The sequence below is a fragment of the Musca autumnalis genome, unplaced genomic scaffold (genome assembly GCF_047663935.1).
Source record: "Musca autumnalis isolate F117 unplaced genomic scaffold, ASM4766393v1 scaffold_114, whole genome shotgun sequence".
NCBI classification, from domain to species: domain Eukaryota; kingdom Metazoa; phylum Arthropoda; class Insecta; order Diptera; family Muscidae; genus Musca; species Musca autumnalis.
The window spans coordinates 34,198-106,286 of NW_027411661.1; the positions used below are offsets into that span (position 1 = coordinate 34,198).

General features: G+C 35.5%; 1 protein-coding gene across 1 annotated transcript; it reads right to left on the reverse strand.

Moving 5' to 3' along the window:
* Window positions 1–34,939: 34,939 nt before the first annotated feature.
* LOC141391806 (protein snail-like) lies at window positions 34,940–36,202 on the reverse strand. Its single transcript, XM_073964502.1, has 2 exons — window positions 35,925–36,202; window positions 34,940–35,876 (listed from the first exon to the last, which is right to left on the reverse strand). The coding sequence occupies exons 1-2, from the start codon at window positions 36,200–36,202 to the stop codon at window positions 34,940–34,942; spliced, it is 1,215 nt and encodes a 404-aa protein (XP_073820603.1).
* Between the last annotated feature and the right edge of the window lie 35,887 nt (window positions 36,203–72,089).

A 72,089-nucleotide genomic window follows, 5' to 3' on the forward strand; every position in this document is an offset into this window, starting at 1 on the left:
TAAAATGGCCCATATCGGTCCTCTCCTTAGGGTACCACCCCCGCAGTTTAGGTTCTGTTTGAAGATCCTTTTGAAACGTATACCGATGCTTCCCGGTTTACAGCGATATTATGTTTTCCGTGGACAAGTCCATTTTTCTTGGCATACCGGCCCAAAAGTTATACGATGACCCACTGAAATGACTAGTGGGCGCGATATCTAAACTTTTGAACTTTAATCCTAATCAACATTTTTGTCTGCAATTCCAAGTGTCCAAAATAGGCGACAAAACTCAGAAAAGGCCCTAAATACATTCGATCTGTCCATAGATGAAAGTTTCAATTCACATAGACTGAAAGTATATCTCTGTCGGCAAAGCCGACTGATACTTTTTTACTTGCTTTAGATAATGTCGGAGATCTCTTTGAGGATTATGTTCTCTGACGGAATGGTCATTGAGGGCCAAAACTTTTGAGATATAGACACTTGATGATTCATACATCTGAAATAATGGCAATTTATGATCATTGTCTTTAAGAGAGTTACCGCAGATGACATTATTTTCCTAAACATTACACGACAATGACTGTATTCTTAGAAGTAATGGCCCTTGAGAACAATTATTTCTGAAAGAAATTGTCCCCTACTTCACAGATAATTGAAGCGTCGACATTATTTAAATGTTAATCCCCTAACTGCTAACCCCATTTTTTGTCTGCGTATCGCTTCGTAATGGCAAATGATCGTCATCGTCCTTATGTTTGATGATCGTCATCGAACATCATGCAGATGATCATGATCTTTGGGCACTTTTCATCCTGTTTTCCCTTGTCTTGTCGTTGTATCAACAGCAGCCCAACAATTGATGGGCGGTTGTTACAGAGAAACAACAAAAATGACATATCGATTTTTAGTTCAACAATAGCTGAGATTCTGTGGCACAAATAGCAAATAGCTTATTTCACATGTTGCAACAAAAGTTGAGTTGATGACGACAATGACGACGACGATGATGACAGCGACAGAAACAACAAAGATTGTCGTTAAAGCTAGAGAAAATGCGGCATCTGATCGACAGACAGACAAGTTGTTGGCAAGTTTTGTAGTTTGCATGTTAGCAGGCTGGCTGGTTGGTTGGTTGGATGGATGGATCTATAGATGACTGGTGAAAAGAGAGTCCCTTTTGTCACCGGTGCTGTTGCTGGTGCCGTTTGTTGTTTGTTGATCATGTCAAATCTGTGGTAATGTCATGTCCTCATTGTTGTTGCTTGTTACAACAACAACAACAGCAATCCCAAGCATGCGGAGAGGGGGTGTCTGCACTCTAACTCCGCAAACTTTCCATCCATTCGTACGTATGTACATATATATTGGCATTAGCTGGTGATTTTCTATTGAAACTGTTAATTGTGGTTTTTAACAAGACAATATCAGATTACATTATTGTTTGACTTGGTCATTTGTTGTTGTTGTTGCCGTAGACTTATTGCAACTTGCAACAACATCTATGTAAAACTGTGTATCGAGTGTGTTATCTTTAAAGGCAGGCAACAAATATGCAACACTGATGTTGTTGCTGTTATTGCTGTCTTTTAATTATTTATAATGTGGAAATTTTCTATTTTTTGTTTTTTTCTTCATCTTGGATGTCTGTTCGTTGTTTGGTTGGTTTCGAAAGCAAAGAAGAAAGTATGTGTATTAAATTTCCTGATTAGGTAATTAACCCTATTTAACAAATACTTCATGCAGCTACTGTCACATTAAATGATTGTCATTGTTGGAAAATGTTGCATGAATTCAATTTTCAAACAGCTGGCAAATACTGGTTCCATGACCAGGAAGGACCACGACCACGCTGTTATATGTTGTATGTTGGACAATATTGCAGCTCATAAAAATGTTAATTTAATACCTGGTTTTTGGCTCAAATCAATGATCCTAGACACGAAATAATGGTCCTAGCTAAACACGCCTTAACTGGCAAAATTTTTAAATAAATAAAAATCAGCTTGAACCAGGCTGGAGTTTGAACCGACGCACGGTGGTCGAAATCACTGATCTAGCGGCGCGAAATTAATAATTTGCAAACGAGTTGAGATACGTTACTGAAACTTTGCACAAACTCAGCCTGTATCTGTGGGTAATAATGGGCCAAATATGAACAATATCGACTAATGTTTCGGTATAGCCCCTATATAACGGTACCTTCCGATTTTCGGTATTTTGAGAATTTATGCCACATTTTCGTAGCAAATTAGCTGTAATTTGGTCACAAAATATTTCCACCAAAAATTATGGACATAGGTGCACGTTTTGATATAGCCCCCATGTAACCGTACCTCCCGATTTAAGTTATTTTGAATATCATCACCACATTTTTAACCCGATTTGGCATTCCGTGTTCTCACTGCGTATAAAATCTTCTTACAAAACATTTTCAATACGAATTTATGTTTCGATGTAGCCCCTTTTATGGTACCCCAGATTCGTTGAATTTGTATTTGTCATACTAAATATGGGATAATTTATTAACATATTTATCTATAATATGGTATTATAGTGTCTCCGGTGGTAGAACTCCTCCTTGCAAACATTTCTCAAGATAGGTCCATATTTTGATATAGCTCCCATACAAATGCACAGCTAAATTTGTATGAATTTCATGCAAAACCCCTTATTTTAAAAGTGCAGTCATCAGAAGATTTGCAAATATTTGCAGCCCTAATGTGGTTACTCCGTATCCAGAGAGCCCAATTTAATTCCCCAAAAAATAATCGAAACCAAGTTCGGCCAAGTTTAAAAGATGCACTCTATGGAACAAGCGCGTCCAACCCATAAAAACACTAAAAAAATTAATTTTTTTGAAAATTTATTGCTATATAACTAAGAACCTCCAGACCCCAAAATATTTTTTATAATTTAAATCTCACCCTCTGCTATTAATTAAAAATAAATAATCCATAAATAATAAAAATAAATGTTGTCCAGTTTTATTACGAATTTATTTAACATTTAAACAAATATGAAGAAAATTTTTTAACAACATTTTTTTTAAATTGATGCAACAAAAATTCTTGTATTTGATAGTGAATAACTGAGTGAATATTTACAACAACAAAAATGAAAAAACAAAATCTTTGTCTGCAATGTGTCTGTAATCGATACAAAGGAAAATATTTCGCAATTTTATAGTTCGATTTTTTGACTTTCGCGCCGCTAGATCAGTGGTTTCGACCAGTGTGCGACGTCCTTGAAAAGCACATGGAAAAAAGTGTTGTCGCGGCATTTTAGGGTTCAGATCCAAACTCATAACTTCCAAAGACTACGCTAAGCGCTTGTCATGGAAGCCATACAATAAATGGACAATAGGGTTATGACTTTTTGACATTTTTTATCAAAAATGATTTCCTGTAGCAGCGATGAATGAACTTTTGTCTAATAATCACTACGCTATCGTTTATTCCATTGAAATATAAAAAAAGTTCACGCACAAATCGATTTTAAAATTATAATTTTTTGAAAAAATGTATGAAATGAAGAAAAAAAATTTTTTTTCAAAAATTATTTTTTGTTGCACGAATGAATAAATATAAGCCTACTAATAACTATAATAAAGTTTATTTCATTCAAATATTGAAAAAGGTCATGCACAAACCACTTTGAAAAATTTTAATTTTTTTGTTTTTTGTTAAAAAATTATATCTTAAAATAAAAGCGTTTACGACATTTTTACGATTCTCACAATTGAAGAAAATTAGTGAGAAATAAATGTTATGTCAGTTTAATTATCTCATGTGACTCTAAAGTTTATTTTCAATTGTATATCTGCTTAAATTCAATTTTTAAAATCATTTTGTTCGTGAGGTTTTTTCACCGAATCACCTTATAATTATGATTTTATGTAATCTTATGGCAAAACTCATCACGCTATGATACAGGGATATGAGGTTGTGAAAAAGTCATAACCCTGATGGACAAATCATGGGCGTAGCCAGCAGCTACGGGCAGGGGGTGGGGGCAATTGCCCCATTCTAGAGCCATCAAAAAAGTTTTGGAAAATTATAATGTCATACAAAAGTTGAAAAAAAATTTGCAGGTGTTCTGATGTACTATTTTTTATTTTATAACGACAAATGGACGACTAATATCCTTCGAATAAGCTATATTTTTTTAAAAGCGGTTAACAAATGGATAGGTTATAGTGGTTGAAGTGTAAAAAACGCATTAAAAACAGGAAAATGCTATTCCTCGTGCTCAAGGCTGCTTCGACGATACCAAACAGTATAATTTATTTCTTCTTTTATAATATTTAATTTATTATTTGTAAGTAAGCTTTCGAAAATTCTGTTGAAAAATAGATGAGATATGCAATTTTTATACCCGCCAACATAGTATGGAGGGTATATTAAGTTTGTTTTTCCGTTTGTAACGCCTTGAAATCCTTATTTCCAACCCTATAAAGTATACATATTTTTGATCAGGATATAATTCTAAGTCCATATAGTCATGTCAGTCAGTCTGTCGAAACCAAGATACAGCTTTAAATTTTTAAGATTTTTTTTTTATTCCTTTTTTTATTCCTCTTCTGAACATAGGACTTCTACAAAGTTATTCCATCTTAATCTATCATGACATAATACTTTAATTTCATCGAATGATTTGTTTGCCTTCTTCAGGTCTGCATGCACTGTTCTCCGCCAAGTATTCTTTGGTCGGCCAGTGCGCCTTGCTCCTTGGGGGTTCCATTCTAGGGCTGCCCTTGGAATAGCTTCTGGGGGCTTTCGGAGGGTATGTCCAATCCATTTCCATTTCCGCCTCATGATTTGCTTTTCAATCTTCTCTTCATTAGTCAAGGTAAGCAGATCAACATTGGAAATTGTTCTTGGCCAAAATATTCCACATATTATCCGTAGGCATTTGTTGACAAAAGTTTGCAGCCGTTGGGATATGCTCTTAGACATGAGCCATGTTTCGCTTCCATATAAAAGTGTGGACTTAACGCATGAATTAAAAAGTCTTATTTTTGTTTTAAGGGAGATCTGAGTAGCCCTCCAGGTCTTGTTTAGACGACCAAAAGCAGATCTCGCTTTTTTGAGTCTGTTTGTTACATCTTCTTCCGCGCTGTTGTTGGTTGCCATTATACTTCCCAGATAGCAGAAATTGTTCGTATAGCTAATTATGTGATTTTCAATCACGAAGTGGTTGTCTATTATGTTGTTTAAACGCATCGCATATGTTTTTTCTGTATTGATTTCAAGACCGATCTTTTTCGCCATGTTAACCAGGTCATTGAGTTTGCTCTGCATATCTGTAATTTATGAGACAGTAGACATATGTCGTCTGCATAATCTAAGTCTTCTAGATGTTGGTTGAAGTTCCAGACAATTCCTCTTTTCTGCTTGCTCAGTTTTATCATTATCTCGTCAAGAACGATGGCAAAAAGTAGTGGTGATAGTGGGCATCCTTGTTTTACACCGGCGTTGGTACGAAAAGGTTCGCTGATCATCCCATTGTGCCTCACATGCAAAGAAGCATTTTGGTACATCGCTCGTATTAAATTAACAATTTTTTGTGGAACGCCCTTCGAGTACAATGCATTCCATATTGCTGTCCGCTTTATCGAGTCAAAAGCTTTTTTGAAGTCAACAAAAATGAGATAAAGCGGAGATCTCCATTCTACAGACTGTTCCATAATTATTCGGAGTGTGTTCGTTTGATCCAAGCAGCTTCTATGGGGCCTAAAACCTGCTTGTTCTTCTCTCAATGCTTCTTCAACACATTTCAATCTATCGTTTATGATGGTAGCCATTATTTTATATATGGTATTTAAGAGTGTTATACCCCTCCAGTTGTTGCAATCTGTGAGATCGTTCTTTTTGGGGAGTTTGATAATGGCTCCTTTTGTCCATGCATCTGGAAGGTTTTCATGCGTCCATGCATGTTGTATATATGGTGCGAGTATTTTCGCTGCTGCCAAGGAGTTTGTTTGGAGCAGTTGGGGTGGGATTCCGCCTTCTCCCGGAGCTTTATTTTTCTTTAACTTTGTTATGACGCTTTTTATTTCGTCGATGTCGGGGGTGGCCTCAGTGATGTTGTTGTTAATTTCTGGGCGAACTATTGCTTCGTAACGAGTAGAATCGTCGTCATAACTTATAGTTTCAAAGTGTTGTTTCCACCTTCTTGTTTGTTCATCTGTTGTTGTAAGCAGTTTGCCGTTTGTGTCTTTTATCAGTTGGTTTTTGTGCTTATTGCTATTTGATATATGACCGATTATTTGATGTAGTTCTCTCATGTTGTTGGCTCCGGCAGCGGTTTCCGCTTGACTGGCTAGGTTCCTTAGATACGCTCGTTTATCATTTCTGGCCGATTTTTTAACTTCCTTTGCTACCTCTTTATATTTGCTTATAAAGTCCATGTTGTCGTTCTTTTGTATTTTTAATTGGTTCCGCTTCTCTATTAGGTTCCAAGTTTCATTTGATATCCAGGGTTTTCTGTTTCCTTTCTGTATATAGCCTATGTTGCTCTCTCCAATTTCATTTAGTAGTGTACAGGTTTCTTCCCATGTTCGATTTTCTGATGGTACACATCTTTCTAACTTTTCTCCGACTTCGTCATTTTTCACAGTGTTACGCAAGATTGCTACATTGAGGCGTTTTTTGTATCCTTCTTTGTTCCTTCGAATAATCTTTAGTAGTTTTATTTTTATTGTGGCTACCACTAGTTCATGGTCGCTGTCCATATCTGCTCTCTTTTGGAACGTACGTCCTCTAAGCTCCTTCTCCATTTGCCGCTGATACATATGTGATCTATTTGGTTTTTAGTACTTTCATTAGGCGATGTCCATGTGTATTTGTGTATATTTTTGTGAGGAAATATTGAGCCTCCTATTACAAGATCAAACGTTTGACATAGCTCAACAAACCTTTCCCCATTAGAGTTTATCGCACCAATTGCATGTGTTCCCATAATCTCACTCAATCCCGTGTTGTTGCTGCCTATTTTTGCGTTAAAGTCTCCAGTGAGCATTATTATATCTCTTTGTGGGGTCTGGTGTAGGGTGGTTGTGAGCTGGTTATAAAATTCATTTTTAATTGCGTCCTCAGCCTCTTCCGTCGGAGCGTAGCATTGGATTATAGTAATGCATTTCTTTGCTTTGGTATAAAATCGAGCAGTAATGATACGGTCTGAGACAGGGTCCCAAGATTTGAGAGATTGGCCATGTTGCTTTGCTATCAAGAAGCCCACTCCGCTTTCATGCTTCGAGTCTTTCCCACTATACAACACGACATTACCATTTTTTGTCGTGATTTTGTCGCTCTTGAGCCATCTCATCTCACTTATTCCCAGAATAGCTAGCTAGCTAGTTGTATTTACTCAATTGTTTTTCAAGCTGCGCTAATCTTGATGTCTCTCTTAGCGTTCTTACGTTCCATTGTCCTATTCGTATCCTTTTCCGTGTGCCAATAGTCGTCATCGAGTTGTGGGGTTCATTTACGTTTATTTCTGTAGAAGTTTCTGTAATCGTTGTGAATTTCGGATTAGTGGGTGATTGGCCTGCTGAATCCTATGATGGTACTGGGGCTGCCAGAAAAGAGATGCCATCCCACCTCAATTATTCACATTTATAAAGCGAACCGCTTGCTTCAAGACCGACGTCCGCATTCCGCTGTACGAGTGCCGCTTGCACGGGTTCCGTTACGCCACCCGCTAACCAAAGATAGCCATACCGGTCGCTGCGACTTCTGCCCATCGTTTGTACTAAGGGACTAGCTGCCGTCCCCTAGGCTAGATTTTGGTCACCCTCGGGTATTTTATTTCCCCGATATCCATCTTGCATTATCTGCAAGTAGAACGTCCCCAATTCGCCAATGGGAGGGTCCCGATGGGGGATCTAGCAAACCCCACACTGGGTTTGCATAGGTGAAATTCTTTAAAGTATGTTTGGACAATCTATGTCTCGTCAAAATATTACGATGTGCAAAGCATGGACCAGAGTTGTGGTGCGAGTCATTTTAGCGAAAAGTTTTTAACGTGTATGGGGGAGGTAGCTGAAGGAGTGTACCGATATGGTTTATCTTCGAACTTAAACTAAGTTTGGACAAAATATTACGAAGGCAAAATTTTTGACCGAATCGGTTGCTAAATCAACTCCAAATTGTCTAAAACACATTTCGTCCAAACTTTATTGGGGTCTAAAATAATTATGTCGAGAAGGCACATTTTGATCGTATGAAAGAGTATATAACCTCGTTAGCCCAAAGGCTGAGGGTATTAAAATGCCATACCAAAATAATTCGGTGGATACAATTTTTGACCACCTTGAACTTAAAATGCCAAAGTTCAGCAAATTTATGCCGTAAATGTAGGTAATAACTTCCAAATACCTTAACCCTATATAATACCCTACACCACAGTGAACATGTAAATATATATTGGAGCTAAATCCAAATCAGAACAGATTTTGATATAATTTTTCACATTTATTTGTAGACCAAATTCCGTCACATAGTTCAAATTTCATCAAAATTGGACATATATAGCGTGTTTCGTGCATCAAATACCTCAAATAGGTCGCAAATATATATGAGAGCTATATCCAAATCTGAACCGATTTCGATATAATTTGGCACACTTATTTCTAGGCCAAATCCCGGCAAACATTCTAAATATTATTGAAATCGTACATATATACCGCATTTCGTGCATCAAATAACTAAAATCGGCCGAGAATATATAGTAGCTATTGCCAAATTTGAACCGATTTCTATATAGGTTGGCACACTTATTTCTAGACTAAATTCCGTCGCACATTCCAAATTTCATTGAAATCGGACATATATAGCGTGTTTCGTGCACCAAATTCCTTAAATCGGGCGAAAATATATATGGGGGCTATATCCAAGTCTGAGCCGATTTCTATATAACTTGGCAAACTTATATGTAGACTAAATTCCGTCGTACATTCCAAATTTAATTGAAACCGGACATATATAGCGTGTTTCGTGCACCAAATTCCTTAAATCGGTCGAAAATATATATGGGGGCTATATCCAAATCTGAACCGATTTCGATATAATTTGGCACACTTATTTCTAGACTAAATTCCGTCGCACATTCCAGATTTCGTTGAAATCAGACATATATAGCGTGTTTCGTGCACCAAATGCCTTAAATCGGGCGAAGATATATATGGGGGCTATATCCAAATCTGAACCGATTTTTACCAAAATAAATAGCGTTCGTCCTTTGGCCAAAAAAACTATCTTCCCCAATTTTCATGCGAATCGGATAATAAATGCGACCTGTACTTTGTTTACAAAAATACATGGACAGACAGGCGGACATGCGTAAATCGACTCAGAAAGTGATTCTATGTATATCCTTTAAAGGAACTATGGATCTATCTCGTTTCCTTTTGCATGTTACAAACTAATGCACAAAGACATAATACCCCTTACCACAAGGTGGTGTGGGGTATAACTATGCTCCAAAAAAGAGGATGTGCTTCCAATGTCATTAGCTGTATATTTCGCTTGTTTCGGAATATATTCTCTAAAATGGTGCGAACGATAACTCTCGAAAGGCGCAATCGATTTGGTCCAACATTTGCCGTATTATTTCATCCAGTCATGTATCATGTTGGAAAATGGACAATATCAATCCCGTCCTTCGGGTACCTGCATTCAAAATTTGGGAAAAGTGTAGTTTGAGGATTCGCCAGGGATCTATTTGATTTTTTTTCAGAAGGTTGTTTTCTAGGATTAGGTCCATACTTCTTGAGATAATGGCCCAAAAGCACCAAAAAACCCTGCAGAGACATTCTAAATTAGCTAGTATACAAGATTAACTCTCATTATACCTAGTTCAACTTAATTTAATATTTCGAGTTCTCTGTGAATCAGAACATTGTTTACTAAAAATTTTTGGACTATATGTCAATGATTTAGTATAGCTCAACAGTACATATTCCACATATTTTGAAACAAACTCGTGATCAATATATTTTGTATATGGCATAATTATTGATTTCGCTTCTTTTTCAGAGGCTATAGGGTATAGAGGAGATATACTCTCCATCAGCACAGCTGACTGACTTTCTTTCTTTTTGTTTAAATTTTCTGTTTAAATTGGGTGCAATTTACCATTAAGGGTTCGTAGTGACGAAAAGACTTCTCCGACAATAGATGTGACATAGGTCCACGTTTTGGTATAGCCCTTAAACAACAAAACCGCCCAATTTCAAGTATTGTACAAAATTTTAGCTGACCGGATGGGGTTAGGTGATAGGTAATTCACCTAACATTGTGGGCAATGTTACTTCCGTAACGGAAAGAAAACTAATTATTCCCTATTAGTTCTGAATATTTCATGGTGTACGTTTTTACTTGTTTTTCATTAGGTAAGTACCTAAATAAAGGTTTTAAAATGTTGTATGTAAAAACTATACTCATAACCAAAACAAGTAAGCAAAGGCTATAGTCGGACAGGGCCGACAATACGATACCCTACACCACTACCCTGCGAGTTAGCTTTCAGCAAATCAATGTTTCTTTTGGACAAATAAGCTCATTGCAAGAAATAAATTTTTGGAGTCTGCAACCTTATCACATTAAGCAATAGTATGGGGCCTACTGTTTATCGCCGAGTCCGAAAGGCATATCTTAAAACACCACCTGTAGAGAAGTTGTACATGGTTGAAATACTCAGAAAATGTCGCCAACTTTACTGAGGTGTATTTTGCCATCGTTGGAAATTTGATGTTTGCTGGCCGGGAATCGAACGCCCGACCTTCAGCGTGCAAGGCAGGTGTGCAAACAATTGTTCCATGGTGGCACCAATAAGTAATTTTAGAACGGACATTTAGTCTGGGCCTAATTTTTTGCATATTTTGACTTTGTGTCCTAAATATCCCATCGAATTGGCTGAAAGTTTGTATTAAGTATTCGTTCATCACAATTTTCGACCTGAAATTTATCGGTATAGGTCCAGGTCTTCATATAGCTCCCATAGAACCGTACCTCCCGATATCCGGTATTTTGAAGGTTGTGGCCTCAATATCAAACTGAAATGGCTGACATTTTGTATTCAGTCTTCCTTGGAGGTAAAAAAAATTCCACCTGAAATTTGTCGTTATATATCCACGTCTTCATATAGCTCCCATAACCAGAACCTACCGATTTTTTGTACTTTGAAGGTTATGGTCTCAATATCCCTCCGAATTGGCTAAAATTTGGTATTAAGTCTTCATTGGCGGTATTAAACTTTCCATTTGAAATTTGTCGGTATAGGTCCAGGCGTTCATATAGCTCCCATACAACGAAAGATTCCCAGTTTCGACATTTGAAGATTGTGGCTCTGGTTACAGATTTCTCTATTTTATTGACTTGTCTGAGGTGAATTTCAAACAGAAAAATGTACACATAAACATTTTAGAAGATATTATTGAAATATATGTAGCATACGAAAATATGTGAAATACAGAAATTTTCCATATGCAAAAATAATATTTGCATATGCATAATTTATACATTTCGCATATTTTTGCATATGTGATATATTTCGATTGGAATTTAATTAGAAGCCAAAAATATGCAAATTTTACTAAAATAGGTGTTGCATAAAATTCCGCTGTCTACATATCATTGAGCTGATATTAATCGGGGTGCTCTCATTGATATGAGAGAATGCTCCCTTTTTTTAGCGAAAACCCGAACTCTTTAAGTGTCTAGCATTCTCAAATAAATGAGAATCACACTCACTTTTCGGCTTTCCCAAAAAAACATCAGAACAAAAATATTTGTAAACAACTATCAGCACCTATCAACTAAGAACAGATCGAGTTCTGTAAGTTGAAAAGAACATCACCACAGTTGCCTGTGAGTACATGGACTGAGAAAAAATTCCCATTCTCAAATCGGTTCGGGATACTTATTTCGGTTATAGCGCGCAATAGTTAATTCTGTCAATTGTGTCAATCTTTAAAAGACGCTACTCATTATATTGAGAAACACTGTTAATTAATGACTTACTACGTGCTATATGATTACTGAGGTCACAGTCTTTAGTAAAAAAGTTGCCCCTACTGGGATGTTTGTGGAACAATTATATACAGTACATTTTAAGAATCATTCTTAAATTTGGAAATTGGCGTTGTCTAGCAATTTCTGTTGCATCTTTAAATTTTGGACAATTGGACAGGTAATATGAAAGGGTTCCACGCTATTTGTAAGGACTGGCAATTTGCCTGTCATGATAGAGACAATTTGTAGCATGGGGGGAAGATGTGGTTCTCTTCACAAAACTCATTATATCTTAGGTAGTAGATCCGTTACCAAGCACACATATTATTGCAATTTTCATCAGAGGAAAGATCGGTAGTTAATTTTTCATATATAGGCGACTTTGCCGGTATATGGCCTCCAGGGATTAAAATATGGACCAAAAATAAAATGTTTTATTTAGTATACAAAAGTAATGGTCCATTGCACCCGCTAAATGATATCAGATCATCATCAAAAATTGTAGGCATCTTCTTTGACCAAAACCACTACCTCGTGCAAAATTTCGTGACTATTGATCTATAATTGCGACCTCTAGTATGCTTTTGATTACATTACAAGCAAAACACTCGATATATTAGGCTGTAACTCTGTTATCTGACCACATAAATCAACATAATTGGCATTAATTGAAAGGGCAAGAGTTGTCCTTCCAAATATTATTTATGTGGGCGGAATGTGTGGTCCAGGAATAAAGATATTACCGGTATATTAGAAATTTTCACAATTTTCACACAAAAGTTGTGGTCCATTTAACCCTCTAAACATCATCCGATCACCATCTCAAATTGCAAGCTTCTTCTTTGTCATATAATCTTACATTATTTAAAATTTCGAGGCGATCGGACTATAATTGCGACATACAGAGCCGCTACAAAATCGGATAAAAATTTTGTTTTTGGTCCATTTCACCCGCTTAATATTTCTCGATCATCACCAATAAGAATAGGGATCTATTCTGATCTGAACCCGACCTCCATCCAAAATTTCGTGACGATCGGTCCATAATTGCGGCCTGGAGCGTGTTTACAATTTATAATGGACAGACGGACGGACGGACGGACAGACACACATCTCAAAATCGCTTTATCTCGTCGAGATATGAAGATTGGTATACCACATTGGGGGTCTCCGACGAATATTTCGCGGTGTTACATGAATTTTTACCAAAACAAACTTATAATACCCTTTTCCACATTGTGGTATAGGGTATAAAAAGAGGGCAACACCAAGAAACCCTAAATACCAAATTACAGCAATTTCGGTGTGATAATGAGGCTAAAACTTTCAAAATACCGAAAATCGGGTGGTACCGTTCTATGGGAGCTATATCAAAACGTAGACCGATATAGCCCATTTGCAATACCAAAAATCCTAGCAGTACGACTTCAACATACGGACGAGCTGACGGACAAACAGAAATGGTTATACCCACATAGAATTTTACCCTGATCAAGAATAAATATACTTTTTAGGTGTCCGATGAATATTTTTATGTGTTACAAACGGAATGACAAATTGAATTATTCCCTCCATATTTCCAAATAATAGAAAATTGTTATATTTGCATAATATTATGCACATTTTTTTCCTTTTGATAAAATGCCGACAATTTTATCTTAGCTACCAATCCAGGTTATATTTTTGCAAAATCTTGAAAATAAATACTTGCAAAAAACTACTTACATGTCAAACATAATCCATGCCCAAAGAAACTAGCATGTAAGTGGACTTGTTGTGTATCGGCATAACTACGATCATCGTTTGAATACACACAGGTGCTTCTGTCGGATTTCAAAGATACACATCAATGACTTTGTATTTTGTCTGATAAGTAATCAACAAGTGGTAGCAGTATAATAGAAGATTAACTGTTAATCCCTGTACAACTATAGAGTTTAGAAAAAAAAAATGCGGCATCGTTTTTAAACGAATAATACTTAAAAAGGATTCGGTTACATGTTTGATTATTGCAATATATATTATATGATACCGATATTCTATTTTCTATAAATTTTTCTGTGGTTAGAATCTTTTGATCTATGGTTATGATATGACACACATACTCATATGTATGACTGCATATGTAGGTATATAATAGAAAACATTTCCATAAACCAAAAATAAAAAATTATGTGAGACACGAAAAATTGAAATGACTTTTCCAATGTAGAAACAAATAAAATCGAAGAACTCGTAGGTACAGCACAATTTGATTGGTTACAGAACACAACAACAAGGAAAAATAAAAAAGTCGTCATTCATCCAAGGCAATGTTTGTTCTTTTGCAGTAATTTGACAGTTTGTGTTTGGAGTTAATAAAACGGCTCCTTGGTAAATATCATCAATGATATAATTTAAGATAATTCGTTATGAATATAATGTTCGATTTGAAATTAATCATTAATTTCAAATTTTAATTAAAAATATTTCCTTACAAAAATAAATAAAAAGAGAAATAACAAGTAAAAAGAAGTTACGTTCGGCCGAGCCGAACTTTTTATAACTTCCACCATATAAATGTTTTAATTAAAATGAAGTAATTAGTTTACTTTCGCAATTTTAGGTGGAAAATATGTTCAGCCAGGTGAAAGGTACCACCTACGGGGCTATATTAAATTGTGCACCTATCGTTACAATTTTTGGTGGAAAAGTTTTATAACTGCAGGGAACTTCAAAAGTCAAATTATGGGTAGATTCGTCAAACAATGTAGCTAAGGCCCTCAAAATACCGAAAATCAGGCGGTACTGCTATATGGGGGCTATACCAAAACATAAACCAATGTTGACGATTTCTAGTGAAGAAGTTTCGTGACCACTGAGAACTTCAAATGTCAAATTACAGCTAGTTCGGTTAAAAGTTGTAGGTAAAATCCTCAAAATATCGAAAATCGGGAGGTACCGTTATATGGGAGCTATATTAAAACATGAGCCTATATTGAGATTTTAGGTGGAGAAGTTTCGTGGCTACTGAGAACCTCAAATGTCAAATTACAAGGACTGGGGGCAAAGACTATCGTTAACAATCATCATAAATTCTTGTAGAAGTCGTCTTACAGCCCCAACCATAAACTGAATGTTTATGTTTTTCATCGATTGGACCTTTAGAGAATTTTCGCGAAAGTGAAGATTACGCCCAGACAAATTACTATGGAAACAAAGATTGCTCTGTTGGCACGGGTTAACGTCGACCAATCGCCATACAATTTCATATATAAGGTTTTTGGATCAAATGGGCAGAAATTAGGTTGTAGGTGATAGAGATATAGCACACACATATATAATCGTTCCTTGCAACGTCAGGTATTACTTTCTTTATGTTATAATGGACGGACCCTTTTCACTACATATGGGGATTTCAGAGTGATATCGGAAACTTTTTCAAAATGATGTTCTTGAGTTCCTTAATTTTTTGCTTTAGTGATGCTGCTCAGCAGCAAAACATTTTAGTATATTTTCAGATTTTTTTACTAAAGGTTCCAGAGATATCACACCTTGAAGAAGTCGAACTCTGTAAAAACTAACCAACTAACTCATAACTTCTTTAATATTGGCCCAAATAGAAAAAAATTGTTTTTTGTATTTTTTTATTTTTTATCAGCTATCTAACAAAAATAGAAACAATTTTTGCACTGTGGGCTTGGATGCAATTTTCGCGATTTAATATTTAAAATTAATTTTTGTCAATTATTATACTCTTTGTATTGTATTGACAAGTTTTAAAAAAATAGTAATTATTCGAATCCCACTACAAAAGAAGACTTAACATTTTTGTAAATAATCGTAGTTTAATACAAAAAAATCAAGAAAATCGAGGAGCTTCTACATTGTGATGTCATTGTAACCCCTCGTACTCCCTCTCTGTTTGTATACGATTATGTGGGTATGTGCATCTGGATATCGTTTGTACATTGGAGGACCTCCCAGATGAAGGGTGCTGAAACAGTCTATGCATACGCAAATACAAATGCGGGTGTATTTTCGCGAATTAAAACCATCATTGTAATCTAAAGAGCAACCTGAATAGAGTAAAGCTGTGTGCTTACTAATGTCTAGGAGTTAGCTTTGTGCTTAGTAGAGAAGTAAAGTCTTGCGTGAATCAGTGAATAAAGTCAATAAAGTTATTTGGTACAAATCGTATAGGGGAATAAGATTAAGTCCAACCCTAATTCCGTAACAATATTTTAAATAGAATTAGTTTTGATTTAAGAGCCTTGCACTGACAAAAGTATGGTGAATTGGGTTAACGATAAGCGAATTCGAATGCTTTATTATACCCTACACCACTATGTGGGGAGGGTATTATAACTTGGTTTTGGCCAAAAAGTTTGTAACGCATCGAAATAATGGTCGTAGACCCATTCATGTATATGAGGAAATATCACATTTTTTTAGTTTTCCATAAAAAAAAGTTAAAAAAAAAAAAAATTAAGCTACATGAAAGATTTGTGGTACATAGATTGGGAAAAAATTCCGATTTCCAAATCTGTTCGAGATACTAATTTTGGTTGTTGCGCGCAAAAGTTATGGCGGTTGTAATTCTGATAATAAGAAATAAATCTTAAAACAACGCTACTCATTATATTGCGAAACATTATTAATTAAGGGCTTCCTACGTACTATATGATTACTGAGGTCCCATAACATTAGTGACAAAGTTGTAAATTTTCGCGGAAATTAAGAGAGAATTAAAAAAATTACTTGCTTGCGACTTGTTTTATTAAAATTTAAGCTGTTTATGCATCGGAAAAATATTTTAAAAATATGTACGTAATCTAAACATCGCGACGATTCAAATGGAACCAAAAATATAGAAATCTGTTCAGCGGTTTGCACATTTTAGCAAAAACAAAAAAAAAATATATTGAGGGAAATATTTTTTAAATTTTTTTGTGAGTTAGTTGAAGAAAATGTAAGAAAATTATGTCGGAGTTATTCTTCTATTTCAGTTAAATTTCACGCAAAAAATCACGTTTTTTATTCTAATCACTTCTCGAGTACACACTAACATCTAGCGGAAGATATGGGTAAAGTTCAAATAAATGTTTTTTAAACCGCTGTTTTCGCAAAACCGCGAGTGATGTGTCAGTTTTTTCATTGACAGGAAAACGATCCACAGAAAATGCGACTAAATCCGCGATATTTTCAAAAACATTTTTCGCACATTTTTCGGTTTTTGCAGTTGCTGTTTTCGCCGTTCTAGGGGATGGATTTTCACGATCTATGATTTATATGATCCGGACCGCCGAAAAACTAAAATATCGCGGGGTACCAGCACACTCAAAAGGATATTGTAAATACTGTAGCCAAAAATATGTTTTTTAGAAAAAATATCGCACTAAATTTTGGCTTTTGGAAGTAGATTACCCTGCTGCTGCGTGTGCTACATAACCAATATACATATCAAATTATGCGTAATTGCGAGTACTTTAATCCTATTAATTGTTTTTTGAAATACTCGAATGCGCGTTCCAGTTAAATTAAAAATACGAAAAACACCTAAAATCCGGCTTCAAAATGTCAGCATCTATAACAGGTGGAAGCAGTGGAAATTTCGAAAAGTGATACATTAGAAGTGTAATCTTCATTTTGTATTCTTCTACTTTTACTTTGGACATATGTATGTCCGTCATTTGAACGGTTTAATCAGCAATCAAATAGTAACGTAAAAAACCCCGTTGGCTTCAACGTTTTTTTCCTATTTTTATTCATTTACGCGATCATAACTTCCACGCAAATTAAATTATTTTGCCAAATTTTTGAGCTTTGTTCAAAAACACTTGAATTGATCTAGCCATGGTCATAGTTACTGGTAAATTGCAATAGTTCGCGTATTATAATAGTGCAAACCTTGGCTTCATGGAAACTAAATTTTTTTGATATTCGCTCATATACCAAAATGAATGTCTCCTCGAGCTGAGTCGATGTGTGTCCGTCCGTCCATCCGTCTGTCCATCTAAACCTTGCAATCACGTTAGAGGTCGCAATTTTAATCCAATAGTCACTAAATTTTGGGTATTGATGACGATCTAGGTATATCAAAAGCACAACCAGCTAATGAAAGTAGAAAATATCACCTTTGTAACGTAGGTTGTCGAAGGTGGACAAACAACGAAGATATCGCAATAGCCGCTAATAGAACCCAACTTTCCATTTTTGAGATTTTAATAATAACTAGCTGAACCCGGTGCGCTTCGCTACCCCGCACCACATTTACTTGTGGGCCAAATTCCGTCACACATTCCAAATTTCATTGAAATCGGATATACATATATAGTGTTTTTGGTGAATCAGATACTTGAAATCGGACGAAAATATATATGGGAGCTATATCCAAAACTGAACCGATTTCGATATATTTTAACACATTTAGTTATAGGCCAAATTCCGTCAAACATTCCACATTTCATTGAAATCAGACATATAGAGCGTTTTTGGTGCATCAAACACTTAAAATCGAAAGAAAATATGTATGGGAGCTATATCCAAATCTGAACCGATATCGATATATTTTGGCACATTTATTTGTAGACCAAATTACGTCACACAGATTGTATCTGTAACATTTACTTGTGGGCCAAATTCCGTCACACATTCCAAATTTCATTGAAATCGGATATACATATATAGTGTTTTTGGTGAATCAGATACTTGAAATCGGACGAAAATATATATGGGAGCTATATCCAAAACTGAACCGATTTCGATATATTTTAACACATTTAGTTATAGGCCAAATTCCGTCAAACATTCCACATTTCATTGAAATCAGACATATAGAGCGTTTTTGGTGCATCAAACACTTAAAATCGAAAGAAAATATGTATGGGAGCTATATCCAAATCTGAACCGATATCGATATATTTTGGCACATTTATTTGTAGACCAAATTACGTCACACAGATTGTATCTGTAACCGTTGTATAGATATTTGCATACGAATATCACAGCTTTGGTTATGACCTTCCAAAATCAAGGTATGACTATGAAAGTAGAAAATCCCCATCCAATCCCCATCTTTACAATGATGTAAAGCAGGTTGGCGTAGGTGGCCAAATAACGGAGATATCGCAATAGTCGGTAATACATCCCATTTTTTATAATTTTTTTTTTTTTTTTTTTTTTTTTTTTGTAATCACGCTACACATCGCAATTTTGATTGGATCGTCACGAAATTTTGGGTGTTAATGGGGGTCCCACAGAGGAATAAACCTATTGATTTCGGTAATGGTCGGATATTATTCAGGGGTCGGGATGTGAAAAAAAACTTATTTGGAGAAAAGGCCAACGTTTTATTTCAAAGTGAACATCTCTCTTCTGTAAGAGGTAGAAAATATCACCTTTACAACGCTGTGAAGTAGGTTGTCATAGGTGGTCAAACAACATATCTCTGTTGTCTGACCACCTATGACAACCTATATGACAATAGTCGGTAATGTATCCCTATCACACTACAGGTCGGAATTTTGATCGGATCCTCACGAAATTTTGGGGGTTGATGGGGGTCTCACAGAGAAAGAAGCATATTGATGGTTGGCATACATCCCAGTTTTCCATTTTTTATTTGAGTTGTACAGACGATGCACTTAAAAGCGTTTCAACAAAATTGACCTGTATTAATGAAGACATTCAGTGCAAAGGCGCTAAGCTATCCCAATTTTAATATTTTGAATTTTACCAGTCAAAAGCTTATGCACAGGGGTAGAGGTGTAGAGTATCACATGGTCGGTCCCGACCCGGCTATAGCCTTGGCTCACTTGTTAAAATTCTTCTATTTTCTGTGGTACATACTGTTGGGAAACTAAACTCAGAAGTTGGTTGGTTGGTTTACGCTATACTTTATAGCCTCAATTAGTATGACTCAGAGGTAACACCAACTACGACGTTTGACGCTGTTAAACCTGAGGAAGACAGTCCTGGGAGAGCTTAAACCACACCTCAGACTTTCCACGTCATTATAAAAATATCGCTAATTATAAATCGGATGAACTGACAAGCTGGGAGTTTTAACTCTTTACCATTTAGTCCGAATCATGAAAAAATGCTATAGAGCAATGGCCACCTAGTTCTGGTTCAATTAGTATGGCCAACCTGACAAATTTTCTCCAGCTAAAAAAGCTTTTCTCTTAACTTCTTCAAGAAGTTTGATTTTAAACTCTTAGCGGGCATCTTGACATATTACATTAAAAGGCAAAATGGCAACATCAACTTTTAACTTCTTCATAATACGACGTAAGAGCTAAAATTTCCAATTACTTAGAATCCATCATAAACATGTAATGTAAACGCTATCTAATGTTTTCTCCGAAGATGTCGAATCGGATATTGAGAGGCTTCTTCTAAAGCGTACAATTTAAGATCTGGTTGTGATAACATTATTGCTGCTGTTTGGAATGTAAAAATGTGGGGTCCTTACACAAGTTTTTGTCATCTGTTGAACTTACTACAAAAAATTCATAATTTTACTACATATTCCAATTTTGAAGCAAATAAGCAAGCCAAAATGCATGTCCCTTATTAAAGGCCTGTATTATACTACATGAATTTAAGTACATAGATATAGGAAAAATGCTGAATATATCCATATAGTCTTTCGAAAACTTATTTACAATATTTGAAAATTCCTTTAAAGACTACGAAGTGAAATGTAAAGAATAATTTTGACAACCTTGGGGTTGGTCTCCTATCAGGCTGTGAGTAATTCATAAGAAACGCACGCACACCAAACTACCACCACAGCAAAAACAGCAAATACATCAACACCACTAACAACAAATCGTAAATCCTTTACAAAGCAACCACAAAAACAGTAAAGACAAACAAAGATTTGTCAAAGGACATGCCATTCATTCTTATATTTTCTACTTCTTTCTTTGCTTCTTCCTCTTTGTATTGTTGTGATACCACCAGCTTCAAATGATTAACAATTGTTCAGATTTTGCGCCACAATACCCTGCCAACATTTGCTATCTGTTTATTGTCCAATGAGTCACTTCAATTAGATTGCACAAACGAATGCGATAGTCGCATTCTTATCCAAAAAGATAAAGCTCTCGGGAAGAACTGTTCCACTCATTAGATACTTTTTTGAGTGTCTAATTGGACACGTCAGAAAGTTATTAAAACGATAATATCGGTGGAGCAATGGTAAGCATGCTCGCTTTGCAATCTGAATGCCCGGGTTCGATTCCCAGGCCAGTCGAAATTTTTTTAATGACAAATCTTTTTTTTTTAACTATAAAACATTGATATAGCTAAAAACTTGATAAAAATAATAATAAATAAAAAAGAACAAAATTTTATTTTGATTTTCTTTTTAACTTAATTTAATTCCTTTTTATTTTATGTTTTGTTTTATTGTTGTTGTTGTGTCGTTAATCCTTTGTTTGGGTTATTTTAGACTTTTTGGTTTTTTATTATTTAATTTTAATTTAATTCATTATTTATATGTTTATAATTGTTTCAGGAATTGTCGCTTATATTAATTTTGTCATTTGAAAAATGTGATGTCGCCTGACCTGGTAATCGAACCCCGGACATTCAGATTGCAAAGCAAGCATGCTTACCATTGCACCACCTGCGTATATAACCATCTGTGTACAAATGTCTTATTTGTTCAACTGACAGCAATTCTAAAAATAAATGTAAGCTGTCTAATTTGTATCCAAATAAAGGATGGAAAATAGATATGTCTATCTAATTTCCATCCTTCATTGGGATATAAATGAGATAGCTTACATTTATTTTTAGATACATATGTTATTGTTGTTATTTGTCTATCGTATTCTTTTCTAAATGGTGACTGAATACGATTCAAATGGGATAACAATGCAATTGTTATTGTATATTAGACAAATGTCGCATTTTTACAGAAAATTAGACACCAAAAAGATACTCATTTATAAAATTAGATAAAACTCACTTCCAATTGCTGGCAGGGTATATGTTTACATAGACTATGTGTTCGACGCCGTAAAAACAACACAAGCACATGGGCAAATGTTAGCAACAAATGGACGCATGCTCACAAATCACTGCAGAAGGCAACACATAGCTATCACCTGCTCTTTGCCGGTATGTCTGATACTTCTCACACACACATTTATGCTATCTCTTTTGCTCTGTCTGCAAGGAAAACATTGAGTTTTGATAGAATCACAAAATACTTCTTCTGTATGTGTAGATATTCTGTTCCATTTCAAAGGTTCATTCCAAAGGTTCTGGTGTTTTTATGAATCCTTTGAGCAAATATTTTTCATATTTCAACCTATTTGATTAGTCTCTTTCGGTGTTGTGTGTATGTAAAGGAAAGGCTTAAAAGGATAATTTTAATAAAAAGTTGAAAAACAGGAAATGCGTGTCTACTGATTGCTCTGAATTCCTTTTATGAAGTGCATGCAGAGTATTTGCGTTTTTTGTTTGTTTTGTTTTTCTTCTCTTTTGAAATTGTACCTGGTGGTGCACCCAATAAGAAGTAAGGTATTATACCACAGACAGGTACTTTAGTTTAATATCTTTCACAGATAGCATTGTTATGATAATGAATTCATTGTCATAAGATATCATAGCTGACAGTAAGCGAGCATTACCTGAAACAAATTATCAAGTGAAATTTGCATATGAATATCTCTTGTTCCGTTCGTTAGTTTCATCTTCGTGATATTAACAAAAGTGATAATGACAACAATGTTCTTCCGGTCTGTGAGTAGACATTATTGTTGATTTGCGACAAAATATAGTTTTACTGCATGTAATACAAAAATAATTAAAATCTCGAAAAATATTATGTTAGGTTGGTATTTATTTGAAACTGTCTTAAAAGTTCTTCTCAATTGGTTCAAACAAAAAAGACATAAGTTGACGATATTAAGCTTTACAGTGGTTATTACATACATAAATATTGTCTATAAAAAGCTTCAACATCAACCAAAGACTAGGACGAGCAAAATATACTATATGTTATTTATTGCTACCGCCAAGAGAGAGCCCACAACCGTATAGACGTTTCGATATATCCCCCATAGAAATGTACCGACCGATTTTCGGTATTTTCAAGGTTGTAGCCCCAATATCACTCCGAAATGGCTGAAACTTAGTATTTAGTCATCTTTGGGGCTAAAAAGCATTCTTCCAATTTGGTATTTATTTTTGTTTGGGCAAGAAAACATTCCAGCTAAGAATGATCGGTACGGATTCACGTTTTGATGAAGCCCCCATAGAATAATATCTCCCAATTTTCTGTATTTAGAAGGTTTTAGTCGCATTATCTCACTGAAATGCTTGAAAATTAGTATTTAGCCTGTATTTAGGAGATACAAAATCCCAAAAATTTGTCAGCATAGACCCACGTTTTGATATATTACCAATAAACTATATCACGCGATTTTCGATATTTTGAAGGTTTTAACCATATTATCTTACCAAAACGACTAGAATTTTTATTTAGTCTTCTTCGGGGGTCCTAACATCCATGATTTTGGCATGGTCCTAAGTACTATAATGATGGCAGCAACTCGTGCTCTGACAAAATTGAATGAATTAGCCATAAAAACTGACATACTTGTGTGTATCTTGAATGATCATAACAAATTTAGTTAGGATATGGCTAGTTACTTCGATTTCAAAGGTTAATTCAGGCAATTTTGTCAGAGCAGGAGTAGCTGCCATCATTATAGTATTTAGGACTACGCCAAAATCATGGATGTTAGGACCCGTATGTCAGATATATACTGGACAATATCCGTAGACTATCCCCGCATTTTCACATACAATATCAGGAAACTTTGACTTATCCTGATTACGTTATTTTAGTTTATAGTACTAAAATACGTAATTTTACAAAGTCCGATCTGGGTTGTCAGTATTTTCCCTATATAATATATTCACCATAGATATTCCAAAAACAGTTTCGATCGATCACATGTAATCTTCTGAAAGAATTTATTATGAAAAAACATCAATAAAATATATTTTGTGACCGCAGATAACCAAAATGTGAATAAAAACGGTAGAATATGGTCCTAAATCATATATAACAAGTAACAAGTAAGAAAAGCGTTAAGTTCGGTCGGGCCGAACTTTTTATACCCTCCACCACAAATTTCAGCCATTTCGGTGGATTAATGTGGCCATAACCTTCAAAATAATGAAATTCGGAAGGTACCGTTCTATGGGGGCTATATGATGGCGTGGACCTATACCTACAAATTTCTGGGGGAAAGTTTTATACGCCTAAAGAAGACTAAATACCAAATTTCAGCCATCTCGGTGTGATAATGAGGCTAAAACGTTCAAAATATCGAAAAGCGGAAGATATTGAATTATGGGGGCTATATCAACACGTGGACCTATATAAAAATTTTATGGTAGAAATGTTTCTTAGCCTCTGGAAACACAAAATACAAAGTTACAACCGATTCTTTGGTCAAATGGGTCTAATACATTCAAAATATATTAAAATGTCGCGTACTTTATAAGGGGCCTTATGTGGGGGCTATACCAAAACGTGGACCTATATAACCCAACTTTGGTAGGAATGTTTTCTGGCCTCTGAAGACACAAAATACCAAATTACAACCAATTCTGTGGTCAAATGGGTCTAATACATTCAAAATATATTAAAATGACGCGTACTTTATATGGGGCCTTATATGGGGGCTATACCAAAACGTGGACCTATATAACCCAACTTTGGTAGGAATATTTTTTGGCCTCTGGAGACACAAAGTACCAAATTACAACCAATTCGGTGGTAAAATGGGCCAAATATCTTAAAAATTCCTTAATACGACGACGCGTCACGCGTCATTTTGTATGGGGGCTATACGAAAGCGTGGACCTACATAGCCCGCTTTCAATACCAAAAGTCCTACGTAAAAATAACATATTTTCCCAAAATTTCATGAACCTACGTCAATCCGTTCGGACGCTAGAGTGATTTCCACAGACGGACAGACGGACGGACATGGCTATATCGATGTAGAATTGCACGCTGATCAAGAATATATATACTTTGTGGGGTCTACAATGATTATTTCGAGTAGTTACAAACGTAGTGACAAACTTAATATACCCCCATCCTATGGTGGAGGGTATAAAAAAGTATCAGTCGGCTTTGCCGACAGAGATATACCCTCAGCCTATGTGAATTGGTACTTTCATCTACGGACAGATCGAATGTATTTAGGGCCTTTTCAGAATTTTGTGGCACTTTTTGGACATTTGAACTTGCCAACAAAAATGTGAATTAGGATTAAAGTTCAAAAGTTTTTCGGAGGAGGGAGTGGACCGACAGAGTGCATTACGGAAGTGGATCTAATTTTTAGAGTCATATCTTTTCGATAGATATCGCGCCCACTAGTCATTTCAGTGGGTTGGACCAGTATGCCAGGAAGCATGGACTGTCCACGAAAAACATAATATGGCCGTAAACAGGACCACAAAGAACATCATCGGTATAAATTTTCAAAGGATCTTCGAACTGCACTTGGATACGATCTCATTTTAAAGGAGTTTTTAAACTTTTTTAAAAAATGGACGATAAAAAGATACCCCGCATTGCTGTTAGTAATATTGCCAAAGACACTTTATACCTAAAATGCAAGGATTCCAAGGAATCTGATGTCGAATATTTCAAAACCTGTAGAAATGGGCGGAACTTGCCACGCCTATTCAGGTTACTTCCCGACGTTAACTTTCAAAACGCCGATACACGTGTCTTCTTTTTTTCGGTCCTCTTTCATAATCTGTGCAGGGTTTCTTGTAATTTAAAAAAAAGTGTTTTTTATCGAGTGAATAATGCCAATAATTTTGCATAATGATCAGATAGTATTGAGCGGTTGAAATTGACCATAATTTGTTGTCGGAAATATATCCAAATATAATTATTGGTGCATATTTTAAATTCTGGGAGGCATATAACTGACTAACATATAAGTAGGTTTTGGTTTGTTTATAAAGAACTATATTTATTAATTAGAATGCTGTAGGGGTATTGCAATTTTTGTGGTACATTTGGTAAAAAGTAAAATTTTTTTGTCATGTTCGGAAATTGTACTATATTTAGAATTCTTCCAACGTACTTTTACAACATTTGTAGCAGTATTTTTTATAAAATTAATATTTTTCCCCGAATATTAATAATATTTTTCATATTTATTATGATACATAAAATTATTATCTATCTATATTAATAAAAGAGTAAAGTGATTGCCTGACTTAATGATTCATCAACGCCCAGACGAAACGGCTGAAGCTAGAATCCTGAAATGTTGGGTGTGGATCACTCTTGGTCCGAAGGGGTCAGATAAGGCTGGGTTTTTGGAAATTCGAACTGGAAGGGTACGAAAAGTACTAAAAGGTACTAAATATGGTACCGTTTGTATTTGGCGAACCGGTAGAGCTATAACTTTGAAATGAAGGTCACTGATGGAGTGTAGGAAAGATGTGCTAAAGGGTTTTTAGAAATTCGAACTATAAGTGTACGAAAAGTACTAGAGTGTACTAAATTTGGTGCCAATTCGTATTTTGTGGACGGATAAAGGTTAAAGGTTGAAATTTGGTGTGAGAATCAAGGTTAAAATGTACGGTTGACATAAGGAGATGGCTTAGGAAAAGTGTACACATGTGTACTAAAAGTACTAAATGGTACTAAATTTGGTACAATTATGATTTGTGCGAACGAATAGAGCTGGAATCCTGAAATTTTGAATTAAGGCTACAGTTGGAGGGTACGAAAAGTACTAAATGATACTAAATTTGGTACAGTGGGTATTTGGGGGAACGGATAGAGCTGGAATCCTGGAATGAGACAGGGAGGTAGTTTTTGAAATTCGTACTTATGGCCACGAAATATACCAAATGGTACAATTTGAGTGCACTGATAGCGCTGGAATCCTGTTTTTTGGAATTAAGGTTACTGGTGAAGTGAAGGATTGAGATAGTTTTGGAAAATCGTACTATTGGGTGTAGGAACAGTGCTGGAATCTGCATTTTTATACCCTCCACCATAGGATGGGGATATATTAAGTTTGTCATTCCGTTTATAACTACTCGAAGTAATCATTGTAGAACCCACAAACTATATATATTCTTGATCATCGTGCAATTCTACATCGATTTAGCGATATCCGTCCGTCTGTCGTCTGTGGAAATCACTCTAGCGTCCGAACGGATTGACGTAGGTGGATGCAATTTTGGGAAAATCTATTATATGTACGTAGGACTTTTGGTATTGAAAGCGGGCTATGTAGGTCCACGCTTTCGCATAGCTCCCATACAAAATGACGCGTGACGCGTCGGCGTTTTAAGGAATTTTTAAGATATTTGTCCCATTTTACCACCGAATTGGTTGTAATTTAGTATTTTGTGTCTCCAGGGGCCAAAAAATATTCCTACCAAAGTTGGTTTATATAGGTCCACGTTTTGATATAGCCCCCATTGGACGATACCTCCCGATTTTCGGTATTTTGAAGGTTATGGCCTCATTATCACACCGAGATGGCTGATATTTGGTATTTAGTCTTCGTTGGGGGTATAAAGCTTCCCCCCAGAAATTTGTAGGTATAGGTCCACGCCATCATATAGCCGCCATAGAACGGTACCTTCCGATTTTCGGTATTTTGAAGGTTGTGGCCACATTAATCCGCCGAAATGGCTGAAATTTCGAGTAGCTATGGCATTAAGAAGAAAATATTGGTTGTACCGATGATATTTTTGAAAATTCTATACTAATTCTTCTTTGGGGGAACGGATAGAGCTGGAATCCTGGAATGAGACAGGGAGGTAGTTTTTGAAATTCGTACTTATGGCCACGAAATATACCAAATGGTACAATTTGAGTGCACTGATAGCGCTGGAATCCTGTTTTTTGGAATTAAGGTTACTGGTGAAGTGAAGGATTGAGATAGTTTTGGAAAATCGTACTATTGGGTGTAGGAACAGTGCTGGAATCTGCATTTTTATACCCTCCACCATAGGATGGGGATATATTAAGTTTGTCATTCCGTTTATAACTACTCGAAGTAATCATTGTAGAACCCACAAACTATATATATTCTTGATCATCGTGCAATTCTACATCGATTTAGCGATATCCGTCCGTCTGTCGTCTGTGGAAATCACTCTAGCGTCCGAACGGATTGACGTAGGTGGATGCAATTTTGGGAAAATCTATTATATGTACGTAGGACTTTTGGTATTGAAAGCGGGCTATGTAGGTCCACGCTTTCGCATAGCTCCCATACAAAATGACGCGTGACGCGTCGGCGTTTTAAGGAATTTTTAAGATATTTGTCCCATTTTACCACCGAATTGGTTGTAATTTAGTATTTTGTGTCTCCAGGGGCCAAAAAATATTCCTACCAAAGTTGGTTTATATAGGTCCACGTTTTGATATAGCCCCCATTGGACGATACCTACCGATTTTCGGTATTTTGAAGGTTATGGCCTCATTATCACACCGAGATGGCTGATATTTGGTATTTAGTCTTCGTTAGGGGTATAAAGCTTCCCCCCAGAAAATTGTAGGTATAGGTCCACGCCATCATATAGCCGCCATAGAACGGTACCTTCCGATTTTCGGTATTTTGAAGGTTGTGGCCACATTAATCCGCCGAAATGGCTGAAATTTCGATTAGCTATGGCATTAAGAAGAAAATATTGGTTGTACCGATGATATTTTTGAAAATTCTATATTAATTCTTACCTATTTTATAATATGTTGATAATATACATATGAGTAGTTATTATGTAAAGGAGATCAATGCAATCATTTTTTTTTACCCCCAGTTTATGTATTTCGAAACGAAAATGTGTGCGCATGAAACACAACCAAACTTTAGTTTTGGAAATATTTTTTCCTTCGCTTTTCCTTCAAAACAAAAAACAAATTTGAAAAACACATTCAAATTTGGTAGTTTTTCTTGCGCATTCATTTTCTTATCGACATACATGAACAAGCCCTTAATTTTTTATGTATAGTTTGTAAGAACAATAATGTTTAATATTTTATTTATAGAGTAGCTATGAAGTAAGGTGGAATCTTTGTAATTATATCTGAATTGGCCATTGAATTAACAATATGGCAAAGTAATGAAATAAATAAATAAAAAAATAAAATAAATAAATTTGTGGTGGAGGGTATAAAAAGTTCGGCCCGACCGAACTTAACGCTTTTCCTACTTGTTTGGATTTAGTGTGAGTATTGGTGTACAATGTTGGTCTATCTGTTAACATGTAAGGGTGAGATACGGCTGATCTTTTTGAAAAACGAACTAAAGCGGTACGAACAGTACTAAAATAACAATAAATATTGATTAAAATTGGTAAAGGTACAAGAAAATTTTCAGTGTTCGCCATTTTCATATTACATATTGTTTATTTGTTTTTTATATCCTTTCCGCATACGAAGCAGCGGGCACGTTGCTAGTAATCGATATTTGAAGAGATATTCGCTTGATATCTTACAAATTCCTAATATGCAATATGTACATTTACCAAAAAATGTGTCAATCTCCTCTTTATTCAAGTCCAATCTTCGAATAATAATATAAATACAACATTTTTCACAAGCCCGAATGTCCCAATGACACTTTGTATTTCATTGAATACCACTAACCATCATTTTCGACTTCCACTAATGTAACCACTTTATTACCACAATGTACAGTGGATCCACTTGTATGGAGAAAGTGGCCAAAACTATTTAGAGTGCAAAAATCAAGCCAATGCGCCGGTTACAGCTTTGTGCTGCTGCGAAGAGTGTTTTAAGAAACCACGAGCGTAACATTCTCCCCCCTTTCCCCTCTCGAGGGGGTATACGGTAAGAATTGTTTTATGCTCTTAATACAAAATGACATGAACAAAGGTCCCGATTATCTTATGATGCAAAAATGGACTTGGGGAAACAAAACAATCTCCAAAACAACATAAAATCCAACCAATTTAGCGGATTAAAAAAATCAAAATTTTTGTCTGAAAATTGGTAAAATTTTTAATATAGATCTTATAGCGTTCTTCCTGGAAGGCACGTACCGGCAATTTAGGACAAATTTGGAAGAAGATTTCTTCATCTTGCCACTGATACCAATTATGTTAATTTACGTGGTCAGATAACAGAGTTATACGCTAATATATCCATAGAAACCCTATTCTAGGGCAGCTTTAGTCAGCGGCCCACCATTTATAGTCTGGCACTAGATGGCAGCTGATTTTAATACTGAATAATCTTAAACCCATGAGCTACTTTGGAAAATTATTCCCGAGGTGGGCACTGGTGGTCATCATGACTAAAACCTTAGCTCAAATTTAAGTATATGATCGAATTGGCATTACCAAATACACTACGAAAATATCCAGCTAACTAAAATCTACAACACGCTAAAACACTATTTTTCAAAATCCACTATAATATTTTGCTATACGTATTAGTTTCGCGATATTTTGAATATATTTACTTGCACTTAAAATATAGGTTGTACTCACAACAAAAAATATTAGTCAAATGTTCCGACTTTTGAAGCTATTCTTAAGAAGATCGCGTTCGAATGAAACGAAAATTAATATATTTTTAAAAAAGGTCCATCTCATAGCTGTCAGTGTTGCCAGATGTTGTACCAAATTTTTGACATTCATTTTTTTATTTTTGGCCAATGGGTGAATCCACTGTGCAATGGCGCAAAGTTGCCCACAGTCAACTTCCAAATTTCAAAAAAATTATTACTACTGATTGGTAGTGTAAATTGTGTGTTTGTTTTTTTATTATTACTAGCTGACCCGGTTCCGCGTTGCTGTCCCGTCGTTTTGGATTTCCGTGTAAGCCTTTGTAATCTATTTACAATTTATCAGTTAAATATTGATCACTCTAGATTTTCGAACCGCATTGTTGGCCCGTCGTTTTTGTGACCAATGCACATTATCGGTGTTGTACTGTATTCTAAAATGTGGAATTGATCGCGCTTTCCCACCTATTGGAGCCCCGGTTAAAAGCGTTTTTATAGTCACGCTTACTAAAATTAAGGATATTATCTACAATTATACATTTTTGAAAAATTGGGTTGACCGCGATATTCCATTTCCGAGATGACCATTCAAGATCAAGACAGTAAAAATCATATTATTGCAAACGTTTTTTAAACAAAACGTTCAAAAATAACTTTAATTTCACGATTTCTTAAAAAATTTTGTGGGGGAGGTACCCTGGTCACTCCACTGACCACTATAAAAAGTAGTTAAAAAACCTATTCTCAGACCTACAAACTCCACATACAAAATTTCATCAAATTCGGTCCAGCCGTTTCGGAGGAGTTCAAAGCCGAACACCGTGACAGGAGAATTTTATATATATAGATATCAACATTTCAGTATGATTTTTCAAAAAATGTTGGCTGCAATTATTCAATTCAGTTGACATTTAACGGCATTTTATAAAATCACTAAAATATTTCATGTCCAAATTTTTACTCGACTATTTATACTTAAACAACCATAACATAGCCAATCTAGCTATTTATTTAAAAGTAATTTCCATTTTTTATTCCTTTGAAATCAACCTACCGAAAACCACTTGGTATATATAAATATCTCAAACGGTGTCTGAAATACGCATACACAAACATGCAAAATTACACTGTGCTACAGTGAAAATTTGCAGGGGTTCTGATGCATAAATTCGGTATTGTGGGAGTCCATGGAAGACGAAAATACCTTTGGTTTCTTTGGGTCACTTCGTTTTTTGATTTTATAACGGTAAATGTAGTGAAAACGGGGTTTTTTGGATTTTCAACTTTAAACGGACATAACTTCTTTTTTCCACAATGGAAATTTACAGCTTATTTTTTATTTAAAATAGCCATAATTTTTAAAAATCGGGTAACAAATGGTTGAGTTATAGTGATTTAAGTGTGACGAAAACGCATTAAAAAACAGGAAAATGATTTTCCTGGTGCTCTAGGCTGAGTAGAAGACAACAAACTGCGTAATTATTTACTTTTATCAAGAAGGAAATTTAGTTAGCTTTACAAAATGGGGAAAACCAATAAAATCGGTTGAAAATTGCGTGAGTTATGGCATTTTTTGTGTTTTAACTGTTTGGGTTTTCTATTTTTTTTGAAATTTTGCCTGTTAGGGCGAAGATCATTTTTTTTTTTTAATGATTTTATTAATTTTCTCGTTTAGAGTTAAGCTTAATGATCCTTTATAAAAGTTGGTACCTTGGTGCTTATGATTGTAGTTTGAATTTGTCTAGTTAACAATTACGCACAAGGTACCAATCTTTTATAAAGGAAAAACCAAAAAGTTAACACACTAAAGATGGCATAACTCACGCATTTTTCAACCGATTTAATTGGTTTTCCCCATTTTGTAAAGCTAACTAAATTTCCTTCTTGATAAAAGTAAATAATTACGCAGTTTGGTGTATTCTACGCAGCCTAGAGCACGAGGAAAAGCATTTTCCTGTTTTTTAACGCGTTTTTGTCACACTTAAATCACTATAACTTAACCATTTGTTACCCGATTTTTTAAAGAAATGGCTTGTTTGAAAGACACGATTCTCAACTTTTATATAAAAGATAAGCTGTAAATGTCCGTTGTGTAAAGAAGAAGTTATGTCCGTTTTAAGTTAAAAATCCAAGAAACCCCGTTTTTCACTACATTTTCCGTTATAAAATCAAAAAACGAAGTGACCCAAAGAAACCAAAGGTATTTTCGTCTTCCATGGACTCCCACAATACCGAATTTATGCATCAGAACCCCTGCAACTTTAACTTTTGTATCACAGTGTTATCAACAGGTAACATCGGGCCACAAAGGGTTAATGGTCAAAAGTAGTGATGTGGGGTATATATGGTCAGTCCCATCTGACTATTTTCTATTCTTACATGCTTCTAATCTTTGTGTTTTTTTTTTTTTTTTTTTTTTTTTTTGTAAAATATTAATATTCTAATAAAATATTTTTTTATTTCGAAAACAAAAGTTTGAAAGAGTTTTTTCTATTTATTATTTTTTTGCGATCGCAACCAACTTTGTTTGGAGGTATGTATGAAAGAAATACCATTAGAAATTAACATAATAGGTCTGAACGATAACCCAAAAAATTTTACAAATTCGTACAAATTTTTACTGAATGCTGTTCGATAACAAAATTATAAAGCAAAAGAGAGCGAGTTTGGAGAGATTTTTGGAGAGTTTTGTGACTGAGAACTTGCAAATTTTTGCGGGACAAATTTTCCCAGCAAAAATTTGCAAGTCTGATCAGCTGACTTTTAATCACCTGTTCAATATAAACAACTCGAAATGTTAACATTTCTGACCAAGAACATTTCATAATTGGACATTTTTTTAGATTCTAAAGCGTTGTGAATAGGATTAAAGCATTAAATAAGTAAACTGCAATTTTATAATTTATGTTTTTGTTCCGTTTGGTTTAAAATATCAAAAGAAACAAAAACAAATTTCATAAATGCTGTTCGATAACTTTCTGCAATTTTTCTTGCTTGAGAGAGTAAAATTCACTGAGAGAGGTTGCTGGAACTGACTGAGTCATTATTGCTGGGGAAGTTATAATACACACCTAATATGTTCATTAACTCAAAGAGTGGCATAACACAAAAAATGCGTTTTCTGAGCTGGCAATTATTTCTACAATTACTACTTTATCTTGTGTCAAATTTTCATGCTGATATCTCTTAAACTCGGCGAGTAACAGGTCATTTACTACGAGTTTCGCATAATTCAACATAAAATTTTTTGAGTTTATGAAGCATTAAAACACTTCAAATCATGCTTGATCTTGCACAGAAATTTAGCACTGATATCTGGCTAGCTGTTTACAAAATATGGTCTAAGTAGTTATTTTAGTTTTTGTGTAATAATCTTTTTAAGTTGGGAAGTCAAAATTCAATCGCCAACTTAAAACGCGTTTTTCTCGAAACTTGATTTTTTGAAATGTGTCACTCTTTGAGTAAATGAGCGATATAACGAATTTTTTTCATTTTAAATTTATAAAAAAAAGTTGGAAAAATTGTAAAACTGTCATATTCTTGCAGGTTCTGGAACAGAGCACTTATGTTTTGTTTACATATGCCAGTGCCACTAACTGGACCAAGTTGTATTTGCTTTAATAATATGTAGTTTTACCTGTAAAAATCATAAAATGAAAAAATTTAAAAGTATTTTCAATGTTAAAATCCCCTTTATTTGCAAAAAATTTAACTATTTTTTTGTAAACAAAAAAAGTAGTTTTGAAATAAAAGAAATTGTGTGATTTTGGTTTTCTGTTCGATTTAAAAATTATTTTATTTTTTTTAAGTGTATAAAAATATATAACTTAACAACTATTTTAACATATTAATAAAAAAATAAAACTAAAAAATTAATGAAAATTTGGTAAAATGCTGTGTCTTCCATAAACAAAAATTTACAAGGGGTTTGTTTGTTTGTTTGTTTTAAAAATATCAATTTATATAAACAGGACTAGAGCTGGAAACTCAATGCCTAACTTAAAGTTAAGATAAAAAATAAAAAATATTTTCAAATTAATATTGAAATAAATTATTGTAATTAAAAAAGTGGAAACTAAAAATAAAATACTATAACAAGATATAGCACCATTTTGAGTCTTAGATCCTAGCAGAACAACTTAGAGGCTATAAAAACTTATCAACTATGAGTATCTCTATAAATGATAGATTATTGTCTTCCTTAAAACGAGGTTTTTTAAAAACTAATTGAGGTTTTTTGTTTGTTTTGCTTTGTGGTTTAAAATTAAAAAATAAAAGTTTTAAAACTAAAAATAAAAAGATCAAAAAGTTAACGATGAATAATATCCTTTCCAGCGGAATGTGTGTGTGGTTGAGTTGTCAATGACTTTTTCGTTTAAAATGTGAGGATTTCGTGCCAGTTTAGGCAATTGTAATGGTACAATTGGAACTGGTGTGTTTGTTTAGCAGGGACATGCGGGAGAAGGATTTGTTGCATACTTTGCAGGCGTATTTCTTGACATCGACATGGGTTTGTTGATGGGCACGCAAGTTGGAACGATCGGCAAATGAGCGTGGACAGTCTGGGCATTGGAAAGGCTTTTCACCGGTGTGTGTGCGAATGTGTCCTTGCAATAGCCATGGGCGTGAGAAGGCCTTACCGCAGATTGGGCACTTGCAGGGCAAGGTGTGAGTGCGAATGTGCATCTTCAAGGCACCCATGGTGGTGTAGAGTTTACCGCAATCTTGGCAGGCATGTTGTTTCTTTTCCTGGTTGCATTCAGCTGCTGGGCAATGGAATTGTTGATGCTTAGACAAACCCATGGAGGTGGAGTACATTTTGTTGCATTTGTCACACTTGAAGCGGTAATTTTTGTTGACATTTTGTGATGAGCTTGATGAGGAGCCACTGGACGAGGAACCACTGCTGGTGGAGCTGCTGTGTGAGTAAACCGAAGAGGCAGATGAGAATCCTGAGCTAAGGCTGGGAGTTTCATCGAACATATGGAATAGAGCTGGCAATGGGATGTCATTGCGCACTGATAGATCCTCAGGTTCGGAGGTTACTTCTGAGCCAGGGCTTGAGGGTGGTGAAATGTGTTGAAAACTGTAGTTAGATCTGGGAGAGGCAGCAGAGGCCACTGATGAAGCTGGTGATGGGAAGATGGCCGACAAATTGGGTTGATAGGTATTCCACAAGGCAGTCATGGGGTTGCAGCCAGCAGCCATAACGAAAGCCGATTGATAGGGATTGGTGGTGTAGCCGGTGGTGTTGGCAGTCAAACCACGCAAATGAATATCACTTGGCTGGTATTCCATGCTGGAATCGATTTCAGCTGGTGGCGATAACATGGCTGAGCTGTTGGACAAATCCATAACTGGCGATTGGCGAGGCTGGAACGATGGCTTGGCGTCTTGGGCTGATGATTTGCTAGAAAGATTTAGAACACATTCACGCTTGACTGGTACGACATAATCCTCGAAACTGTCGTTAGCCTTGCGTTTCAATGACAAATCTTGTGGCTGATCATCAGCTTCAGAACGCACCGATGAATTTTTGGTCAAAGCCAAGGCTTCGATTTGTTCGTAGACTTGGTTAAGTGGTTGTTGCTGGAGTTCCTGTTCATCCTTGACATAGATGATTGGACGTTTTTTCAATGGGCAGCTTTTGTAGTTGGCAGCCATTTTTGTGATGTGTTGTTAGGTTTTGGTAAAACGAAAAACAAAATAAAACTCCGAAAACAAAAAAGTTGTTGTAATTTTTTCGTGTTTCTTTTATCCGTGTGTCGATTGTTATTCACTGTGAATTTAGATCGTATTTTTTCCGAAATCAAAAAATTGTATTTAATTGTATGAGTTCGCTTGATGATGTTCACTGTTTGAGCGTTTGTGTTGCTATGACAGGTTAGCTCTCTGCGCCTCCTTTTATATCCGGCAAACTCCGAGCAAAAGTGGTGGATTTTCACAGGCGCACACACACGTTTACGCTCTCTCCCTGTCTCTCTTTTGTGGATTCTTGTTGACATCAAAGAATTTCCCATTCCCTTAATTTGTAACTTCACCCAAAAAGGGCTGCTGCCGGTGGTTGGGTGTAGATTTGATTCGGCTACCTGAGTTTGAGGCACCGTGCAATATACGCCGCACCACAGACAAATGAGGGAAGTAGAATGCAGCACATACAAATCTTACATGGCATGTGCGTGCATTACTCACTATATATGTATGTGTGTGTGTGTGCGTGCCACTGTGAGTGATTGGGAAGTTTTCTTATTTCACGAATGGAAAATACGTCAGAATCCCTCAATGTGATGTTAATCAAAGAAATCATGCGTTTTTCGTATCGCATAAATTCACCTCCAAAAAGCAGATAATAGCAACAATAACAACAACGCCAACAAAAGCAGCAACAACAATAACAATGGCAAACAACATCACTGCTGCCGAAATGGATAGGTAGTACGGCAGGTAAAAAGCGGAAAAGCAAGAATCAAATTGTCACCGCACCGTATAAACGATGGGGAAGACTAGTCAGTCGATATTTCCCAATATGCAAAAAGAGAATTTTTCTTATTTCAATATCACGACGATAAGCAGATCATCATCTGTTGCAAATCTGCAGATGCGTATGACATGTGCCAAAATGTATGGCAATTTTTAAAGATTTGTCTGCAGGAAATGTTGTTGTTAAGAAGGGGAGGAGGTTGGAATTTGTATTGTGTTGGTTGAATAGAAAAAATGTTCATAGTTATGGAGTCGATTGATAAAGAAGCAAATCAATATTTTAAGTTGAATCTATCGATGGAAAAAGTTGGTATGTTGTTGTGTCATTTTGGGCTGAGGATTGCCATATAAAATTGATTTGAATTCGAATCGTCTTATTGAAACAGGCCAGTAGTGTCTTCCTCGAATACTTTATCAAATCGTCTTAGAATAATAATTCCTGTGTAATATTTCACATTAGTTGTATCCAATGAAGAGAATACAATAATAAACTTGTAAATTGACGCTGTGAAACTTCGCGACGGTAAAATCCATTGATGTATAGATTTATATGAGGCATGACAGTCAAAATATAAAGTCCCCAGACTTCATGTTTTCATATTGTGGTAAGTGAAGATACTAATTGAGCGGTTTGGACTTACAATCGATATTTGGAACTAATGGATCACCAGCTTATGCAGCAAAGAAAGTCTCTGCTTTACTAAACATAAGAACACTTCTCGTTTAAGCAGCGTTGGTTGGTCCAAAGATACCACATAATTAAGCCTAGTGTAAAATAACTCATGATATCAGAAAACCATCTGGAGAATATTAAGGCCAGGAAACCGACGAGCAAAACAAAAGCTGCAGGCTTAACATACACATGTATGTATGTACAAAATTGCTTCTTAACGATACTTTCCGCAAACTAATCAACGACAGATAGAACAAACGCGGAGACTTCGTTTAGCTTTATTCTTAAAAACACTCCTCGCCTCATCGAAGGAACTAATAGCTCAACTATCTAAGAGAACACAGATGCATTCGCAATATCAAATCGAGATGTATTGTCGTTAGAATGTAGTCTGAATTTCAATTATAAAAAACGTTTTTGCAAGTAGTTTAATCTGTGATGTTGAAAACGAAGATATCACCGCTTCAATTCTTGAACATGACAGTGAATGTATGCCCGGGCCTTAAAAAGCCTAGACTTTAACCACCGACAAAATACGCCATTCAATATACACAATTGTTTGATAAAAACACTCCTCGTCCCGCAAACGTATCAGCAAAGTTTTCCTATTCCTCCGCTAAGGAATTCATGGTAAGACCAGGGCCGTCGTACTGCTGCCAAGGAGAACAATGTGGCATATAGAGGTACTCTGCAATACAAAGCACACAAAAGTGATATGGGGAAAAACTATTTTTCGTAGGAAAGAGAGAACTAAAAAAGTATCTATCAGCCGGCTTTGTCGACAGTCGGCTTTGTCCTCAGCCTATGGGATTGACATTTTTTCCCTAAAAAATTATGTGTTCAGTGGTGTTAAGACTTTTGGACATATGAACTTGCTAACAAAAATACGGATTTGAATTACAACTCAAAAGTGTTGCGGAGGAGGTACCTAAAGGAATATACCGCATTATCCATTTTGGAAGTACATATATCTTATTTTGGTAGTTATTCCTTTCGAAGGATATCGCGCCCACAAGATATTTCAGTGGGTCAGTGTATAATTTTTAGCTTTTGTATCATAATATCATGACGCATGTACTTGCTCACGAAAACATAATCTCGCTGTAAATAGGACTGCAAAGATTGGCTTCGGTCATAATATCCAAAGGATCCACGAACAGACCTTAAACGGTGCTTAAGCAAAAATATTGCACTTTTCAGAGAAAGGTACACTAAGGACGGAACCGATAGGTAAATTTTCTTTATATTTTTGACAAAATATAACGAGATCCAAATTAGTGCCAAATCTGTAGCTCCGTTCAGAGAAATCGCGCGTATAATTTTTGCGAAAATTTGGAAGTTTTCTGGTGGAGGTACTGGAAGAAGTGGACCGATAAGCATTATCTTCGAACTTTATCGAAGATTCGCAGAAATATTATGATGATCAAAGTTTAGACCACTATACTTGACGGCCGTAGGAGGTATTTAAAACTTTAGGGTCATTACATAAAAGCGATTCGGGAGCAGGTCTTGAACGGCACATTTTCGAAATTTAGTGTGGGAGGTATCTGACGAAATAAACCGATATTGTTCACATTCGAACCTAGGTCGAGGTCTGGTACAAGAATGACGATGTACAAAGTATGGACCAAATCGCTAACCCTCTCGGAAATATCGTGCTCACCAATTTATCGGCATGTTTTGAACTTTTGTGGGGAGTTACCCACAAGTGGGAGTGGAACATCAAACTAAGGGCGTTGGCGTAGACACATCCCTCTACAACAGCATGAATCGGCAATGAAGACGATGACCAGCCAGAATGAAGTAAAAACCGCAGTAAACAAGCTGGTGAATAATAAGGCAACAGGAGTTGTTCAAGACCGTAGGCGAAACGAGGACAAGAAGAACACATACCCGAGTTGAGTACCAAAGCCTCGACAAAAAAGGACCATAAATCCCCTGCCCTTGACTTATTCGGTTGAGAAAAACAAGTCAATGCAATAATTGGGTCGTATTAACTCGCCTTTAGACCTGATAAACCCACCATAGACCACATCTTTGTCTTACGCAAATTCTGGTGAAAACTCGAATCAATCAGATTGATACTTGTCATGTTTTCGTCGATATAAGGCTTCTGATGAAAGACCTAAAATGTGTTCCAAAGCACATCTGTATTTTGAATTCCTGCAAACCTCATACGATTTTTAAATGTGACAACAACTGGCATACGGTGCTTTTAAATTGGAAAATAAACTCTCCGAACTGTTCACTACAAAACTGGGTTTCTGATTTCTTCCAGCACCACTTGGAAGAAGGTTGTTCAAGTATCATAATCAATAGAATCAATAAATACCTCTTTCTCTTGTTCTGTTCTCCACATATGAGTTATAATTGCAATAAATCCCAGACATTGTATATGTGACAGTCAGATGAATGTTGGAGTAATTAGTATATCCACCTGGAAAAAAATGTTAAGAGATAAAAATGTTCTCGTTAGAGTTGAGCTGGATGATCGAAGATTTTTTGCAAGTGAAAAGGGAAAGCCGAAGATTCGAACCCACACAACCGCCAAATTATGTCGCCGGTTTCGCTGTTCGTTAGAAATACCGGCTGTGGAAGTGGCTTCTCCGTGATCGAACTTTGAAATCCAATTTATTTATACAGCGACGGATATTTATCCGTCAATCTGCATGGCGAACGTTTCTAGTGCAGCCTTGGAAGTTATAAGTTTGGCTTTGAACGCCAATACGTCGTGATAACACGTTCATATGTTTTTCGAGGATTTTGGTCCGAATCCCAGCCCGGCTCAGCTGGTTTTTATACCCTCAGCCTTTAGGCTAAAGAGGGTATTTACACTTTGATACGACCAAAAATGTGCCTCATCGAAATAATGGTTATAGACCCCAAGTATGTTTGTACGATATCCGTTTCAGACAATTTTGAGTAGATCTAGCAATGTCCGTCCGTCTGTCTGTCTGTCTATCCGTCTGTCTGTCTGGCTGGCTGGTGCGCACGATAACTCTCGAACGGATCAATCGATTCGGTTAAAATTTTGGGTATTCAAATATTTTGTTCAGATTTGATTTAAGTTCGAAGATGGCCATATAGGTACACTCCTTCAGGTACCTCCCCCACAAATGTTCAAAAATTGTCGCACGATAACTCTCGAATGGAGTAACCGAATTGAACCAAACTTTGAATATGGTAATACTACCTCTAGGCATACATCAAGTTCGAATATGGATTATATCGGTCCACTCTTCCGTGTACCTCCCACACAAAATTTCGAAAAAGTTCAGTATAGAGCCACTTCTCGAATCGCTTTGATTTTTGTTTTAGCAACTTGTATTCACTGCCCTCCATACGACGGTATAAGTTTCATCAGGGGCAAGTCCATACTTCCTGAGAAAATAGCCTGAAAGTTGCAAAAAACCCCTATGACACCGTGTGAGGTGGTTGGAGCGCAAGATAACTCTCGAACGGATCTACCGATTCGGTCCAAAATTTGGCCTTAGTAATATTTTGTCCAAACATAGTTTAAGTCTGAAGATAAGCCATATCGGTCCACTCCTTCAGGTACCTCCCCCACAAAAGTTCAAAAATGTTCGGAAAAATTGGGAGCGGCCGAATTGGGAGTGGTCGAATTGGTCTATACTTTACACATCCTAATATATCTACCAGATATAGATCAGGTTCAAATATGGACTATATTTGTCCACTCCATCCGGTACTTCCCACACAATATGTCGGAAAAGTTCACTTTAAGACCTGTTATCGAATCAATTTGATTTTTGTTGAAGCAACTTGCATTCGCTGCCTCAATTACGATGGTAAAAGTTTTTTCATGGGCAAGTCCATACTTCTTGAGCAAACAGCCCGAAGAGTGTAAAAACCCACTATGGCACCATATGTTGTGGCTGGAGATCCACTTCCATAACGGTCAATGTCGATCCATTCCTTTTAGTATCTCCACCGCAAAACTTTAATCTTTAATCCTAATCAACATTTTTGTCGGGTCGAACGTCCAAAATGTTTAAAACCCCCTAAATACATATGTATTTCAATATACACAGGCTGAGGGTATATTTCTGTCGGCAATGCCGACTGATACTTTTTTACTTGTTTATTTGAAATTTTGCCTGTTAGGGCTAAGGCCATTTTAAATATTCGCTGATGGATGTTAAAAGTCAAAAGTTTGAGGCATTGATGTATTTTGTTTAACTCATGATCATCACTAAAAAACCGGCAACAAAAGTTATGTTATAAAAAGGAAAATTACAATGGTCAATAACTTTTGTTATGGACTGGACGAACAGTTCAAAATAAATTGAACCCCCTGCCCGCAATAAAATACTCGTAAATACCTTTTTCCTAGATTAATGGATACTTGCAAAAGCATGTATAGTTGTTGGTGTGGTGTTTATAGAAATTTTAAAAACCGTCTGCATTTTCTAAATATTACCATCAACAGTAGAGAATTTAGGTGTCTACTCTGAACTAACTATTCCATTAATAACTACCGACCAATAATTGCGATCTATTACACGGCGGGAGGGATAGAAAAACATTGTAAATATGTAAAATATAAATATGTATATTGCTCCTTTGATCCACATTATGATTATATGTATGTATGTAGTTTGCTTTTAAAATACTATGTTTACTCTGACAATATATTCCTTCTCTACATACAATTTGATTACAATTTCCATTGGACGAACCGGCAAGGTAGAAACAGGAAATTAGTTTATAATTAATTTTAATGTAAGAAGTGTAGAAAAAACCTCGATTTCTTACATTAATACCTTATGTCTATTTTCTTTTCCAATAAAATCATCATTTCCTAATTTCTCTCAGAGACATGCAAAAATGCTTACTTCAGAAATCCTTTCTCTTCTAATTTAAATATTTATTTTATTCCGAACTTTCCATACACTGGGTTTTATTTAACAGTTTAATTTTTCCATTTGGGAAAATTCCGATTTCAAGTGTTTTTTGGGGTTTTAATTAAATATTAATAATTTTTCCCATTGGTAATTTCCGCATTTTATTAGATTAAATAAAGTAATGGTTTTTACCTGCTGAATTTCCCTTTTAAAAGGATTTTTATGAATTTCCCAAAATATAATAACGCTCATTTAAAATGAGTGTTGCAAGTATTGCCAAATAATTTGATACTAATTGACTTTTAGACCATTCTCCTGGGAAATGGTTAATTTGGGAAATTCTGATTTCGCATATACAAATTTATTTTGATATCAGAAAATGTTCTCATATTTAATAAGATTAACAAATACATATAATTCCACCAGATTGAAATTTAAAATACGATATGAAAATATGTATGTTGATATTTTGGTTTTTAGAATATCATCCTTTATGAAAAAACTTATAGAACTTTGACACCCAATGCTTCCTTAGAATAATTTAATATTAAACTCCAACGGTTTTTATTTCACTTCGTTAAATTTCCCAATGGGAAACTTTTATCTTTACTCTAATTTTGGTTTTTTTGGAAAATTTCCAGTGAAGTGTTTATTGTGTTCGTGTTTTTAGCTTGAATATATATTTTATATTGGAAGTTATATCTCACTTATTTAAACATATCTAAAATCTTCATTTCGTTGCCAGTACATTTTCCGTTACTTTTCAAATATTTTCAATCCACGATTTCTCATTTTGCTCAACTGATCTCACAGTTTAATTCGCACAAGGTTCTTCCAGAATTTGCCTTTGCCAAATACACACAATTCAACGAAATGCCGAAATCTTTCCATGCACACTTTCTGTAAATCCCCCAAAATTTCCATCGAAATTGTTACAAAACTCTATTTGGCAAAAGTCATATGATCGCCCACTACATAATTTACAACCGATTTATTCGTTATTAATTAAATCCTAATCTCTGTAGTCATTGAAAATTGCCGGAAATCCGTTTCCTGTCACTTGAAATAGGTAAAAACCATGGCAATTTCCATCTTGACCGTTGCGGATTAAAAATATCCCACTAAACCATGATTGACTTTAGCTAATCTTAATCCAAAAACTGGCATTAATATGTACACATTTACATATGCAAGATGAGATTCTTAATTTCTTATTGTCTTTTTCGAAGACGAGAATGAAGCTGTACTTGGCGATTAAATTTGTATTTGACAAGTTGGTGTTTAATTTCCCTTTGAAAATCCTAACACTAATACATATTTCTATGGATATAGTAAAGATTTTCAAAGTTTTATCGGTCTAGGCATTGTCTCAAAACTCTTTACAATTTATAGGACATACATACATATGTACGTCAAAAACGCAATATACCTAACAAAAACTAGATTTTAAACACATGGATGGATATAGAAATGACTAATATTAGGTATGTTCATAAGTATGTGCAATATAATACTAATGAATTGTAATGAATCGTAACGGTTTTCGATTTTGGTATTTTGCAACCTATGTAAATCTTTAATGTAATTAAGTTCTCGTCCTAAGCGCCTTTGATATTTATACCCTACATCACCATGAGTATTATGGAGTATAATTGTTTTGTTTTCCCAACGAGAGGATACTGGTTCCATCTAGAATAGGCGCGTATAGTTTTTAGTAACTAGTGGAAAATATTTGGCGGAAGATATGGACTAAAAAGAGAAAATTAAAATTATGTAGGATGAAGATCGGATAAAATTAAGCAGGTAAAACTACAACTTTCGTTTGACAAAATATAAATTTTATTATTATACTAGCCGGCCCGGTCCGCCTTGCTGGCCCTTGATACAGTTTTATGTTACCTTTTCCTAAGTAAATTATATTTTTCTTGCATCGCAAATTAGTCGGGAACTGCAAGTGACTATAATGAAAACATATGTGTCGTTCTTGTACCTTCTTATAATGTATACTTGACAAAGCTATAGCTATCGATATGTTACCTTCTAATTTAAAGACTTTCTTTCCAATAATATCAAAGCTTCGTTATGCATATGATCTGGTATTTCCATTGATTTGTAACATATTTCAGATATTGGGAGTGATCGAGTCTTAATGCTAAAATATGTAACACGGGTTGGGAAAACGGACACGTTCGTAAGTTTATATAGCCTATTTCCGCCAGTGGCCAACCCTGTACATCATCTGAAAATGAATTGGAAATCGGTTCAGAAGTTTTGGAGATATAACGTATTTTAAAAATAGGCGTCCTAAAATTGTTTTAAAATAAGGAGGGCATGGGTGAGGAACCCCGTCCCCTCCGATTCAAAAAAAAAATCAATTCAAAAAAATATATAGCCTATTTTCACCACGGGTGTTCATGGTGGGCCATCGCTGTACATTCTCCGAAATTTTAAAGAAAATCGGCTCAGTACTTTCAGAAATATAACATACTTAACAAAGTGGGCATGGTCGGGTCTTTAAGCCCTAAATAAGTACCTAGGGTGGGAGATTCAAACACCGTTGTCTCGCAAATTTAAGCCATACGTTAGTAAGTTTTGCAAAGACAGAGTTTTAATAAAATAGGGCAAAGGGGAGGTACCCCGCCTCCTCAGAAATTCAACAAAATATATAGCCTATTTTCACGAGGGTCATCACTATCCATTCTCTAAAATTTTCAAGAAAATCGGTTTAGTAGTTTTTGATTATTTTTCTCTCCGATACGTTCTTCAGTTTTGTTAAAATATAATTTTCAAAGAAATAGAGCATGGGGGAGGTTCCCCACCCCCCCGGGTTCAATAAAATATATAATCTATTTTCAACACGGGTCCTCCCAGTAGATTCTCTGACATTTTCAAGAAAATCGGTTAAGCAATTTTTGATATATGTTATTTAAAAAAGTGGGCGTGGTCGGGTCTTTAGGCCCCAACTCAGTACCTACGGTCGGAGATACAACAACCATTGTCTCGCAAATTAATTTTCTCTCCGATACGTTCGTCAATTTTGTAAAAATAGCGTTTTTAAAAAAATAGGGCATGGGGGAGGTACCACGCCCCCCCCCGAAATTCAACTAAATATTTACCCTAATATCACCAAGGGTCCTCCCAGTAGACTCTCTGAAATTTTCAAGAAAATCGGTCAAGCAGTTTTTGATGTATAAGCTATTTAAAAAAGTGGGCGTGGTCGGGTCTTTAGGACCCAAATTAGTACCTAGAATCAGAGACACAACAACCGTTGTCTCCCAAATTAATTTTCTCTCCGATACGTTCGTCAGTTTTGCTAAAATAGCGTTTTTTAAAAATAGGGCATAGGGGAGGTACCCCGCCCCCTCCGAAATGCAAAAAAATATATAGCCTATTTTCACCACCGGTGTTCCCTGTACGTTCTCTGAAATTTTCAAGAAAATAGCTTCAGCCGTTTTTGAGTCTATACGGAACATACAAACACACAAACATACACACATTGTCTTTTATATATAAGAAGATGGATAAGATATATCCTTAAAAAACACATTTCAGTGGAGCAACCTGAATATGTTCCTATATTAGGGATGAAATGGGATGGGAATATAGAACATATGTATATGTATATATAAGGTATCACTATGACCCGTTGTCCCGCCATGACATTTAAGTTATTCTAGGCGATTTAAACGCCAAAATATGAAATGAGAATATCATTGGTCCAAATGTTGTCTCCACGGCGAAACATCTGACAATGGTATGAGGCTGATAGACTTCCCAGCATTACCAGTTTTAAGCATCTCGATATTCATAAGGGCACCTGGTTGTCTCCAGACCAAAGAACAAGAAATCAAATTGATCCCGTTGTGATAGATGGAAGCCATTCATCAAGCGTGTTGGATGTACGATCGTTGCGAAGAGCAAACACAGACCAGGGCCACCACCTTGTTACAACAAAGGTACGTACCAGATTAAACGTTGCGAATAAGGTACGAACAGACGCAACAAGGAAGTGGGTCATCTGAAAGATGCAATCACAACAGTTAGCCACAGCATATTCCAATCAACTGGCCCAATTGCTTTGATTAAGCAAAGCACTCCTCGTCCCGATAACAAATCAGCACAATGGTAAAGTATTGCCCACTCCATGCAAACAAGCGCAAAATCCATACTTAGATACAAGATAGATATCGTGTCGTGCTGCTACTGAAGAGAAAAAAGCGGCATATAGGACTACTTTACAATGAGTAGCAATGCGTAGTGCACGAGAGAGGTATCGGGAGAAATGTCATTGAAATGGAAAAGCGGGAGTGTGAAAAAATCGAGATTTACACGAGCCAGAATGAATTCCAAAAATTCTAACAAAGATTGAAACATCAAATTAATGGCTTTGGTACAGGCACATAATCCTACCAGCAAGGTAATTTGGTAACTGATACAGATAGTGTGATCGGAAAGAGATATCCCAAAAATTGTAAAACCTACGAAAATACCATTAAGGTCAATCTTGTAGAGAATTTTCACCGCTACAACTATTTCTTCAATCCCATTTCGATAAGGCTTGCGGTTTTTGATTTTTCTCATCTATGAACATTGTAGTTTCAGAAACCGCAAAAACTTCCCAGGTGTAAGCACCTTTCATTTAAAATTACTTAAAGCGCGCCGTGTATATCAGACCATATGCTTTTTCCCATGTATGACATCAGCTGGTCTGTATATTAGTATACCCAAAGTGACAACATACATATGAAAAAGCATATGGCCTGATATAGCAATTAGCATGAAGAAAGCGTACCCGACGATTGGAACCTGAGCATCCTGCGTCCCGTCCACAAGAAAGGAAATAAGACTATGAGCTCTAACTACAGGGACATAAGCCTTCTCCCTATTGCTTACAAGATAGTGTCAGGGATATTGTGCGAACGTCTAAAGCCTATTGTGAATGAAATAATTGGGTCATATCAATGCGGCTTTAGACCTGGCAAGTCCATCATTGACCAGATATTTAGCCTGCGGCAAATAATGGAAAAGACCCAAGAGATACACCTACCACCTTTTGTAGATTATACAGCAGTCTTCGACATTCCCCTATGCTAAAAGGTATTTCAAGCCATGTCTGAATTTGGTATCCCCGTAAAGGTCAGTAAGCTTTGTAAGATGACATTAACTGATACTAGGTCCTCCGTTAAAAGAGGTAAAGAAAGTAACTGAAACCTTTACGAAAGTTGAAGGAGAAAGTGGGTCTGGTGGTAAACGGCAACAAGAACAAGCTGATGGTGTCGACGCGTAATGCGTCCATAGAACTCGGACGAACTGTGGAAGTTAGTACCTACCGTCTACCTCGGCATCGCCATAAACATAACAAAATAAGAAGATGAGTAGTACTGGCTAAAAGTGGCATCTTTGGCTTAAGTAAGCAGTTAACTAAGATATATCTCGTCAAACTAAAATAACACTTTCAAAACACTGCACAGTAGCCAAATTTCTGAAAAACCTGGCCAAAAATCGAAAAAAATTATATCGATTTACACTAAATAGTGTCAAATATTGTTTATAGGATTCCACTGCGTGTAGTTATGAAAAATATATACGTTTCATGTTTAGTAAGTGGATATAAAAGCAGGTTAAAGTGACCCCACCTGGAAAAAATCTCAATTTTTATGTTGTTTCTAAAATATTATAATATCCAAAATAAACAACGAATTTTAAATATTTTTCCTTTGTAATTTTAATGATAGGTATGTGAAACGAATGTAAAATGCTCAGTGTCGCGAATGAAGTGCCCGTTTTTTTAATAATTGATGTCCGTACTTGTTGACTTTTTTCAAGATCAATTTTCACAATAGATGATGAAAATGGTAGTGAGTAAGACCGAGTTGGGATGTGTACCTTATCATTTCATAAAAAGGGGAAGAGTTTTTTTTTACTAATTTCCATCGAAACATCCTGCAGATTTTTGCACTTTTCGTTTTTATGTGTTATTTTGTCTTGCAGATTTTCTTTGATTCAGAACGCCAGAATATAGCATAGGTCACTTCCTGGCGTTTGGGTATAATTTAGAGTTTTGATGTCTTCTAGGACCTATTGTACAATTTTATGGCGAACAAATTTCTAGAATATGTTGTTCTGATACGATCACATTTTGTATTGGATTTTAAAGATTTGTGGAAAAAGGAACCAAAAGACCCCTTTTATGAAAAATATTTGTCGTATTCTTGTTACCTAAAGTGCAAGAATTCCAAGTAATCTTAACTTAAATATTTCCAAAACTGTAGACATGGTACAAACAAGACCCCACCCCCACCCCACCTATTTTATTTTCGTGGTTTTTTGGTAAAATTGGTACGGATATCTCCTTGTTATTTAATGTTAATAGGGATTTCATTTCTTTGCTGGCTTTGACGCCATTCTTCTAAAGTGATGTTTTGTATGACAATTTTCCCAAAACTCACATGAAGAACGACTTTAACCCAAAAATGTGTTTTTAATTGGGACCAAAAAGTCCCATTTAATGACAGTCTGAGGGTTAAAAAATATGAAAAATGAAACCAGCGACACGAAAAACATAAGAACCCAAGGTTAGGTCTAAATCCATTTATTTTAAGAGGTTTGCCCAGGTTTTTCGTAAAATTAGCCACTGTGCACGGATGCTATCCGTGCTAATTTTAGGTCCGAAGCCTAGGTACATGCGCATGCATATACTGTAGTGCTTGGTCTGTTTAAGAGAAAAATCCTGCGAAAAATCTACGGGCCAATATACGTCGACGATGACTAAGTTATGAACTACAAGGTGCTCTATCGGCTATACAACGACCTCAGTATAGTTAAACGAATCGAGATACAACGATTGCATTGGCCATGTCATAAGGCCATGTCACAAGAGTGATCAACCCACTTATGTAAATGCCGTATAAATACGGGGAGCATGGCTGTACACGCAGAACTTGACGGCCAAGATTTCGACAAACACACGATATAGATGGGGAAGATTGGAAACATATTCATCGTTCGTCTTATAGGACAAATGTTCTGTAGAGGGCCAACTAAGTATGTAACTAATAAATGCTTCTCGCGTTTTTCGTCAAATAATTCTATAGCCTTAAAGAGAACACACTCACCTATCTTCTCCAAAAAAGTATTGGCCTTTGGAAGTCCTATTACCCTAAAAGAGAATTTTACTAAAATATAATACCAGAGAAAACATGTAATACCTAGCACGTGTACCAAAGATAATACTTTCCAAGAAATTAATTATACCCTACACCACTATGTGGTAAGGGGTATTATGTGTTAGTGCATTTGTATGTAGCATACAAAAGGAAGCGAGATAGACCCATAGTTCCTTCTAGGGATATACATAGAATCACTTTCTGAGTCGATTTATGCATGTCCGTCCGTCCGTTCGCAACATACAGGTCGCATTTGTTGACCGATTTCGCTGAAAATTGGGGAATACCATTTTTTTAGTCGTCGGAAGATCAAGTTCGAAGATGGGCTATATCGGTCGTTTTTAGCTAAATTTTCAGACCGATGTAGCTATAATTTGACATTTAGGGTTCTTAAGTATCAATAAACATATATAACAAAAGTTGTGGACATAGGTCCACGTTTTGGTATAGCCCCCATAAAACCCCCGATTTACGGTATTTGGACGTTTTTAGCTACATTTTCAGACCGATGTAGCTATAATTTGACATTTAAAGCTCTTAAATGTCAATAAACTTATATGACAAAACTTGTGGACATAGGTCCACGTTTTGGTATAGCCCCCATATAACGGTACCCCCCGATTTACGGTACTTTGACGTTTTTAGCTACATTTTCAGACCGATTTAGCTATAATTTGACATTTAGGGTTCTTAAGTATCAATAAACTTATATAAATTAAATGTCAATAAACTTATATGACAAAACTTGTGGACATAGGTCCACGTTTTGGTATAGCCCCCATATAACGCTACCCCCCGATTTACGGTATTTTGAAGGTTTTAGCTACATTTTCAGACCGATTTAGCTATAATTTGACATTTAGGGTTCTTATGTATCAATAAACATATATAACAAAAGTTGTGGACATAGGTCCACGTTTTGGTATAGCCCCATAAAACCCCCGATTTACGGTATTTGGACGTTTTTAGCTACATTTTCAGACCGATGTAGCTATAATTTGACATTTAAAGCTCTTAAATGTCAATAAACTTATATGACAAAACTTGTGGACATAGGTCCACGTTTTGGTATAGCCCCCATATAACGGTACCCCCCGATTTACGGTATTTTGACGTTTTTAGCTACATTTTCGGACCGATGTAGCTATAATTTGACATTTAGGGTTCTTAAATGTCAGTAAACTTATATAATAAAACTTGTGGACATAGGTCCACGTTTTGGTATAGCCCCCATATAACGGTGCCCGCTGATTAATGGTATTTTGACGTTTTTAGTTACATTTTCAGACCGACTTAGCTATAATTTGACATTTTGGGTTCTTAAGTATCAATAAACTTATATAACAAAAGTTGTGGAGATAGGTCCACGTTTTGGTATAGCCCCCATATAACGGTGCCCGCTGATTAATGGTATTTTGACGTTTTTAGTTACATTTTCAGACCGATTTAGCTATAATTTGACATTTTGGGTTCTTAAGTATCAATAAACTTATATAACAAAAGTTGTGGAGATAGGTCCACGTTTTGGTATAGCCCCCATAGAACGGTACCCCCGATTTACGGTATTTCGACGTTTTTATCTACATTTTCAGACCGATTTAGCTATAAATTGACATTTAGGGTTCTTAAGTGTCAATAAACTTATATAACTAGTGGACATAGGTCCATGTTTTGGAATAGCCCCCATATAACGTTACCGCCCGATTTCAGGTATTTTGACGTTTTAAGTCATTAATGGTATTTTGACGTTTTTAGTTACATTTTCAGACCGACTTAGCTATAATTTGACATTTTGGGTTCTTAAGTATCAATAAACTTATATAACAAAAGTTGTGGAGATAGGTCCACGTTTTGGTATAGCCCCCATATAACGGTGCCCGCTGATTAATGGTATTTTGACGTTTTTAGTTACATTTTCAGACCGATTTAGCTATAATTTGACATTTAGGGTTCTTAAGTATCAATAAACTTATATAAAAAAAGTTGTGGACATAGGTCCACGTTTTGGTATAGCCCCCATAGAACGGTACCCCCGATTTACAGTATTTTGACGTTTTTAGCTACATTTTCGGACCGATGTAGCTATAATTTGACATTTAGGGTTCTTAAATGTCAGTAAACTTATATAATAAAACTTGTGGACATAGGTCCACGTTTTGGTATAGCCCCCATATAACGGTGCCCGCTGATTAATGGTATTTTGACGTTTTTAGTTACATTTTCAGACCGACTTAGCTATAATTTGACATTTTGGGTTCTTAAGTATCAATAAACTTATATAACAAAAGTTGTGGAGATAGGTCCACGTTTTGGTATAGCCCCCATATAACGGTGCCCGCTGATTAATGGTATTTTGACGTTTTTAGTTACATTTTCAGACCGATTTAGCTATAATTTGACATTTTGGGTTCTTAAGTATCAATAAACTTATATAACAAAAGTTGTGGAGATAGGTCCACGTTTTGGTATAGCCCCCATAGAACGGTACCCCCGATTTACGGTATTTCGACGTTTTTATCTACATTTTCAGACCGATTTAGCTATAAATTGACATTTAGGGTTCTTAAGTGTCAATAAACTTATATAACTAGTGGACATAGGTCCATGTTTTGGAATAGCCCCCATATAACGTTACCGCCCGATTTCAGGTATTTTGACGTTTTAAGTCACATTTCTAGACCGAATTAGTTATAATATTACCGATTTTCGGTATTTTGAGGATTCTAGCTAAAATTTTTAACCGAATTAGGAGTTATTTGACATTAAAGGCTCAAAAACTGTCAACATAGGCCCATGTTTTATTGTAACACCTATATAACGGTACCTCCCAATTTCTAGCCCACCAAAAATTGTCAACATACATAGTTAGATATAGGCACCATAAAAAAGGGTCTCCCGAATGAAGCATTTTATGCACATTATCTGACATTTTAACGTACCCACTTAAAGTTGGGAACAGGAATGAAAACTAATTATTTCATTTTAGTTCAGAATATTTTATGGTGGAGGGTATGAAAAGTTCGGCCCGGCCGAACTTAATGCTTTTTTACTTGTTTTTCTCTAAAATTATACAAATGTTGCATTGTTTTTAAAAGAAAATTATATATTGGTGTTCTGGAGCTCACCACGCCTACACCTTCAACAATTATGAAATTTCATATCGGCAAAAATCGGCCATGACAAAACTGGGACGTCAAACTTCGTCCCTTGGATAATTTTAATGTTGTTACACCTTTAGGTATGGCTTGAATTGTTACATCTAAGAAGGTTATGTTCTACTATTATCATCGTCTGCATTTTAACCATTTTCGACATTGATGTTATTTTAATTGTTGATATATCATGAAAAAACACCCAATAGTTTCTTGTATACTCAATTAAGAGAATATTTAATACTCCATATATTGATTGTATAGTCATATATTTCTTTGGCCCTCATGCTGCCATACCATTCAATATAACTTCCAAAATTTCAGTCTTTCATTGGGGTGGAGAATTAAATGCTCGACTTGAAACACCTTTCTGACTGGTTCTTATTTCTAAAGTTTTTATGTTACCATGGTTTCTTATATTCAATACTCCAATAAGCGTCAAGAATGCTTCCAAAATGTTTCCTTGTCTCAAAAAAAGTTTCACCATCTACTATGTAACAATTTCAACAAACGCCATTTCCATTGTCAGTCATGCAGACAACATCAACACCCCCTTTTGGTGCGAAAAACAAAACAAAACTTAAATTGTTTTGTTTTTCAACCCTAATCAATAGACCATAACCTTGGCCATAACATGCAACAGAAATAAACTCCACTACCGGCACCACTTTGATGGGCAGCACATGCCACCATCATAATTTCACATTTATCAACAACAACCCTGCCAGCAATTGGAAGTGAGTTTCGCACTCCCTCGCCTAAGAGGGCACTCCGGAGACACGCCAAGGAAGATAGTTGGAAGATAGTTAGAATTACACAAACAATTTCTATAGCCTTATTGTGATTACGTTTTATCGCGTATGCAGACACTTCGGAGTAACTTCTGAGTGACTTCCAAGGCGATTGTTTACATTTATTTAATGATTTAACACATTTGAACAAATATAGGACATTTTCTATCTGATGATTATATGAGGCGGTGGTGCAGTGGTAAGCATACTCGCCTTGCACTCTGAAGGTCCGGGTTCGCTTCCCAAGTCAGGCAACAAAACATCACATTTTTAAAATGACAAAATTAATGTAGGCGGAAATTGCAAAGAATAATTTCTCTAACAGAGAAGAAAAATAAATAAAAATAAAAAAATTAAAAAAATAAATAAAAATAAAAAACTAAAAATAAATAGAAAAAAATATTTTTTTTAATTTCTAGAACTATCGCGGAAATGATCTTCTAGAAGTGTCGCTGGAGTGACTTCCAAGACGACACGCCGGCGTGGTTCATTTCTTCACAACGGAGGTCACTTCAGGGTGACTTCTGCGACAATTGCCGCGACTGTTTTCATCGCCTTGGGCGACACGCCTAAGTCACTTCCGCGATAGTTTTTGCTTGAAGGGAACAGTCGCGTAAGTGACACTGAGTAGGTGACTGAAGAGTAAAAGAAGTACATAACACTCACATACACCCCAATTCTTTCTCTTTGCCCATTTCAAATACTCCAAGCATAAGTGAAGTGTAACCTCTATTGTCTCAATGTATGCAGGTATCTTCGTTCACGTTCACGTTCGCATTTTGCTATGGTGTTTCATTTCCCACAGTGTTTCCCCAAAACTCACACAAACACACACGAAAAATATACCTTTTGTCTATTTTTGGGAAAATTTCCCAAAACTGAAATTCCTATAAGAAAAAAATTTCCATCAATGCTGGGGTAGGTTTTCCCATTTGCGTTGTTAGATCAAAACAAAAGGTACTACGATGCACAGAGATTCTTAAGTGTGAGAAGAATATTTTTATGAAGATCTCCCCTTCAATTTTCAACTAAGTTGTCTATAGTTGTTGATCGTGGCATCGAACACCGAGGCGACTACCCTCATATCGTCATCATCGTCGTCATCTGTGTGTATGATGGAATTATGTTGGCTGTCATATCGTAACTCAATGCATGTCTACATCTGTTGTTCGCGGGATTGAGGGGAGACCGATGAGAAGAAGTTCATAAAGGTATGTATGGGAGTATTGTATTGACTTCAGTTGTTGGGGGGAATCTATTTGGATATTTAAAATTGGGAAATACAATGTGTCAATATTCGCATATTTAAGTGATGTGAAGTGATGATGATGATGTTCCTGCTGCTATTGCTGGTGTTGTGCCTCCTGTCTTCTTGTTTATGCATGTAGATCACTTTGAGAGTTAGTGTAACCAAATCTATTTAAATTACTTTTTGGGGACTTTTAATGAGTGGCTTGTTACTGTGTGGTATTGTTGTTGTCATTACAAATCATTTACATTTCGATGCTTTGGATTTCGGTATTCGATTTCTGGGAACAATATATTGTTTTAGTGTGAGAAAAGTTAATGAGAACGACAAATTGACAGAATACTAATCGAAATTACTGTTGTCTGTCACCTTTGGTTCGTCATAACTTTGATCATGTCAAGGATACTTTGGAATATCGATTTTAATTCTCAGGAAAATTAAATGTATTCTCATTTTGCTATGTGAATGTGCCTTACAATGGGAATTTAAGAAAGTTTGTGGAGAACGACAACACCTACACTAGGGCTATAACCAAAAAAAATACCACCACATAGCCGTGTAGAGCATGAAAAACTATTATGAAATAAGGTGTAATTTTTTCTCTATCGCGAAAAAAGTTTCCGCACCAAATGCATGGAAGTTCAGAAATGCATTTTTTAATTTTATCTGTTATAACAACATATTTGCTTTTCATTAAAATTTTTATTTTTTGTAATCTAATTTAAAATCATTATCAAAGCGTTCTGGACCAATTTGTTCTCAAATCGCGCCATTTCGGAGCATATTAGGAACTTTTGACACTATTTCAATTGTTGGTTTTTCTTTATAAACTCGTGAATTTTATATTTATATTTTTTATCTATCGGACAAGAGAATTTGGGGTCATTTGCAACGAATTCGCGAAAGTTACAGGCTGTTTTTGTTGACATTGCCTGTGAGAATTGTATTTGTTTTCTACAAAAATACAACACCAGTACCATGTGGGGAATTTTGTCCTAATAATGAAAACGCGTTTCTAAGATCGATTCGATAAAAAAAAGTTTCAGCTTCGACCCCAATTACTAAAACCCTTTTTGATATTTTTTCTACTTATAATTTTAAATTTGCTTTGTTTGAATAAATATTTATAGACAAAAATACATTTCTCACAGGTCATTAAAAACGGTCTGTAACTTTCGCGAATTTGTTGCAAATGACACTATATTCTCTTGTCCGATAGGTACAAAAAATATAAACATAAAATTCGCGAGTTTAAAAAGAAAAACCAAAAATTGCAATAGTGTCAAAAAATCCTAATATGGTCCGAAATGGCGCGATTTGAGAACAAATTGGTCCAGAACGCTTTGATAATCATTTTAAATTAGATTCCAAAAAAATAAAAATTTTAATGACAAGCAAACATGTTGTTATTACAGATAAAATTAAAAAATGCATTACTGAACTTCAATGCATTTGGTGCGGAAACTTTTTTCGCGATAGAGAAAAAATTACACCTTATTTCATAATAGTTTTTCATGCTATACACGGCTATGTGGTGGTATTTTCGATATCTGCAAAAAAGTGCAAAAAGTTATATTCCTAACCTACACGCTATTCCTAGTAAAAAAAGATTGGTCTTCTATCTGATACCTTCCATCACTACTGCTGGACTTTACCTTTCTATAGATATAAATTTATTAAAAAAAATGCATTTTAGGTGGATATAATGTTAAGACTTTAGTCATCTACAAAATAATTACAACAACAGTCGCGTAAGTGGTACTATGTGTTTGAAAGTACGTGCAATATAAGTTAGAGCTCAGACTATCTTTTAATTGAAAGTAACAGTTAATTGCGCTGCCAATATTTTTCAAAAAAAAAAAAATACTTTTCTCTTAATTCTAAGTGCAATAAAAAATCTTTGAAATTGTCTTTCTTTGGGCCTCTTTTACAGCTAACTATAAAAGTACATTGAGTTCTACAACTATTAAATTAGCCATTCTTACTCAGTCTGCTGCATTTATTTACATATGTACATACATACATCCTAAATGTTAACAAGTGAGCAAAGGCTATAGTCGGGACGGAGCCGACCATGTGATACCCTACACCACTACCCCTGTGCATAAGCTTTTCACTGGTAAACATTTCTTTTAGGGAATATAAACCGACTACCACCAAAAATAATAGGCCTCTTTGTCTCTGGGACCCCCATAAGCAACCAAAATTTCGTGACCATCCAATCAAAATTACGACCTGTAGCTTGATTGCAAAAAATGGAAGAATTGGATACATTACCTACTATTGTGGTATCTCCCTTGTTTGACCACTTTCGTCAACCTGCTTTACACCAATGTAAAGGTAATATTTTCTTCTTCCATTGACAGGCTTTGCCGTTGGAATACCCCTACTAGAAGCCAATATATTCACAAAGAATAAAACTTTGAATTTGTCTCCAAATGAGTTTTTCCCCATTCAGACCCCTAAATATTATCCGACGACTATCAATAGGCTTCTTCCTATGTGGGACTCGCATCAACTCCCAAAAAATTCGTGACGATCCGATCAAAATTGCGACCTGTAGCGTGATTACAAACAAATCGGGAAATGAGATGCAGTACCGACTATTGCGATATCTCTGTTGTTTGAGCAGCTACGACAACATCCTTTACATCGTTGTACAGGTGATATTTTCTACTTTCCTTGCCAGGTTGCTTTTGATATATCTCTTAAAGAAACAGAGATATTGGCTTTGAAATAAAACGTAGACCTTTTCTCCAAATAAGTTTTTGCCCATTCCGACCCCTGAATACTATCCGACCATCATTAAAATCAGTAGGCTTCTTCCTCTGTGGGACCCCCATTAACCCCTAAAATTTCGTGACGATCCGATCAAAATTGCGACCTGTGGCGTGATTACAAAAAAAATAGGAAAATTGGATGCATTATCGACTATTGCCATATCTCTGCTATTTGACCACCTATGACAACCTACTTTACATCGTTGTAAAGGTGATATTTTCTACTTTCTTTTCCAGGTTTTGCTTTTGATATACCTCTTAAAGAAACAGAAATATTGGCTTTGAAATAAAATGTTGACTTTTCTCCAAATAAGTGTTTGCCCGTTCCGATCCCTAAATATTATCCGACCATCACCAAAATCAATATGCTTCTTCATCTGTGAGACCCCCATTAACCCTCAAATTTTCGTGACGATCCGATCAAAATTGCGACCTGTAGCGTGATTTCCAAAAAAATAGAAAAATGGGATGTATTACCGACTATTGCGATATCTCCGTTATTTGGTTTACTACGCCGACCTAGTTTCCAACTTTGTAAAGACGGGATCTTCTACTTTCATAGTCATCCTTCGCTTTTGGAAAATTCCCAACCAAAGTTGTGATATTCGTCAATATAATTAAAATCGCAAAAATGAAAATTGGGGTTTTATTTGCTACTATTGCGATATCTTCGTTGTTTGATCACCTACGAGCACCTACTTTACACCATTAGAAAGGTGATATTTTCTGCTTTCATTGTCAGGTTTTGGTATACCCCATATAAAAGCTGAGATATTGGCTTTGGAAAAAAACGTTGTCTTTTTATCCACCTAAGTTTTTTGCCCTTTCCGACCCCTAAATATTATCCGACCACCACCAAAATCAATAGGCTTCTTCCCCTCCGGGACCCCCATCAACATCCAAAATTTCGTGACGATCCGATCAAAATTGCGACCTGTAGCGTGATTACAAGGTTTAGATGGACAGACGGACAGACGGACAGACGGACGGACGGACGGACTGACGGACGGACACACATAGCCAGATCGACTCAGCTCGTCGAGACATTCATTTTGGTATATATAAGTATGGGTCTACGACCATTATTTCGATGCGTTACAAACTTTTTGGCCAAAACCAACTTATAATACCCTCCCCACATAGTGGTGTAGGGTATAAAAATACGGCAAAGATATCCTTCGGTGACCAAGTAAAATATCAGATTGGTATGATAAATATATAAAAGATTGACTCCCAAAAATTAGCTCCAGTACCAAGATGGATAATGTCGGCTCAGTTGTAAAGCCCAATTAAAGCCATTTTTATACCCTCAGCATTTATGCTAAGGAGGATATATGTATACACTTTCATACGGGCAAAATGTGCTCCATCGAAATAACGGTTTTGGGCCCAATATGGACTCAATCAGTCCACTGCTTCGAGTACCTCCCACACAAAATTTCGGATAAGTTCAGATTAGGACCTGCTCTCGAATCGCTTTGATTTTTGTTTCAACAACTTGTATTCACTTCCCCCATACGACGATACAAGTTTCATCAGGGGCAAGTCCATACTTCCTGATAAAATAGCCTGGAAGGCGCAAAAACCCTATGATATAGTGTGTAGTGGTTGGAGCGCAAGATAAATCTTCAATGGATCTGAGGATTCGGTCCAAAATTCGGCTTTCGTAATATTTTTTCCAAACTTAGTTTAAGTTCGAAGATAAGCCGTATTGGTCCACTTCTTCAGGTACCTCCACCACAAGTGTTCAAATAAGTTCGGAAAATTGTGCGGACAATAACTCTTGAAGGGAGCGACCGATTTGGTCCATACTTTACACATCCAAATATTTCTACTAGATATAGATCAGGTTCGAATACGGACTTTAATTGTGCGCTCCTTCGGGTACCTATCACACAAAATTTCGGATAAGTTCACTTTAAGGCCAGCTTCCGAACTGATTTTTGTTGAAGAAACTTGCGTTCGAAGGTAAAGGGTTTTTAAGGACAAGTCCATACTTCTTGAGAAAACAGCCCGAAAGGTGAAAACCCCCTATGGCACCATATGTAGTGGATAAAGAGCACGATAACTCTAGAACTTATCAACCGATTTGGCCCAAAATTTGGCCTTAGTCACATTTTGTCCAAACTTCAGTTTCAGTTCCAAAATGCGCAATATCGGTCCAAATTCCAACCGACATTACCGGTCCAATTTGGTCCAAACTTTGGATCTCCCAACATTTTGTCCAAATTTAGTTAAACTTCTAAAATGGCCCATATCGGTCCTCTCCTTAGGATAACTCCTCTACAAATGCTCAACATTTGCGTCCAAGTGCAGTTTTGGGTCTGTTCGAAAATTTGGAAATTCAGACCGATGCTCTTTGATATGGTTCAGTTTACAGCGATATTATGTTTACCGTGTACAAGTCTATGTCGTGCAATTGGGGTATTTATCTCTACAATAATTTTTCTGCCAAGGGAAGCCAATACCTCACGAGATATGGGCGCCGAAATGTCCCAATTTTTAGGGTAACGCATTCATACATCTCTCGCACTAAAGTTTTTAGTAGTCCTTATAGAGGAAGAAGGATTATCTTTTGGGTTCCACCCCACAACGCTTAAAATTACGCTGGAAAATTTCAAAACTTTTCCTGTGAACTACAAACATGCTAAAGAGGGATCTGTTCATAATATATTCAGATCCATCACTCCTGTTATTTTTTTTATACCCTCCACCATAGTATATTATGTTTGTTTTTCCGTTTGTAACGCATTGAAATGCTCATTTGCGACCCTATACAGTATATATATTCTTGATCAGGGTAAAATTCTGAGTCGATCTGTGCACGTCCGTCCGTCCGTCCGTCCGTCTGTGGTAATCAATCTAGCATCCACAAAAATGGAGATAGAACGAAATTTTGGGAAAATTCGTCTTTTGTTTGCAGGCAGGTCAAGTTCGATGATGGGCTATATCGGTCCACGTTTTGGTATAGCCCCCATATAACGGTACCCCCCGATTTACGGTATTTTGACGTTTTTAGCTACATTTTCAGACCGATTTAGCTATAATTTGACATTTAGGGTTCTTAAGTGTCAATAAACTTATATAACGAAACTTGTGGACATAGGTCCACGTTTTGGTATAGCCCCCATATAACGGTACCCCTTGATTTACGGTATTTTGACGTTTTTAGCTACATCAAAGCGGTACCTCCTGATTTTCGGTATTTTGAGATTTAGCTATAAATTGAAATTTAGGATTCTTAAATGTCAATAAATTTATATAACTAGTGGACATAGGTCCACGTTTTGGAATAGCCCCCATATAACGGTACCGCCCGATTTCAGTTATTTTGACGTTTAAATTCACATTTCTAGACCGAATTAGCTATAATTTGATATTCAGGGTTCTTAGTGACCAAAAAACGAAATAATTCGAAATAATTATGAACGTAGGTCCATGTTTTGGTAAAGTCCTATAAAACGGTACCTCGGTATAACGGATTTCGGTATCCACATACCTACAAATTTTAACCGAATTATCTGTAATTTGAACATTTGACATTTGAAATTCTTAGTGGTCACCACACCTCTCCACCAAAAATTGTCAAGAAAGGTCGATGTATTGATAAAACTCCCATATAAAAGTATCTCCCGATTTTCAGTAATTTGATGATTTTAATTACAATTTTAAACCGAACCAGCAGTAATTTGACATTTGAAGTTCTTAGTGTTCATAAAACCTCTCCATCAAAAATTGTCAACATAGGTCCATGTTTGGATATATCCTTCATATAACGGTACCTCCCGATTTTCAGTAATTTGGCAATTTTAGTTTCAATTTTTAACCGAACTAGCTGTAATTTGACATTTGAGGGTCCACAACACCTCTCCATCAAAAATTGTCAACATAGGTCCATGTTCGGATATAGCTCCCATATAAAGGTACCTCCCAATTTTCAGTAATTGGCAATTTTAGCTAAAATTTTTAACCGAACTAACTGTTATTTGACACTTGAAGGTTGTAGTGGTCACCACACATCTGCATCAACAATTTTCAACATAGCCCCAATATAACGATACTTCCCAATTTTCGGTACTTCGAGGATTTTACTTAAAATGTTTAACCGAACGTAGGTCCATGTTTTGGTATATCCCCAAAACAAACCTCCCGATTTTCCGTACCTTAGCTTTATTTTTAGACGAACTTTCTGTAATTTGAAATTTAAAAGCCAACAAAAATTGTTCATTTAAGTTCATATTTTCGTATAGACCACATACCTCCGAACTAGCTGTTAATGACATTTGAAGTTCCCCTATATAAAGGTACCTCCCAATTTCTAGCCCACCAAAAATTGTCAACACACATAGTTAGATATAGGCACCATAAAAAAGGGCCTACCGAATGAAACATTTTATGTACATTATCTGACATTTTAACGTACCCACTTAAAGTTGGGGACAGGAATGAAAACTAATTATTCCATTTTAGTTCAGAATATTTTATGGTGGAGGGTATGAAAAGTTCGGCCCGGCCGAACTTAACGCTTTTTTACTTGTTTTTTTTTTTAGTAATGCCGAAGATTGAGGGAATTTAGGTGACGCCAAAGCTCACTGATACCTTTTTTCTTGTTTTAACAACAAATGTGAATGATGTTATCTCCGAAAACATGATTTGGATCGCTGTAAGTTTCGAACACATAATGAGGAGTATTGCAAATGTCCGAAATAAATATTTTTGTTTAATGTTTAATAACGCTTGCGGGGTTCGTAAATATTTAGTGGATTAGTAAATCATCTTCGTAGTTTTTTCAATGGTAAATTTTTTGCTAGTTGAGGTTACAACCCTAAAATAATTTAAATACTTTCCTCCTATCTGGAAATAATTTCTTACTTGGGCTTCTTGGTGGATACACAAAAAACAAAAAACATTTCATTCGAGAAGTTGAAATATAAATCCAAGTTCCATATCATCGCACCTCCTGTTTACGTTGGATGAATTAAATTTTTATAATGGATTATTCTAGAATGATTTAAAAATACAGAAATTCTTTTCATTTCACACTTTTTGGATAACCTAAAACAATAATATTATTTTCTTAAATTAGTCCTGCCTCTGTAAAAATGATAAACCCCTTACTACAATAAAATAACATTCATAAAACTATTCTCAACTAGATGAGAAATCAAAACATTCCAAAGAGTCCGCAATATAAGAAATCGCGTTGACAAAACCCACATCTACATGGAATGTTGTTGATGATAAAACCCGAAATTGCATGCTACACATATAGAATCAATGTGGTGAATTTTGTAGTTTGTGGGAAGAAATTTTCCATAGCACTTTTTGCAAAACAAATTGAAAATTTTCCTATTTCCGCTAAACACTCTCATACCTAAGTCGAAATCATTATTGGGTGTGATGGGAAAATATTTCACTTCCCGCATAAAATGCGTAATAGTCGCTCTCGCTTCATATCCTCTATCATGACTCACTCACACCGTAAACGACAAAGTGATTTTCCCTCTATGGGAAAATAAGTTAAGGGATTTCCTATAGCGCAAAGGAAATTTTCACCAAAAACTACAAATTCTTATCTAAATGGCAAGTACATTTTCTACTCCGGATATTGATTAAATTTCCAAAAACAAATTACCAGCCAGCCGTTGTTGTGTTGACAAATTTCCAAATTATCCAATTACAAAAGTCAGTCGATTATTTAATCACATTTTAATCACTTGGCAAACACTCGATTAAATCCCTATCAGGCGAACAAATAAATACCTGATAATGCCATGAACTTTCCCGATTTGATGATGTTGCTGCTGATGATTATGATCAGGATAAGCAGCAATTGCCAATTAAAAACATGTGTGATTTCCAAAACGTCTGTTCCGCGCTACCTGGTTGGAAATCACTTACGAAAATTCCCATTTCAAGGGAAATCCAATTATAATTGCCGTCATATTTATTTACAATGTTATGTTGGTGACTTTAATCATCATCTTATCTTCCGCGTTCCGCACAACCATTGCTCGCTCATAAAGGAAAGAACGCGGAAATGTGTTTATGATCTCCACGGAGTTTCAGGTATGTGCGTATTTTTGTAGCTGTAACTCATTCATGAGTATGGGAATTTCCCATAACACTTTTTCCAATTATCTTCCCAGTTTTTCCCTGTAGCTATCATCATCCTTTTGGATTTTCTACCTAATTTGTGTTGTGTCAGCGTCTTGTTGACACACGCCACTTGTCGTTATGTGATTAGGATAATGACCTGGTTTGCAGTGTAAATAGAAAAAACACACACAGAGCGATCTCGATCATTGTGGTTTGTGTACCTGCTACCTGTTGAGTATAGGGTACTTGTCGTAATCACATCCTTGCAAGCAAATTTTTCTCATTACCATGATTTTTGTAAATTCTCATCATTTATGAATGGTATTTTCCCAAAATTTCCAGTGAATTCATCGTATGGAATTTCATTCATAAAATCGCATAGTATGAGCATGATGGTACCTAAGAGTATGGCTTTGCAATTGTATTAAGGCAGGTGTCCTTATTTGTGATCATTCCTTTATTCTTCTCCTCCTTCATAGTGTACTTCTCTTTTTGGAATCTAGGACACTTGCCAATATGTATGTTTTTGGCAAATGTTCTTGCAGTTGAGGGTGTTTTCTCTTTACTATTTTACTTTGTCTCTATGATTTGATTCTTTTGTACAATGAGTTCCATCCTATTTTTGCACCTTGTCTTAAATTCCATTGTTTTGGAAATTGAACAAAAAGATTTGTTCTTTGCCTTCAGCAAAAGCAAAAGATTGATGTTTTGTAAAGAATATTGCAGATGTAATGGAATGAGTGAAAAAAATGTATTATTATTATTGTTGATTTCTTACTTTGTTTGGATACACCTTTCCTTGGAACTTCGTAATAGCAAAAATACATCGAAACTGTTTTGGTTACATATTACACTATTTACAACATTTTTGAAGCCTTCATATAGAAATCATAAGTTTAGCTGTGTGTGATTTTAGATCAGATTTTTCAACATCAGTTTTATTTGCATTCATGCTCCCACTGAAGACAAGGAAGAGTAGACGAAAGATACATTTTACGAGCGCTTCAAAGAAACATACTATCTCCCTTGTCCGGCCCATGACATTAAAATTATTCTAAGCGATATTAAAGCCAAAATTAGAAAGGATAATAACTTTGGCGTGGGCGTGATAATAACAGTGGGGAAATTCAGTCTCCACTGTGAAACATCTCGACATGCATAAGGTACCTGGCTGTTTCCAGACGAGAAAACAAGAAATCTAATTGATCACGTTGTGATAGATGGAAGCCATTCATAGAGCGATCGTTCCAAGGAGCAAACATCGACTAGAATCACCACGGGAGAATCACTGTGGACTAGAATCACTGTGGTGAAGTGGTAAGCACGTCCGCTATGCACTCAGAAGTTCTATGGTTGGCGGTGACGAATACCATTTGTGTAATGCTGGCTTACATTTTCTGAGTATTTCCGCCATGGAACACTTATCTATTAGTGGTGTCATAAGACACGTCGTTTGGACTAGGCGATAAAAAGTAGGTCCCACATCATTGAGCCAATATGAATCGGCGTTCATTCAAATGAGAGAATTCTTCAATGTGCCTTGGGGGTTGTTATGGAAACATATCGTCTGCTACGCACGAAAAGGTCGTAAGTCCACTTTTTTGGGAAACCGCGTTTTTGTTACAGAAGTCAAAACAGGTCGTATAATACAAACAAAATGGTATTGTGTCGCGTTTTCTATATGTTTTGCCCCTATCGGAAAAGTACGAAACGGTCGTAAGTCTACAGGAAAAGTTATATTTTGAATGAATACTACAGCTAATGTAGTTCAGATATAATGATAAACGTCAATCATGGTTGGGGTATATTGCAAAGAAGCAGGCTACAACTTTGGACGACGGAGACAAAGGACCGCACTTATGCATAAAAAATTGATAATTTCTATGTAATAATTTAATTATTTATTTTGATGTATGTGTTGAAATACCACGCATATTGCAACATTTGTAAAAAAAATTGAAATTATATTTGGTGTTTATATGTAATACGTCCTTTGTGTTTTGCAAAATAAAAAGGTTGATGTTTCCGCTGATTATATGGGCATTTGGAAAGCAGTCCGTCATAATCCCGAGCCGTATGATCATTTATTTGTATGTATTTGAATCGTATATTTTTTAAAGTTTTAAAAAACTTTCATTTTCTAAAAATATTCGAACTGGTCGATAATGCAAGTGTGAAGGATCTGTGCGGTTTTAAATACATCCCAAATTGAGATCAATGGTTTGAACTGAAGATCAGTGGAAGAATTTATCTCCAAAAAATAATAGTGGTATAACTGCATGGCAGTTCTAACCCACATATGTATATATTTGGCAATTCTATTATTTAACCCCAAATTTAATTTGCAAATTTTAAGCAAATTTACCGAAATATGCTCTGCATAAATTATATATGCACCAAAAATTAAAATAGGCTATTTATACCCTAAACTAGAGTTGTGTAGTTCCGGAACGAACAAGTTCCAAGGAACTATTGGAAATATATCCAGCTATTGCGTTTATATAGATCCTTTAGTTCATATAGTTCCTTTCGTTTTTCTCGTTCCTTCAATGTAACGCCTACGTCGATCTTTCGTTGTTGCTGTTTGTTCGCTGCAATTTATTTATTTTTATGTCAATTCATCCACCAAACAATGAAAACATTTCGGTCTCGGAACTATTTGGAACGAAAAAAAACAAAAAGAGCGACGAAAGAGAAAGATTCGTGGAACTATTCGGAACTATTTGGAACGAAAAGATCGATGAAAGAGAAATATTAGTTGAACTATTTCGGTCTCGGAACTATTTGGAATGAAAAGAACGATGAAAGAGAACTAGGACTAGGAACTACTTTAAGGAACTAGTACCTTTTGGGAAAAAGGAACTAGAAAGATCGATCCGCTCCGGGAACTAGATTGCCCAACTCTACCCTACACCACCATGTGGAAACGGTATTAAACTTTTGTTTTAGCAAAAATTCATGTAACACCGCGAAATATTCGTCGCAGACCCCAGTATGGTATACCAATCTTCATATCTCGACGAGATAAAGCGATTTTCAGATGTGTGTCTGTCCTTCCGTCTGTCCATTATAAATTATAAACAAATTCCATGCCGCAATTGTGGACCGATCTTCACGAAAGTTTACATGGACGCCTATTGTTATAGACACCTATTTCTATTGGTGATGATCGTGCAAATTTAGCGGGTGAAATAATATTTATCCAATTTTGTAGCGGCACTGTAGGTCACAATAATATTCCGACCGCATCGAAATTTTAAATAAGTTAAGAGTATATAACAGGGAAGAAGCTTGCAAATCGAGATGATGATCAGATAATATTTAGAGGATTGAATGGACCACAACTTTTGTGTGGAAATTTTTAATATACAGTTTAAATCTTTATTTCTGGAAGACACATTTCGCCCACGTGAGTTATATTTGGAAGTCGATCTCTCGACCTTTCCATTGATGACAATTATGTTGATAACAGAGCTACGGCCTAATATATACAGTTATTTGTTTGTAGTGTAATCATAAAGACGCTAGAGGTCGCAATTATAGCTCATTAGTCAATAGTCACGAGATTAGGTCGAAGAAGATGCCTACAAATTTGGACGATGACCATTACTTTTGTATGAAAGATATAAAAATTTAATTTTGGTTCATATTTTAATTTCTGAAGGGCATACGAGGGGCACTACAAAAGTTTCCGGCCTAGGCAACACGCAGTGTCGCCAGGCGTCATTTGACATTTTTTGGAAAGTTTGACAGTTTTTAGCCTAAACGTACTTAGGACAGTTTGACATGCGTCCATGTGTTGGGTTGTTTTCAGTGGCTTTTACAGCATATTGTTCGTTTTTCGAATTTCTCAAGAGAGTTCAGGCAAACAAATTGCACTGTAACACTCAGAATTAACCGTCCAACATATCTCAAGCCGTACCATTTGCTTTAAAGGTCTTCTTCCATGAACAACTTTCGTTGGATTGGGGTTGCTTTCGAAGACCCAAATGGTCGATTCCTGTTTTGTTTCGGGTTCCTAAGCGTAGATCCAAGATTCGTCGTCTGTGACGATCTTATAAATGTCGTTTGGAACACCGTGATCGTTTTTATACACAATTTTTTTGCACATATGTATCCACAAAAGCCTTTTTTGAGCGATTGACCAATTTTGCTGGATCCAGCGAGAAAAATCCATTTTGCAGCCAGGTGTTCATGAAATATCAAATCATAGTTGACGGAAGAAATTCCCAAAATCGCCGGAGGGATTTTCAAATAAATCGCGATTTAAGTTCACATTTTAGGGGTTCTTTAGGTTTTCACGATTTTGCTTGGAAACCGCGAGTCCTGTGTAAATAGACATAAGCAAATGTTGTGGCTGTGAAAATTCTCCATAAGATTGACCTTAATGATATTTTACATATGAAAAACGAGCTACTGACGCTTCCCCTGATGCAAATTGCGATAATGTGTCTGCTAGATATCGGGCCTATTCCCTAATATATTGTGAGTTTTTTTTTGTAGAGAACCGCAGTTTCCTCCCATGATACAAATTGTCTCCATCATGACAGAGCAATTCCCAGTTCTGGCATTATTGAAAATTGCGTGGAGCCTCAGCGTATTAATTGTCCAATTGAATTTTTTATACCCTATACCATCACACCAAAACTTTGACGACAGCTGCAGTTAAAGTTTTTTTTTAAATAAAAAATTTGGTGAAGGCGAAGGCACCCACAGCCTCCTGACGTATAATTGAATATAATTTTTTCCGGTCAGGCAACATAAAGTTGTTAATGGTGGCAAAATACCTCTCCGAAGAGTTTGGTACCAAAAGAGGTTTCAGGCAAGGTGATGGCCTCTCGTGTGATCTTTTCAACATTCTGCTGGAAAAGGTTATACGAGATGCGAAGGTGAAAAGAAGTGGCACAATATATACAAACAGCCATATGTTAGTTGCTTATGCCGATAATATTGACATCATGGAACGATCGGTAATGGAAGTAACTGATACCTTTGCAAAAGTCGAAAGGGAATCTGCTAAAGTGGGTCTGGCGGTAAACGGCGAGAAGACAAAGTTAATGGTGTCGTCGCGCATTGCGTCCATAGAGATCGGGCCAACTGTTGACGTTGGTTCATATAAATTTGAGGTAGTAAAAGCCTTCGTCTACCTCGGCACCGCACGGTGCACGATGGGGCCAATGACAGGTTTTCGAGGCAACAAATCACTGGGGCAAGCTAGACCTTCCAAATTTTGTACTGATGTTTATAATGGGCTTAGAAACTAATATGCCAAATTTGGTTCATATCGGTTCATATATACATATAGCTGCCGTATATATGTTCGCCCGATTTCAAGCAATTGATGGACCAAACACGCCAATTCTGCCCAATTTTTATGCGATTTGGAAAATACCACGGAATTAGGACTACAAATAAGTTTGCCAAGTTATATTGAAATCGGTTCAGATTTTATATATTTATATATATTTATATATTTTCGCCCGATTTTAGGTATTTGGTGCACCAATCCCGCTATGTATGTTCAATCTTGATGAAATTTGAAATGTGTGACGGATTTTGGTCTAGAAACATTTTTGGCAAATCATATTGAAATCGGTTCAGAATTGGATATAGCTCCCATATATATGTTCGCCCGATTTCAGGAAAATGATTGACCAAGCATTTTCCTTTTCCATTATTATATTATTATATTATATTATTATTATTATTATTATTATTATTATTATTATTATATTATTATTATTATTATAATAATTATTATTATTATTATTATTATTATTATTATTATTATTATTATTATTATTATTATTATTATTATTATTATTATTATTATTATTATTATTATTATTATTATTATTATTATTATTATTATTATTATTATTATTATTATTATTATTATTATTATTATTATTATTATTATTATTATTATTATTATTATTATTATTATTATTATTATTATTATTATTATTATTATTATTATTATTATTATTATTATTATTATTATTATTATTATTATTATTATTATTATTATTATTATTATTATTATTATTATTATTATTATTATTATTATTATTATTATTATTATTATTATTATTATTATTATTATTATTATTATTATTATTATTATTATTATTATTATTATTATTATTATTATTATTATTATTATTATTATTATTATTATTATTATTATTATTATTATTATTATTATTATTATTATTATTATTATTATTATTATTATTATTATTATTATTTTATTATTATTATTATTATTATTATTATTATTATATTATTATTATTATTATTATTATTATTATTATTATTATTATTATTATTATTATTATTATTATTATTATTATTATTATTATTATTATTATTATTATTATTATTATTATTATTATTATTATTATTATTATTATTATTATTATTATTATTATTATTATTATTATTATTATTATTATTATTATTATTATTATTATTATTTATATCCCCACCAAGCCCTTCCTCAAATACTTAGGAATGAGGTTGGACACAAAGCTTACTTACGCCAAACAGATTGAGCATTCAACAACAAAGGCGGCAAAGATAACAGCTCAAATGAGTAGATTGATGGCAAACACTGGTGGTCCCCCTACCGAGCAGAAGGAAACTACTCATGGAGGTGATAAACAGCATACTCCTTTATGGATGTGAAATCTGGGCACCGACGCTGGAAAAGCAGTCGCGAGCGAGAAAATTATTAGGTGTACAAAGAACTGCTGCGCGTGACATCAGCATACCGCACCGTATCAGCAGAAGCCGTCCTGGTAATAGCTGGCATGATTCCTATCGATTTGCAGGCAATCAAGCGACGAAAGGCTTACATCGCAAAATCAGAAAATGTAGCCCAATCAGACGATACACTTGTCATACCAGATGAAACAATGGATATATGGCAACTCCGGTGGACGAACGGAACAAAAGGAAGATGGACACACAAGGTGATCCCTGATCTCCGAATATGGTCTAACAGAAAACACGGCGAGGTAAATTACTACATAACGCAGATGCTTTCGGGACACGGTTACTTCCGAAAGTACCTGTACCGCATGGGGAAATGCAGTACACCGTACTGCATCTACGAAGAGGAAGAAGTGTTTGATGACGCTGAACATACTTTTCTGAAGTGTGAAAGGTGGGCTTCCAGACGAGCACTACTGGAAACAGAGGTTGGAGAACTGAGTAGTGGCAATATTGTTATCAAAATGTTGCAAGATGAAAGAAGCTGGGAAAGTATAAAGATCTTTGCAGAAAATGTTCTGCGAGAGAAGAAGAAAGATCTTGATGGAAGTACTCAATGAGCAAGCGCGGGGCCTGGACGCAGGTAAAAACAAGATGAAATGGTGCACCGACACCAATTAGGGGTTCCACCTCAAAGTAATGCGAAAGCGGTTCCGAGGTGGTGGTAATCCCCGGGGTGAAAGGAGGTGGGTTTTTAGCCGGTATAAGACTCGAGTCCGGCATACGACGATTGTGACGACATCGCCAGATGCGTAAAGCATTTTCCCATCTCGACACGCAAAAAAATAAAAAAATAAAAAATTATTATTATTATTATTATTATTATTATTATTATTGTTATTATTATTATTATTATTATTATTATTATTATTATTATTATTATTATTATTATTATTATTATTATTATTATTATTATTATTATTATTATTATTATTATTATTATTATTATTATTATTATTATTATTATTATTATTATTATTATTATTATTATTATTATTATTATTATTATTATTATTATTATTATTATTATTATTATTATTATTATTATTATTATTATTATTATTATTATTATTATTATTATTATTATTATATACGTCTTTTACATTCTTCCGAAATCCAATTGGTAACATTATTGGGTTTCCGATTATTCGCCAACCAAAACATAAAAATGTGCATATTTTTAAGTATTACGACATCTGAAATCAGATTTTTATGATAAGGCGCAGATAGGCGCAGCTAATTTTTTCACAAAATGATAGTACACATTAATACCTTTCACCACATATATATAATATCCTAGATCTACCTAGATCTCAAAAGTTATACTCCCGAGAACACATGGATAACAAAGCAAAATACTCCAAAAAAGACATAACATCTTAACTCAAAAATACATTTACCACACATAACATTTTTATTATTTGTTAACACTATCTTATTTTACATACCCATTGAAGAGCTTTCCATGTTTAAAAAATATAAAAATGTTGAAATGTTCTTTTTGGCGCCTAAAATGCTT

Coding starts and splice junctions, on each gene's coding strand:
- LOC141391806 (XM_073964502.1), bottom strand. CDS start 36,202: ATGGCTGCCAACTACAAAAGCTGCCCATTGAAAAAACGTCCAATCATC. Junction 35,877..35,924: donor TCATCAGCCCAAGACGCCAA/GCCATCGTTCCA, acceptor TTTGTCCAACAG/CTCAGCCATGTTATCGCCAC.